The sequence below is a fragment of the Tiliqua scincoides genome, chromosome 9 (genome assembly GCF_035046505.1).
Source record: "Tiliqua scincoides isolate rTilSci1 chromosome 9, rTilSci1.hap2, whole genome shotgun sequence".
NCBI lineage: Eukaryota > Metazoa > Chordata > Lepidosauria > Squamata > Scincidae > Tiliqua > Tiliqua scincoides.
In genome coordinates this window covers 32,752,275-32,824,217 of record NC_089829.1, presented here as the reverse complement: position 1 = coordinate 32,824,217, position 71,943 = coordinate 32,752,275, and the positions used below count along the sequence as shown (strand labels likewise).

Below are 71,943 nucleotides of genomic sequence, written 5' to 3'. Positions count from 1 at the left end.
AACTTTCTAGAGTGTTGGAAGTGATACGATATAGACACACTGTTGCTCTTGTTGTGTGCAGACCTTCCTCTTGTCCCTCTGTCAAATCTGATTGAACAGGTTTTCAGATTTTGGAAATCTTAGAAAAGCCTGCTAACCTTGTTTATCAAAAAGAATAATAGGATGATTGTGCACATCTTGGACCAGCAAATTTCAGCCTTTTTTTTATCTCACAACACACTGCCAAGGCACTAAAATTTTCAAGGCACATCTTTGGATAATCAACAAAGCTCACCGTGCTGCTGGCAATGGGCTCACCTCCCCCAGTGGTTCTACTAATAAATGACCCTTCCTCAAACTCCTGCAGCACACCTGAGAATCATTCACAGCACACCAATGTGCCGCGGCACAGTGGTTGAAAATCACTGTTTTGGGCAATGATGCTTGTCTTGGACAACTAACAGCCCAATCCTAACCTGTCCTGGAGGTTGGCCTGTGCTGCATCCAAAGCAGGATTAGGCCGGGTTGCAGTCAAACTGCAAGGAGAATTAATTCCCCTTACCCCATTTTACATGCAGTTGCTCCTATGGGACTACTCAGATCTGCACCACCCTAAATAGTTGGCACAGATCCAAGCAGCCGGGTGTAAGGTTAGGCTGCCAGGGAGGGAGATTAAAATCCAGCCTAAGTGCTGGATCTTGGCCCCACCCCCCTCCCAGGCCCAGTTCTCCACCAGCCCATCCACCATTTGCCTTTCCCCCACCCCAGAATCTGCCCTCCCCTCACCTCCAGACCCTTGTACTGGCCTGACTAGATCAGTGTGAATTTACCCATCCATAAGTGCAGTGGGGCGGGATGCAGTGGGCTGTGCACATATGTGCGCCGGCCTCCTGACTCCCACGATGGTGCAAAAGCGCCTTATGGCACTTTTATGACACATCAAAGCTGGCGCAAAAAACAAGCGCCAACCCATGAGCACGTCTGGATTGCGCTCTAAGACACTGTTAAACAAAATATTGTGTATGTCCACCTTTAGGGTCAATTCACACATCTGGAAGTTCCTGTTTAATTAGGTACTTCCTGTTTCAGGAGCTGTCTTCCTCTCCTATGAGTGTCACCTGAAACGGACCTTCCAAGAGGCAATTCTCCAATCTTGTGCGCCTGCCACTCAATCCCATCTCCTGAATTTAAACAAAACACCCACCAGAAAGTATTCACAAATAAACCTTTTGGACTGCAAAAACACAAATGTGTTTTGCTTTGGAATTTATAAAGTATACTTCAGTGGCAAAAAATGCTTAGATTTACCACTGTCTGATAGGCGTTGAGGTTTCTTGAGAAGAACTAATTATTTTCTCACTTCTTTATCCTACAGTGCTTTCAGATAATGAATATTATTAAGAGAAAGCACAGATTCAAATTACTTATGCAGCAGCAGTGGTGTGCTCCAAATCTGAAATATGGAAAACAATACCGTTTACACTGAGAGTTCCTTATCATGTCTAGACTTTTCATTACACATCAAATCTTTTCACTACTATCAGAGATTGCTGTTCATTTGATCCATATTTCTGGGGTAGATATTCCACCCTTTTGCATGTTTAAGCCTCTAAAGAATTGAAGTAGGGAAAAGGCTAGAATGTAGATGTGATAATATAGTTTCCCAATTCGCTCCTCATACAAAAAGAATAAAACTACAATACCGTTGCAGGGTCAATCGTTGTCTTCTGGAGTAAGCTGATTGCTTAATAACACGCAATTCTTCTGGTAAGGTTTTTATACTCTCATTTGTGATAGAATCACCCACAATCTGCCTGTGTAATTAGTCTAGGTTCAGTTAGATTGCAGGTGCCCAGTCACAAGGGCAGAGACCTCACATGCTCCTCTAACATTTGCAGAGAAGAGAATTTCTCACTAGATGCTACAGTTCTCCCTGGGACATTTCTTTCAGTGTTTCCCAGATGTCTAATAACTGGAAGCCAGGGTTCCTTTCCCCCACCCCCAAAATTAATGATCATGTTTATTTTATTGATTATTTTTCTTACTTTTTTATTTCACCCTTTTTCCAAACAGCTCAGGGTGGTATACATGGTTCCGACCCTCCTTTTGTCCTCACAACAATCCTGTGAGGTAGGTGAGGCTGAAAGTGACTGACCCAGGGTCACCCAGGAAGCTTCATGGCTGAGTGAGGATTTGAACGTGGGTCTGAGTCTAACTCCCAAACCATTACACCATCCAGATGGATAGTACTTTTGTAATCCTACGTATTGACAGTGTACCTGTGACTGCACTGCTTTTCTCCAAAAGTTACAGTGGAGACCTTCAAAGCGATGGTAGATTGAACTTCTCCCAGAAAAGTGTTATAAAATCTTGGTGCTGCTGTTGATGACTTGCCTCAGGTAGCCCCCTCTGCTGCCACTCCTGTATTTCAAGCAGTGCAGGGACCCAGTATGGTTCTAACCTTTATACTCTCAAAGGAAATATTTGTGGTGCAAGAGAGGGAATGGTGAGATGACCAAAGGGCACCTACTTGGTGAAGCAGATGTCAAGATCAATCCTTGGCAACTCCAGGTAAGGCTGGAAAAGACCCTTGCAGAAAAGCCACTGAGCTAGCAGGAGCAATTGTCTGATTTAGCCTAAGGCAGTGTCCTATGTGCTTCTTTGTTGCAGCCAATTATAGGTGATTTGATCATGAGCCAATGGCAGCAAGTTCATATAGCTGGTCCTGGGTCAGAGGCTTTACCTCTGTACAGAATGGCAATTGATCAAAGTACTCCTGCTTCATCATCACTGATTAACAGGGTTTGTATCACGTTAGGGATACGAATCATGCCACTCCATTTTCACATGAAAAATGATTCAGCATAGGCACCTAATAGAAACTTTAAAAAAATAAAAAAGCAAACCTCAGTGAATTTTGGCTCCTGCTTTTGCTGACTCACTAAGGACCAAAGGGCACAGCCTGCTAACTTTGTAGCAAAAAACTCAGGAAAGCTGTTGTGTTCTTCTGGTTTCTTTGATTTCTTGGAATTAAGAGTTCCAAGATAAATAAAAGATAAAGGGATAAAGATAAAGAAAAGTGCAATTGTTGTGTGGGAGTTTGCTTGCTTGGGATTTGTTCTGTGGGTTTTCAACTTGAAAATGCAATCAGATGTTGAAAAGTTATTTACCTCATCCTACCTGTCTGTGTCAATCTCTTGTAGAAGTAGCCAGAATAAGTAAATTGCAGGTAACAAATTTATGCAGGGGATGGACAGAGTGGATAGAGAGATGCTCTTTACACTCTCACAAAACACCAGAACCAGGGGGCATCCACTAAAATTGAGTGTTGGGAGAGTTAGAACAGACAAAAGAAAATATTTCTTTACTCAGCGTGTGGTTGGTCTGTGGAACTCCTTGCCACAGGATGTGGTGATGACATCTGGCCTGGACGCCTTTAAAAGGGGATTGGACAAGTTTCTGGAGGAAAAATCCATTACGGTTTACAAGCCATGATGTGTATGTGCAACCTCCTGATTTTAGAAATGGGCTATGTCAGAATGCCAGGTGCAAGGGAGGGCACCAGGATGAGGTCTCTTGTTATCTGGTGTGCTCCCTGGGGCATTTGGTGGGCCGCTGTGAGATACAGGAAGCTGGACTAGATGGGCCTATGGCCTGATCCAGTGGGGCTGTTCTTATGTTCTTAACTAAAAACTTTCAGGGCCTTGATCACTATTCAGCACAGAGTGAGATGCCCTTGAGACTCTTTGATTTCTGTGGGATTTAAATGTAGTTACCTGCTGAATTGTGGCATTTGTTCATGATATATTTGTTCATGAAATATTTAGTTGGTGCCAACAAAAACTCAAGTAATTGTGTGTGCTATCCTGACATCTTGTGGCTGGAGAAGGCACAGCAATTGTGCAAACTGTTTTTAAAGACAGTTTACAGAGGTTCCCATTCAAAACAAACCTTTGCAGACTTTTCTCTTGCAGAATGCCCCCTCTTCCTCCTCCTCACAATGGCCTTTAAGAATCCGACAACTGTTCTGTGAAGAGGAGGAGGAAGAGGAGGAACGAAACAAGAAGAAATCAGTGAGGCAAAACAAACATACTTTTCTTTTTACCACTTTAATGATTTGCTTTTAAAAAAAATTGATTTTCCATAAGCCAATATGGGAGTGTTGTCAGCTGAAGAGCAGAGTAAGACTCCCCCAAACAAACAAAGAGATAACCCAATCTGCATGGATGATTTATCCCTGTCATGGAAGACAATGCATTTGCATGCATGGATTTGTCGATCTCTCTGTGTTCATATGCACTGAAGCAAATAAAAAACAAAGTGTTTCAGGGAAGCGTTTCCATTTTAATAACAGAAATGGCTCCACTTGCCATAATCCCAAAGCCTCAGTCAATTGCCCCTAAATCTAGACAGGAGCTCAGTCCCACATACAGTTTACCGTAATTCCTACTAAGTGTGGACAGATCACAAACTTAAGACATGGCTGTATGTGCTTTCCTTGGAATAAGTCCCACTGAACACAATGGGACTTACTTCTGAGTAAACATTGCCAGTATAGGCACTTATAGCCAGTGAACTAGTTCTCCTTCCATCACCTGATAACCACCTACCCAGCCGTATAAAATTACGCACAATGTGGAGAGATGAGGTTTTTATGCTTCTCTCACAAGACTAGAACCAGGGGTCAGCCAATGAAACACTGACGAGATTCAAAACTCACAAAGGGAGAGACTTCTCTACACAGTACCTAACCAGCCTGTGGAATTCATTGCCACTGGATGTGATGATGTCTTTAACAGGGGATTCGACAGGTTCATGAAGGACAGATCTGTCAATGGCTACTGGCCACAATGGGTATGCCCTACCTCAACAGCCAGAGAGTGTACCAGTTGCAGGATAGCAATGTTAGGAGAGGAATATGCCTTTGTCTCCCACTTGTGAGTTTCCCAGGGTCACTGCTGGTATGTGTAATCAGGGGAGGCAGAGCCTCACCAGACCCCCAGGGAGTTAAGCAGCACAGGTACATATGCAGGCACACACTACAATACAATACAAAGGGAAACAGCCAGCAGCTGATTCACTGCAATCATGGCTGGAAAAAAAAAATGAAAAAAGGCAAGGTGCCTTTGGGCCCAAGCCTATCCAACTTTCCAGCACCGGTGCAGCCGCAATGCAACCCCCAACAAACTTTCCCTTACCTTGAGGGGGCCCCTGTGACTGCCTCCCCACCACAGGATGCAGCGCACGGCCCATTGGCATGGCTGCACCGGTACTGGAAAATTGGATAGGACTGGGCCCTTTGTCAGCAATCACCGGGAAGGAAGCAAGTAGAGTTGCCTCCCATTGGTTAGGCTGGAATCCAATGGAAAAAAGGGCAGGGTGTTTCCATCAGCAGTCATTGGGGAGGCAGAAGAAAGAGTTGCCTCTGTTGTGGTCTAAGAAAGCATGAAAAAAGCAGAAGCCTGTGCAATGAGACTGGCTCTCTAGAGGGGCAGCTATCCAGTTGCCTCAGGGGATGTTGCTGAGCTCTCCCTATCTCTGAGTGGGGGAAGAAGGAGTGAGTTTTATTTTTTAATTTATTTCCAAAGTGAGGGAGGGAAGTGTGTTCAAAGAAGGTAAGATCCACTGAGACTGAGCATAAGGGGGGGGGGGACAGTATTCATGTGCCTGGACCTCATCACCCATCACTAGGCCACTATAGGGAACTAGATGGGCAATTGACCTGATCCAGCAGGGATCTTCTTACATTCTGACTGCAGATGTTTCTAAATGCATTCTGACTTGCAGGCAGGCTGTTTTATAAGAACACTACAACCAAACCCATTACAAGGCTAAACATCATATCAAGTATTTGTTGTTGTTGTTGCTGTTCTTACAAGTGACTCTTGCAATTGGAACAGAAAGTTTTATGGCCAGTTCACTAATGCACTTTGCTCTCGGAACCAGAGCTGGAAAGGTGACTGTAGATTAAGTAAATATACAATTCTTCCTTGACCTTGAGTAGGCCTATGTGACCCCCCCACCCACGCACGCACAGGGTGCAATATGTACCTTGTTGACATGGCTGCATCAGCATCCAGCGGTTGGAAGGATTGGCTGTATCTTGTAGAGGAGGAGAAAGTGATCAGGGCTCGGCTATGTAGTGACTAGTGCAGTGGTTCTCAAACTTTTAGCACCAAGACCCACTTTTTAGCATGAGAATCTGTCAGGGCCCACCAGACGTGATATCATGACCAGAAGTGACTTCATCAAGCAGGGTATTTTTCACAATCCTAGGCTGTAATCCTACCCATACTTACCCAGGAGTAAGTCCCATTGACTATAATTGTTAAAAGCATATAGATAGTAGCCTGTTCAAAGTACAGATTTGTAATATTTCCCGAAATGCAGTCACATACTATGGTAGCATCAAAATAAAATATTGAAATGAATGGGGGACCCACCTGAAATTGGCTCACGACCCACCTAGTGGGTCCTGACCCACAGTTTGAGAAACACCGGACTAGTGAGTGATGCTGAGGGGTGCAATTCTCCTTTCCATCCAACATGCCATTTGGAAGCCTGACTCCTCCTGGTTTCTAGCGCACTTTCCTTCAATGGATAAAAAATCATACCCCCTTCCTCCTTCCATATCCCCTTCCATACATTCCAGCCTGCCCTCTTAGGTCATCTGAGAGGGTTCTCCCTCCCACTTCCCCCCCCCCCCGTTAAGCTCAGTTGCAGTGGAGATATTTCAACGTGGTTTGTTTCATTGCATTCCTCATGAAATTACACATCAAATGACATATAACATGATGGTATTATTTGAACATACCAAGATTTAAAAAAATTTGGCTTGTAGTGGTGTCACCCTCCTGTGCGCATCACCCGCTGTGGCCCACACTCTCCTAGCAACACCACTGGTTCGGGGGCAAGCCTTCTGTGTAGGCTTGGAATTTTCTTCCTGGGGAATTATAAGTCTACTCCCTCCCTCATGGCTTTTCAGTGAGGGCTCAAAACATACCTGTTCATTTAGCATTTGTTTGCCAAGTAGATATTGGCCACCCGCACCTCTGAAATTCTACTGCGACTTGACTGTCTCTCTGGACTTATTTGTTCCCCTGATGGCTCAATGGTATATCTTAGGACTTACTATGTTCACCGTTTAATGTTAAAATTAATGTTTTTAATGCTTTGTTTGATGTTCCTTCTTCTTTACCTGTTGTGATACTTTGAACTTTATTATGTTGCCTTGGGCATTTGCTTCAAATGGGAAAGGTGTGATATACAGGTAGTGCCTTGTTATCCACTAAGAACATAAGAACATAAGAACAGCCCCACTGGATCAGGCCATAGGCCCATCTAGTCCTGCTTCTTGTATCTCACAGCGGACCACCAAATGCCCCAGGGAGCACACCAGATAACAAGAGACCTCATCCTGGTGCTCTCCCCTACATCTGGCATTTTGACTTAACCCATTCCTAAAATCAGGAGGTTGCGCATACACATCATGGCTTGTACCCCATAATGGATTTTTCCTCCAGAAACTCGTCCAATCCCCTTTTAAAGGCGTCTAGGCTAGACGCCAGCACCACATCCTGTGGCAAGGAGTTCCACAGACCGACCACGCGCTGAGTAAAGAAATATTTTCTTTTGTCTGTCCTAACCTGCCCAACACTCAATTTTAGTGGATGTCCCCTGGTTCTGGTATTATGTGAGAGTGTAAAGAGCATCTCCCTATCCACTCTGTCCATCCCCTGCATAATTTTGTATGTCTCAATCATGTCCCCCCTCAAGCGTCTCTTTTCTAGGCTGAAGAGGCCCAAATGCCGTAGCCTTTCCTCATAAGGAAGGTGCCCCAGCCCCGTAATCATCTTAGTCGCTCTCTTTTGCACCTTTTCCATTTCCACTATGTCTTTTTTGAGATGCGGTGACCAGAACTGGACACAATACTCCAGGTGTGGCCTTACCATCGATTTGTACAACGGCATTATAATACTAACCGTTTTGTTCTCAATACCCTTCCTAATGATCCCAAGCATAGAATTGGCCTTCTTCACTGCCACCGCACATTGGGTCGACACTTTCATCGACCTGTCCACCACCACCCCAAGATCTCTCTCCTGATCTGTCACAGACAGCTCAGAACCCATCAGCCTATATCTAAAGTTTTGATTTTTTGCCCCAATGTGCATGACTTTACACTTACTGACATTGAAGCGCATCTGCCATTTTGCTGCCCATTCTGCCAGTCTGGAGAGATCCTTCTGGAGCTCCTCACAATCACTTCTGGTCTTTACCACTCGGAAAAGTTTGGTGTCGTCTGCAAACTTAGCCACTTCACTGCTCAACCCTGTCTCCAGGTCATTTATGAAGAGGTTGAAAAGCACCGGTCCCAGGACAGATCCTTGGGGCACACCGCTTTTCACCTCTCTCCACTGTGAAAATTGCCCATTGACACCCACTCTCTGCTTCCTGGCCTCCAACCAGTTCTCAATCCACGAGAGGACCTGTCCTCTAATTCCCTGACTGTGGAGTTTTTTCAGTAGCCTTTGGTGAGGGACCGTGTCAAACGCCTTCTGAAAGTCCAGATATATAATGTCCATGGGTTCTCCCGCATCCACATGCCTGTTGACCTTTTCAAAGAATTCTATAAGGTTTGTGAGGCAAGACTTACCCTTACAGAAGCCATGCTGACTCTCCCTCAGCAAGGCCTGTTCGTCTATGTGTTTTGAGATCCTATCTTTGATGAGGCATTCCACCATCTTACCCGGTATGGATGTTAGGCTGACCGGCCTATAGTTTCCCGGGTCCCCCCTCTTTCCCTTTTTAAAAATAGGCGTGACATTTGCTATCCTCCAATCTTCTGGCACTGTGGCCGTTTTGAGGGACAAGTTGCATACCTTAGTCAAGAGATCTGCAACTTCATTCTTCAATTCCTTAATAACCCTTGGGTGTATGCCATCAGGGCCCGGTGACTTATTGATCTTTAATTTATCAATGAGGTCTGAAACATCTTCTCTTTTAACCTCTATCTGACTTAACTCCTCGGTTAGGAGGGGCCGTTCGGGCAGCGGTATCTGCCCGAGGTCTTCTGCCGTGAAGACAGATGCAAAGAACTCATTTAATTTCTCTGCCATCTCTAAGTCTCCTTTTATCTCCCCTTTCCTTCCCTCACCATCCAGAGGGCCAACCGCTTCTCTGGCGGGTTTCCTGCTTCTAACATATTTGAAGAAGCTTTTATTATTCCCCTTAATGTTGCTGGCCATGCGTTCCTCATAGTCTCGCTTGGCCTCCCCTATCACCTTCTTACATTTCTTTTGCCACAGTTTATGTTCCTTTTTATTCTCTTCATTAGGGCAAGACTTCCATTTACGGAAGGAAGCTTCCTTGCCCTTCACAGCCTCTCTAACTTGGCTGGTTAGCCATGCGGGCACTCTCCTGGATTTAGTGGAACCCTTCTTTCTTTGCGGTATACACCTCTGCTGGGCCTCTATTACTGTTGTTTTAAGCAGCCTCCGTGCACTCTGGAGAGACTGGACTCTTTTTACCCTCCCTTTCAACCTCCTTCTAACCAGCCTCCTCATTTGAGGGAAGTCCGCCCGTCAGAAGTCAAGGGTTTTTGTTAGATTTGGTATCTATTTGGTATCACTGATTTGGTATCCACTGATTTGACTCACCACCGATACTGGGGTCCACCTTTAAATGCCTTGTAACGTGGGGAAAAGCATCAGAATTCCATTTCCCACCTTTGTGATGTTAAATAATTACAATTTCATTCCATTAGATGCCGTTATCCACCCCATCTAGTGGCTGAGTGTGGCATAGCATCTATACCAGTGCTTTCCAAACTGTGGGTCGGGACTCACTAGGTGGGTCGTGAGCCAATTTCAGGTGGGTCCCCATTCATTTTGATATTTTATTTTTAATGTGTTAGACTTGCTGCTCCCATGGTATGTGACTGCCTTTGGGGAAATGTGACAGATCTGACCTTTGAACAGGCCAGCAGTGGAAAAAAGGGACAAACGCCCTAGGCGCGGAGCCTTACATGACTCTAGGACAGTGTGGAAAGCCTCCTGAGGCTCCTGACAAGGTTGGAAACTGTGCTCAGAACGCTTCCCTGGTGGTGCGAGTCTCCATCACAATCAAGGTAGGTGAGGGGTGGCTTTGTGCAGGGAAGGGTGCCATCGTGGACCCTAGCTCTGGGGCCCCATGGGGGCAGGTTCGCCACTGGAACAGTAATGCTTTTAATAATGACAGTCAATGGGGCTTACTCTTGGGTAAGTGTGGGTAGGACTGCAGCCTGGGATTGTTGAAAATGCCCCTGCTTGATGATGTCACTTCCGGCTGTGACATCACCTCCAGATGGGTGAACTAGGTTCACTGCATATTCCAGCATTGCTTTATGCAGATGATGCAGTGCTGGTTTCCTGTACACCTATTGGACTTAAGCGACTTTTAAATAGAACTTCTGACTTTCTGAAATGTAACAAACTCGAACTGAACTCTCAGAAAACCAAAGTTATGGTCTTTTCAAAATCATGGAGCCCAGGCACTTGGTCCATTAGAGGGGAGAAACTAGAACATGCCAAAAGCTTTAAATATCTCGGAATTCACTTCCACTACAATCTTTGCTGGGGTACTCATCAAAAATTGGCTACAAATGTAGCCCGTGTTACTTTGCAGAGCACCAATCAATTCTTTTTTAATCAGGGCAATCGTTATATACCAGCTGCTCTCAAGGTATTTAATGCCAAGGTATTGGCACAGCTCCTGAACGGGTGCCCTATCTGGATTAGCACTATAAATCACAACTTTGAGAGTATCCAAGCTAAATTTTTGAGGGCTATCTTGGGTTTATCTAAATCTTTACCATACTCTGCATTATGTTTGGAGACTGGACAGTCGCTCTTACTATCAAGAGCATGGCTTTTAACCATACGCTATTGGCTCCAGTTACATTATAATGTGAAACCGGGCGGTCTCCTATCCGAACAGTCTGAGACAAAGAGGCAAAGAAGGAAGGCCCATAGCCAGGGAGACAGACCAGGGACACACTACACTTGCTCCCAGTGTGGAAGGGATTGTCACTCTCGAATCAGCCTTTTCAGCCACACTAGACGCTGTGCCAGAACCACCATCCAGAGCGCGATACCATAGTCTTTTGAGACTGAAGGTTGCCAACAACAATCTGAGTCTGGTTCTTCTAAATGGTATAGCCAAATTAAATAGAAAATTGAATCAATTGGTTTTTCATTGGATTTTTTAAGTTTATATCCATTCCTTGGAGTTTATGAAAGGGTAAAGCAAAGAATGCTAGACATTGAGGCACAAAACCTCTTTGAACTTGCTTCTAGAATTTGCTCCCCTCTTAATTTCTCTATCCCGCTAAGTACGGGCAAATGGCTCCTTATCTGAGTATTTTGATCAACCCTTCTGAACGTCGTGCAATCTCCTTGGCAAGATTCAATGTGTTTCCATCCAAGGTCACAGAAGGCAGATATAGGCAAATACCATATAAAGAACGCCTCTGCCTTTGTAATTTGGGAAATATTGAATCAATCATACACTTTCTTTTTTATTGTCCTCGGCACACTGGATCCCGCCACACTTACATGACTCCACTTCTCGGCAAAATGAATGGTCTTTAGGATGAAACAAAACTGAAGCGTCTCCTAAATGACTGCTCACCCGATGTGCTAGAAGGAGTTTCTAAATTTTTACTTTTAGCGATTTCTAAGCCTTCTTAATGTAATCTGTCAAAAAAATTGATATTTTATGTTGAACTGTAAATGTACTATTAGTAATTTAGTAACTTAACTCAGTTTTTGATAAACGGGATTAGGACTGATTATGTTTGCTTTTATGGTTTCTTTATCTATGCCTAATAAAGGTTTATTCATTCATTCACTTTCAGATTAATGACATCACTTCCGGTGGGTCCCAACAGATTCTCATTGTAAAAAGTGGGTCCCGATGCTAAAAGTTTGACAACCGCTGGGTTCTACACCGACGCATTCTGGGGCGACCATGGAGGAGCAGGACACCTGGAGGTGGGTCTTTAAAGCCATTCCCACTGATTTGGCATCCATGGGTTTTTTTAGCCACTGGGGGTTCCAGTGGAATGGAGCTGGCTGAGCTTCTGCAAGGGCCCCAAAGGCTCGCACAGGAGACAAGAGCCCCAGCCTGCAACGCCTGCAGCTTCCTACAGGTGGTAGTGGAGAGAAGCCTTGCGCGCTCTGCTGGCTGGCTGGGATTGGTCCTTGCAGGCCTGCGTCACGGGGCCCCAAAAGCTCGCACAGGAGACTCGGCCTGCAGTGCTCGCAGCCTCCTGCAGGTGGCAGCGGAGAGACAACTTCGCGCGCTCTGCTGACTGGCTGGGATTGGCCCTTGGCGGCCTCTGTCGCGCGGCCCCAAAGGCTCGCACAGGAGCCCCGGCCTGTAACGCCCGCAGCCTCCTGCAGGTGGCCGCGGCGAGACAGCTTCGCGCGCTCGCCCGGCTGGCTGGGATTGGACCGTGCGGGCCGCCGTGACGCGGACTTTGCCCAGAGCTAGAGCGACCATGGCGGCGTCGTCCTCGTCGTCGGGCGGCAGCGCCATCCAGATCCCGAGCCGCCTGCCGCTGCTGCTGACGCCCGAGGCGGTGCTGCTGCCGGGCTCCACCATGCGCGCCAGCGTGGACTCGCCCGGGAACATGCAGCTGGTGCGGAGCCGCCTGCTGAAGGGCACGTCGCTCAAGAGCACCATCATCGGCGTCATCCCCGACACTCGCGACCCCGCCTGCGACCTCGACGCGCTGCCCCCGCTCCACAGGTGCGGCCCCGCCCCCGTCGCCATGGCCACGGCCCTTCCCACCCGTCGCCTAGGCAACGCCTTCCCTGCTGACGCTCCGTCGCCACGGCCACGCTCGCCCCCTCCGCTCGCCTGTCTGTTGTCATAGCAACCGCCCCGCTCCTCTCTGCCCCCGGCCCCTGCTTTTCCTCTGGTTGTCATAGGAACTGGTTGGCAGTGAGGTGCAGTGATCAGTGCTGGGCTCAGGCCACAGAGGCATCTCTCTCTTGCTGAACCCTGGGCTGGCCTTGCTCCTTGCCTGGCCTACCTTGCAAGGTGGTTGTGATGGTAATGAGGTGCAGTGGTCAGTGCTGGGCTTCACCACAGGGACATCCCTCTTTGCTCAACCCTGGGCTGGCCTTGCTCCCTGCCTGGCCTACCTTGCAAGGTTGTTGTGCTGGTAGTGGGGTGCAGTGGTCAGTGCTGGACGGAGACCTCAGAGACATCCATGTACAGGCATGGAGTTTTGCTGAACCCTGGGTTGGCCTTCCTCTCTGCCTGGCCCACCTTGCAAGGTTGTTGTGCTGGTAGTGGGGTGCAGTAGTCAGTGCTAGGCTAAGACCACAGAGACATGATATTTACTCCCTGTTCAGGCCATAGAGTTTTGCTGAACCTTGGGTTGGACTTCATCCCTGTCTGGCCTACCTTGCAAGGTTGTTGTGATAATAACTTGCGATGTCACCTTCAGCTCCTTGGAGGAAGGTTGGGACATGAATATAACTATGAATAGTAATAGTAGTGATGCATCATAATGATGACCTATGGTCCTATCAGTGGCGTCGCTAAGTTTGGCGTCACCCACTGCAGGAGACCAGCGTGCTACCCCATGATGGACCTCCTTCCATGCAGTAGGCTGGGCAGCGCCCCAGGTGGCGGGCATGGTGATGTAGCGTTGCCCCACCCCTGCTGGTTTGTTGGCTATAATACTTGATAGCGTAGAGATATTTCATCTTGGTTTGTTTCATTACTTTCTGCATGAAATGGCACATGGATTGATTTATAACATGATGGTATTATTCAAAAAGGGCCAAGATTTAAAAATTTTTGGTCAATAGTGTTGTTACACACACTCCCCCGTGAGTGTCACCTGGGTTAGTCCGCACCCCCCTAGCAATGCCACAGGGTCCTATGGCCTCCTCTTCCACCTGCTGTGGTATTTCTTTCCTTCTGTGTGGTGACATTCAACCTGCTGTTGTGGTAACTGCCCTTCCTCACACCATTGCACCACTCACCTTGGCTATCATTGAAGCTGCCTCTGTGCACCGTAGAACTAGCTCCTCTGTGTGCTTCGTACTATATGCTTATGGTCTTTATTTAAAATAAGCAGCTTAATCAAAGTAATAGGTAACCTCTTGTTTAAGGATATTCTTACTCATTTTTTTTAAAAAACCTTTTCACTTCCAGGTGGTAGTGCTGGAGGTGGTGTACACGATTAAAATGATGACACAATATGAAGTTACACCATAATAATTGAAACCCGCCTACAGAATAGCGAATGAGGCAACGGCTTTTTGTTTCGGAGCAATCAAAACAATGAATCTTGTCGTGTGTGGTGTTTTCCCTTATATGTTTGTTTAGCTTCTTTGGTTCTTGACCATAATCTTACCTAGAGTTGCCAGATCTGCCTGAAGCTGTTCCAGGAGATTTGTTTCTTCCAACAGAATGTAATGCTGGAAATTCCTAAAGTCCTGTTAAATTCTCCAGGGCTCCTTTCTGAAATCAGCACCCTGGACATCGGTGCTGATATCTGAAGACTCCAGGCTAGAAGGTGGACAACACTCACTTTATCAACATAGCCATACAAATATTTATCCCATTCCCATCAGCACAACCTGAGGGGAGGCTACAAAGGAATATTCGTCCAGTCCAAAATGAACTCTTCTTTTGGTGCCTTGGTAAATAATGTAAATCTCTTTCATTCTTGCAGAATTGGCACAGCAGCGCTGGCTGTGCAGGTGGTTGGCAGCAACTGGCCAAAGCCCCACTACACCTTGTTGATAACAGGCCTCTGCAGATTCCAGATTTTGCAGTTGGTGAAGGAGAAGCCCTATCCCATCGCCGATGTTGAGCAACTGGACAGACTAGAGCAATTTACCAACAAGTCTAAAGCTGAGGAAGAGCTAGGAGAGCTGTCAGAGCAGCTCTATAAATACGCAGTGCAGGTAAGGGAACTCCAAGGACGGGGTATGGATGTTGATGTGTCAGTTGGTTCTGGAGTGATGGGGAAGGGCCCATAGCTCACTGGTAGAGCAAATGATATGCAAGCTGATGGTCTTGGGTTCCATCCCTGTGCTCTTCAGGTAGAGCAGGGGAAGACCTCTCTTTGAGATACTGGAGAGCTGCTGCCAATTGCGGTAGATGATACTGAGTTAAATGGCCCAATGGTCTGACTTGGCGTAAGGCAACTTTATATGTATATGCCATTCCATTACCATGTTGCTGGAAGCCCTAAGGTGTAATATGATAAGCCTCTGTCTTTATTCAGTCCCCCCTCCTGTGAAGGTGTTAAATCTCATTTTAAGTTCTAATCGAGCTTTTTCCTCCAGTCCAATCACCCTTTGAAGCTTTTCTGTTTAGGACTGTCTTCCTGAGATCCGCTTAATGCGCGTGAGAGCACATCATAAAATGATTATGCATGAAAAGATTGGAAAATTCTGTACAGCTTGTATGCTGTGATGGTTCCTGTTCTTCATTTATGCATGAAGATTTAAAGGCTCTTCTCATTATTCTCTGTTGGGAATCCTCCAGGCATGCAAATGCAAGCCTACCTGACACATAGCAAGGGAGCCCATAACGCATGTTCTATTTTAGGATGCTGGTTTTTATCTGTCTGTTGAAGTAGCTCTGAGTTTTGCTACAAGCAACTGCTTGCCCCAAGAAAAAGATGTCTGTGTAGTGTAAAGAGAGGAAACTGAGGATAATTGCATCAGAAAGACAGTCAAAGTATAGAGTCCCCTCTAGCTCTCTAGTCAGCAGTGCTAACTGGCCTCCAGGAGTCTATTTTTTCTTACTTGTCATGGTAGGTTCCTGAAGGAGGTTTGTCCTACAGTCAAATGGTTCTGAAACAACTGCATTTTAGAAATGACTCGAAAGGATTTTGGGTGGAAATGACTTGAAAGGATTTTTTGCTATGTAATTGGATCAGTTTCTAGACCTAAATTCACCGCAGACAGAAAGTTGCCTGAGATCCACTGACAGATTTCTCGGTGATAGGCAAGTGTTCCCAGTAGTTTTAATATTCAGAAATAAAATAAATACCTCTGCCAAGGCTGGGCCTTATGCTAATTTCTTGTTCCTCAGCCTTCAAGTTCCTCACCTTTGAAACAATGTGTGCGTTTTGTTGCCTTCAACCAGGTTTCTGTGTCCAGCTCTGCTTGGCAGCTTGAGGGAGAGGTGATCAGAACCCAGTCATGTAGTACTTCTGATGTATATCTATACTTGTGGATGTGGATCATCCCAATGGATGGCTCCTGGGGTTCAGTAGGTTCCATCACCTGAGCCACTTGTTGCCATCTGGTTACTCCTCCCCACCCCTATTTTGCATCTACCTCTGTGTGGTGGACCTTAATATTCTGCTTGACAAAACACCAGGTAGATTCTACAAATGGCAAATAGATCCTACAAGTCTGAAGTCTTCCCTGGTCTAAATGATACAATAGTTACAACAATTATTTAAAATACTAACAGTAAAAATGAACTTAGTTTTTCTTTTTCCATTCTGAAGTTGGTTGAGATGCTGGATATGTCGGTTCCTGCTGTGGCTAAACTGAGACGCCTCTTAGACAATCTGCCGAGAGAAGCTTTACCAGATATATTAACTTCGATCATCCGCACCAGCAACCAGGAGAAGCTTCAGGTAGGGTGTGTTGCCTTCATTCAGACTGAGCAGAGAGAATAGCTTTTCGCACCCAGAACGGTGCTTTTCGGAACCCAGCTTTTCGCACGGGCACCCAGAAGCTTCTCAACATACCTGCGGGGATTGTTCAGCCTCCTGGAGGGTCCTAGAGGCTCACAGCCCCCTCCGCTAGCCTTCCCTCTGCAACTGTGAGCTCCATTCTGCAGCTGGAGCCCACTTTCAATTTTGGAAGCTCCAGGTTCCAGAGCTCTGACTGGAAGTGAGTTCCGACTGCAGATTGGAGCTCACTACTGTGGAAGGGAGGCTTGCGGAGGGAGCTGCGAGCCTCCAGGACCCTCCTGAAGGGTTCACAGTCCTCCCAGGTACATTAAAATGTTACTAGGTGTCCGTGGCATCGCAGTCAGTGTGGCGCCTTCAGGACACCCATTTCTAGGCCACTCCCCTTAAAAGTGACCCTTTTGCGTTTCAATGGTGGGCAGAACCCACCGGTTTGAGCACCACTGAACTAGAGTATGCAGCTTGGTGATAGAGCTATGGGGAAGGACCAGATCTCAGTGGTACAGACTGTGCCTATCAAGCAGAAGATTCCAGGTTCAATCGCCAGCATCTTCCCGTAAGGCGGGGAAAGATCCTGGAGACTGCAGCCAGTGAATGTTTGGCAGTCCTGAGTCAGATACAGGAAAGGTCTGACTCAGGTGAAACAGCTAACTTTGGGGGGGGGGGGGTATCTGATGAGTTAAAGCAGCTAACTTGGGGGGGTTGTATCTGCAGTTTCACTTATCGGCAGATGCGCCCCCCCCCCGTGTCCCACACACACCATTAGCTTGTTTAAAGTCTTTCCCCAGCCAAAAAGTCTTGCTAAAACCAGGTTGCTATAAGCATACAAGCTCACAGCAACCTTCTGGCTGCCTCGCGGCAGCCTGGACATTTGAAAAGAAAAAACAATAGAGATTAACCAGAAGCTGTTAACTTCTGCGGTGGGGGGCAGAAACCTATCATCTGCAGATATTAGGGCACATCTGTATGTTCTTCTTCATCCTGAAGGTCAGGCTATTGTAACTCATTTTCTCCTTGTTCACATTCTAAACTTTGCCATCTCTTCTGCACCCTCTATATTGAAACTGGTCTGACTTTATGCCCCAAAGTCATTTCTGCCCAACTCTGCATATATGCAACAAGTGTGTACACCTGTGGGCTGGGCAGAAATGGGTTAATCATGATGCTTTCACTTGCAAAGAGTCTCTAGGTCACAGATTCCAATGTTGTTCTCCATCCAAAGGAAGACAGACTGCCATGCCTTTTCAGATTTGAGTGAGGGGAGACATAGCTCAGTGGTTACCAGTTTGCGGAAAATTCCAGGTTTCATCCCTGACAATTCTTATAACTCGGCGATTTTCAAACTTTGTCAGCTCATGGTACACTGATAAGGCGCTAAAATTGTCAAGGCGCTTCATCAGTTCTTTTGCCCACTGACAAGTCGCGTTGTGCTGCTGGCAGGGGGCTCATAGCCCCCAATGGTCCTCCTAATAAATGACCTTCACCAAACTCCCATGGCATACCTATGGACCATCCACGGCACACCAGTGGTGTGGTTGAAACACAGTGCAGCACAGTGCAGCACACAGCACAGTGGTTGAAAATTGCAGTTATTACTCAACACAACCACAATACACAGGATAAATTAACATCTGGAGCTTATTACCTCCAGCAATGATCCTTGTCTAAATTATATCTGTGATTATTCATTGAGGACTGACATGCCAGTGAAGCTGCAGCTTTAAGTAATTTTCTTTCTATTATAGTAATCAGGGTCTTTGCTGTCTTTTCCCAGAAAACTTACGGTTTTCATTCTTTCAGATTTTAGATGCTATTGGCCTAGAGGAGCGGTTCAAGATGACCATCCCCTTGCTTGTCAGGCAGATTGAAGGTTTGAAGCTTCTCCAGAAAACCCGAAAACCCAAGCAAGATATTGATAAAAGGGTATAATGATTATTTACTAATCCAAGGCACCTTAGTTTTATATGAAAGTTCCCAGCCTGTAAATGTAAGGCTGCATTCCTATATGTGCTTACTTGATTGTAACACAGTGGAGCTTACTTCTGAGTAAACTACTTAGAATTATGCTGTACTTTACAAGATGAGCTTTTAAAATGTGCTTTTATGATTTAGCAGCAATGGAAGACTCAGTTTAAATTATGCTACCTGTATAATTAACAGTCCTATTTAAGCAAGGCAACTGTCTTCATCAAATGTTGACCAGTGCAGGCATCAGATGACGAGGATGAAATTACAGGTGGTTATAAAGAACAAAAGAACCTTAATATCTCTTTTGCGGGGGAGGGGAATTTAGCTTTTTATTATCGCTCTTAAAATTGTCTGTGTCACCTTTCCATGCAGTAGGCCTTCAAGGCAGCTAGCAAAACTGGCCTACAGTATAGAATGGCATAGAAAGCCAACGAAAAGCAATGTGATCCAAATCCCCAAGAACATAAAACACATAATATTTGTAAGCCGTACATAAACTTTTGTTTATGTTCAACCAGGAATAAAATTATGTTCATGAGAATTCATTCTGGCACCCAGTTGCTTGCAGTAATGGCAATGAAATCATGCATGGGAAGCTGTTTCTCTGTCTTTCAATGTGATAGGTTGTAGCTATACGTCCCATTCGAAGGCTTAATCACATACCAGGCACTGCAGAAGAGGAGGAGGAAGATGAAGACCATGATGATGTTTTCATACTTGATAAGAAAATTCGAACTTCCAATATGTCTGAGCAAGCTCTGAAAGTGTGTATGAAAGAAGTGAAGAGGTAAGTTTAGGTGACTTCTGAAATGGTGAACCTTTTTGAAGTTGTCTAAAAATATTAGAAAATTCTGAAATACAGAGCACCCTTTCTTGCATCTCAAGGAAATGAATCCTAAAGAAGCACTGTTGAAATCCATGAGACGAGTTAGTCAAGAGTGGAGGCGTTCTCCATGAGTGGAAGAACACCTTCCACTTGTACAAGGATCACTTCCATTCATGAAGAAAGCTTCCCACAACAGAGCATTGCTCTGCTGAAGTTTGGGACACCATCCTGTAACTTTTTTTGATGTCCTTTATATCAGCATGAAGCATTTAGTACTAATGATTGGCAAAAATGCTGTGCTGGGATTGGTACCTAGTAATCCAGTTAGCCTTTCTGGTTTATGGAAAGTGGCTGCACTTGTTATGTAAACATACTCAGTAGAATCAGAATAGAATCATACTCAATAGAATGTTCTTTTGAAGTCAGAAAGTGTTAATACTCTGTTTTCCTGGTGAATGTATTTAATCCTGGGAAAATGTCCTCTCTCAAGATTCTGGCAAGAGTTTCATTTAGTTGATCCAGTGTTTGACTTTTAGCAGTATGGTTTTAGTTACGTTAAATAGGGCTTCAGGATAGTCTCCCTTTCAGGGTATTGCCAGATCTTCACCTGCCTACTTTCACCATGGTTGTTTCAGGAAGTGACTTCACATTCCTCCATAAGGTCTGGAACTGTCACCCTACATAGTTGCGTCATTACAATGTCAGTGTCGTATTGCAAAGCTAGCACCTTATCCGGTGTTCCAGTTTTACATTGATTTTACTCCTTACTTCTGCACTGATGTATCTGAAGGTTTGAGATTGGATTTTTCATGATCAGTTTTACCTTTTTCTCTCAGGTTAAAGAAGATGCCACAATCAATGCCAGAATATGCCTTAACCCGAAATTATTTGGAATTGATGGTGGAACTGCCTTGGAACAAAAGTACAAAAGGTAAAGAGATCCATATGTGTTTTCCTGGGCTGATATCGTAAACCGTTCAAAAAACTAGGACAAGTCCTGCAGTTGAATGTTGATAACGTTACCAAGGTTATAAATGGTCCAAATCTGGATAAACCCATTTTTGGTGGGTCCTAATAAGGGCATCAAATAACCAGTACAAAATTGATGTTATGATTGAGGAATCCTGTTGGATTTCAAACATTTGCTGTGTGATGCCTTATTACTCTTTGACTGGCCCTAATCAAAGCATTACCTTAATTTGAACTGCGTTTTTTTTCCCCTAATGAACCAGTGTAGTGACCTATGGTTTCTTGAGGTATGTTCATGAAAAATTGAAAAATTGTTCATTTTTAGCTGCTTTTTTTGTTTTTGTTTTTTTAAATCATCGTCATCATCTTTTGGTCAACAGATCGCCTGGATATCCGTGCAGCCAGAATCCTTCTGGACAATGACCACTATGCTATGGAGAAGCTGAAGAAAAGGGTGTTGGAGTATTTGGCAGTCAGGCAACTTAAGAGCAACCTGAAAGGTCCCATCCTTTGCTTTGTGGGCCCTCCTGGAGTTGGAAAAACAAGCGTGGGAAGATCAGTGGCAAAGACTTTGGGCCGAGAGTTCCACCGGATTGCCTTGGGAGGAGTGTGTGACCAGTCTGACATCCGAGGACACAGGTACCTTCCTTTTTAATTTTGCCACTTATTCAGTGGGAACTTACAGGCTATAGAGGAGTGGTTCAGCTTTTAGTGTTTTTTTTTTTGCCAGTTTCTTTATCTTGATCTATTCATTGGCTTCCAAATGGATAAAGATATGCTGCAGATCATACTATGCAACTTAGGCCCAAATCCCAACAACTTTCCAGCACTGGCATAGTGGTGCCTATGGGACGTGTGCTGCATCCTGCAGTTGGGTGGCACTCACGAAAGCCTCCTCAAAGTAAGGGGCTGTTTGTTCCCTTACCTCGGAGCTACGTTGCTGTTATGTTGGTACTAGAAAGTGGGTTAGGATTGTTCCCTTATGCACTCTTCCCAACACGGACATCAAATCTGTCATTTTTTTCCCTGACACAAAGCAGTCCTAAAACCTTCATCAAATTGCCTTTATATATGCATGGGACAAGAAGAATTTTTACATCCTTTTCATTGCATGCACAAGAGGAATATAAATTCACAGATGGAAAATAAATCTTAAATATTTCAGGCCTTGGTGGGCATGTGTGTGTATAGACAGAGAAGAATGTAGAAACACAGTTGACATAGGCAGTATGCACAAACAGCATCTGTGTGTCATAATGATCACTGCGGTTATGTCTATTTTGGTATATTATATCCTACCATTTAGGGGAGATGGGTTTGTGGTTATGTGGAGCCTGTATTCAGGGGAGTCTATGAAATGCATTTGAATGAATTACTTAAATGATTAAAGTAGCCATTTTCAACCACTGAGCCATGGCACACTGGTGTACCGTGAGTGGTGCACAGGTGTTCCACAGGAATTTGGGGGAAGGTCATTTATTAATAGGGCCAATGGGAGATGTGAGCCCCCTTTGGCAGCATGATGTGCCTTGTCGATTGTCGAAAACCTGGTGGTGCGCCTTGACCATTTTAGTGCCTTGTCAATGTGCTGTGAGATGAAAAAGGTTGAAAATCACTGGATTAAAGCCTCATACGTTTGCATTCAGCTAAAGCAGCAGTCTCCAAACCACATTCTGCAGTCTGCTGAGGTTATCAGTCCAGGTGCAGTGAGGCCTTACCATTCTGCCCTTTAGCCACTATTTGTCATGCCCAGTCGTTGCAGAACCTCATGCCAGGGAGTCACTTCCCGCCAGGAAATTGGGGCACAGAGCCTTCTGGGATGACATGCAGCAAAACGGCTCCCCGGTGTGAGGCTCTGCGACATACGGGTGCAATGAACAGGAATGCCTTACCACTACTTGCCTGGATTGATAATCCTGACCTCCTGGTAAATGATTCAGGGTGCTTTGGGGCTGCAGAAAGGAAGCAGCTGTGGCAGTGACTCACCGCACTGGGGCAAACACAATCCTGATTTGCTGGCCCATTTATATACAATCAGGGCTGTGCTTTGTCAACCCTTCACTCTGGAAATCAGTTAGGGAGCTCAAAATTTGAAAAGAAGCTGGGCAAGGTTGCAATAGTTTTTAGTAGCAACAGCAATGGAATATTCCTTAGAATATCCAGGTACTAATCACTGGAAACATAGCAATATGGAATAGGAAAAACATCTTCCAAAGACTTGCTGCAGCAGATGTGAGGGCAGCAGGAAGAGGGTTTGAAAGAATGAGGCCAAAAAAGTTATGACATCTTCCATTCTGTCCTGTTTGTTTGGAATGGGGTACCAAATGGAAAGCAAAAAACTTTGTCAATCTTAATGTGCTGAAATTTATGTTTCTGAAAATGTGCTGGAAAACCATCAGTCAAAACATGTGCTTGCCATGGGGAAGGAGGCAGATTTCTGAATTCAATGTCAGTGGTTTCTTGGGAGAGGAAGTGTGTGTGTATGCACCAAGAAACAGCAAGCGTTTTGCCTTGCAGAGAAAGGAAGAGTGTTCATTATTTCACATGTGCCATTTTCAGAGCTGTACTGTACTAGCTCAAGAACATGTTGCGCTGTCTTAGTTGTGTGTTGCTTATTTTTCCTATGTGAACCATCTTCTGCTTTCTGTGCTGGAACTTAACCCCAGGAAATGTTCATTTGGTGTGCTTCTGGTCAATGCTGTTGGAACCCTTTTATGACTTTATTTAGCTACTGTGAGTGCATTAACACAGCGTGACCCAACAGTACAATCTTCTGTCAGCTCTTGTGCAGTGGGAATGGCAAACTCTTACCTCCAGTCCAACCTGGCTGTTTATACAACTTTCCTGTGTTCCCCTGCAGCAGATTCCTAGCTTGCAAGATATGGTAGTGGCCACGTGCCCTATCTCAGGGTGTTGGTCCGTGATTATTATGCATCCCTGTGTGCTGAAACCAGATATATTTTCATCACACAGCATAGGGACAAAGGAGGTAAACCTTGGTGAAACGTTTGTCAGCCTTTGCTGTTATTATAAAGCCTTTGAAAATGGCATGTTGCAATTCACATGGGAGCCACCAGAGGTTGTTGCAATCTTTTTTCCTGAAACATGTTAAAGAACTTTAAAGACAACGTGGTTTTTGAGAGGAAGTGGCTGTTTCAGCTTCAGTCAAATGCTACTTTCCAGGATCATTTTGTTAGTAACACTCTGGAAAATTGCTCCTACAGTATAGACCAGGGGTGTCAAACTCGTTTCATACAAAGGGCCGAATAGCATTCATGATGCCTGCTGAGGGCCGGAAGTGATGTCATTAGGCAGGAAGTGATGTCATTAAACAGGTTAAAATAACCATTAAAAAAATAAAATAAGCATTAAAAAAAACACTTTTGCTCACTTAAGAACTCATTAATTGCAAATAACAGCATTAAAAAATAAGCATTAAAAATAAGGACTTTTGCTCACTTAAGAACTCATTAGTTGCAAATAACAGAAGAGAAAATATGCAAATCTTGATCATATTTCAAGATATGGGAGAGCCCAATTTTCATGTGGGCTGCCCTTTCAGCAGTAACTCCTTAGCACTGCTCAGCAGCTGAGAGCCTGAATAAAAAGCTTCCGCGGGAGCTTCCACGGGCTGCATCCAGCCCCCGGGTCTTATGTTTGACACCCCTGGTATAGACTATCCCTTCATACGTTTAGGGGCTTTGCTGGGACCACACGCACACACAGGCCCCCTCATGTTGCACCAAAACCCACTTCTGAAAAACTTTTCAGTCTTTAGATGCTACATGTCAAACAATGGAATTCAGATGTTTGGGTTATGTGAACAACTGGTCTGGTGCTTCAGCCCTGCATGCACCCTCTCCCCTCTGCGTGTTCCTCTCCCCTCCTGTTTCTGGTTTCAAATAAACCATAGTTTGCCTTATTGGATTTTATGTTGACAGTAGTTTTAGGGGCAAATAGCAGCTTTCAGATGTGATAAAACCAGGTGAGAGGACAAGGTTAACTTCTCTGCAGTTTGTGATTCTAAACTGGATCAAAGTCTTCTTACAGCTTCATTTTGGGGGGGGGGGCTAAACATTGCTTAGGATTGGCTACTAACTCTTACAGTGCAGTTTGTGTAATGTGTAGCTTGGTCCTTGAACCCTTGAGATGAAAAAAAAACAAGTTGCAAATGACGTACTCTTATTTTCCCATCTGTTACGTTGCGCTAATGCAAATATAGTGATAATTAATTTCAGAGCTAGTGCAAGTATAGCAGATAAAATCTGTTTTCCTTTCTTTTAGCAAAGGCTCCAATTGTTGATCTTTTCTTAATAAATACAGTTTATATTTCACCAGTAACATTGCAGACTGTGCTCTGCATTCCATTATTGTCAGAAGTGGGTGGGCAGGTGCAAGAAGTGCCTTTTCTGTAGTGGTGCCTGGAATAGGATCTGCACTCCCAGGAGAAACATATCGTGTCCCGTCATTGCTTGATGTTTGACGTTTGGAAGACAGCTTTGCAGTACATGGAAGCTGATCTGCTTGTGCTGCTTTTTATGCTGCTGTTACTGTTTATGTATGTGTTTTAATAATTGGGGCTGGCATGCCCATGAGACTGCCTGCTACCCACCTCTGCCACTGCTCGATCCTACCTGGGTTATGAAAGTAAAATGAGGATGGAACAAAAGAGGAACTATGGAGAAGTGTTGGACTGGAGCAGCGGTTCCCAAACAGTGGGTCTGTAGCCCACCATAGGACCATGACCCAATTTTTAATGGTTGTGAAATTGACAGGTTAGGTTAGGCTATATGCAGCAAGGGTTAAACAACCTGCTACTTGGAGGGGGGAGCATTGCTGCCCAATCACCATTATAGCCACAGAGGCTTGAGTGGCTAGTAAAGTAAAACTTTTTTTTTAATAAGTTGGGTCCTGATGCTAAAAGATTTGGGAACCACTGAACTAGAGTCTTAGGGAAGCTGTAGTTCACCACTGTTTTCTCCTCCACTCTTCTGCTTTGTTCCTGTCTTCTGTTTTAAATCCAGAAATTAGAAGGCATGGTGTTGGAGTTGGTACAACTGGGTTTTTGTTTGCTTGTTTTGTGTGTGTGTGTGTGGGGGGGGGGGGGGTTGGCATTAGCCTGACAAGGTGTCATGCAAAGATAAGACAGTGGCATTTTGCATGTCACCTGAGATGTCAGGAGGTCTTGGGCCATCTCAGTAAATAATTTTATTTCAGTAGAGTGTCTTATTTGTTGACTCTGTTAGACACTTTGATTATTTTCTCTAGAAAAACAGGTCAAAAGTCTATTGGGATAGTTTAGTAGCAAGTGACCCCTGACTTGCATTTGCCTTTTTATATGTTGCCGCTTTCCTTTTTTCCCCGTGGGCCTGGTGTTTTGCTGTTTTGGAATAAGATCACTTGAATCTTACAGAGTTAGCAGTTTTGTATTCCTCCCCTGCATTAAAGAGGAAGTGTGCGCTCTGCAAGATAGCTTCCCCAAGGAAGTTTCTTGCAATGCTAGGCCACAGGCCAGTGTTCTGAGAGTGCAGCTCCATGTGACATTCAGCAAAAGGAAGCAGGGAAACACCCAGAACTTGCCATGTAAGAGAAGCTCACATGTTTCTAGCTAGAGAGCATGTGAGATCTGTCTCCCATTACCATCCACTATTGTTTTCCATTCCAGAAATGAAGTTGGCTTCATAATATACAAAACCCAGACTGACACTTTGCAGCTGTCCTTAGTTTGCACTGGGCAGCTTGTCCCTGTGTAAAAAAAAAATTGTCCCACCACCGCATCAGAGCCCAGAAGCATTTTGGAAAATAGAATAGGAGACAGATTCAGAGTTTCAGACTCGTTCTTGGTGTATATTTGTTTCTCCTTAAAAAGAAGTGGTCTAGGGTCAGATTCTTACTCTTTGGAGGAAAACCAATACATTCCCTTTATTTTATATAATTTTATTAAGTAGATATAAAATATGTAATGACTTCTATGCAAATAACAAGACTTCTTGTTGCATTGTCTCTACATTTTTGACACTTTCTGTTTTGGAGAGCAGAGTGAACACTAGATGGATGTGGTTTTTTTTAAATGAAATTTTCCTTCCACTGCACATTAAGAACAAGTCAGGTTTTCAGAAATTTTTATGATTGGTTTTTATGTCCACCTTGCTTCATGGAATTCAGGATACTTTGCCTGCTGTACTCCAATTTTATTATTATCCACAATGTTTATATACGGGTGTTTCAACATAAAAAGGTCCCAAAGCAATTTGTGTAGCAATATAAATGGTTCTCTACCTCCAAAGGACTTGCAGGGTGCAATCCTAACCAACTTTCCAGCACCGATGTAAGAGCAATGCAGCTCCAAGGTAAGGGAAAAAACATTCCCTTACTTTGAGGAGGCCTCCGTGACTGCCTCCCAACTGCAGGATGCATTGCATGCCCCACTGGCACAGCTATGCCGAAGCTGGAAAGTTGGTTAGGATTGCGCCCACAGTCTCAAAAGATGCAGATGAAATGCCAGCAAACAGCCTCTGGGAAAATAATGCTATTCTGGGATCAGGAGAGGCAGCACAAATAGAAAAGGGTTTTCGTCAAACCAGAAGGGCCTCTCGGAAGCCTCTTGGAGGCCACACATGACCTCCCTGCTCCTGAGAACATCTCCCAGGTCTGACCAGAAGGCACTTATGGTTGTGTCTGGGAGGTTTGGTGAGGCCCTCCAGATGTGGGTTGGACCTGCGGTAAGTCAAACCCGTGGATAAAGAGAGTCTACCAGTAATTGTTGCTGCATGTAGGACAAGCAACAGTCAAAAAATCTTTGTGATTTGCCGTTCCACCTGGTTAGAGTTTCTGTACAAACAGGGTTAAATGTTAGTCATTAGTCCTGCACAGTAAACTGCACAGTCCTGTTTCATGGGTGAAGTTGAGCCAGAATTTTCAAGGCCTCGTGCAGGTATGAAGGACTTTGCGAATAAGCAGCTGAAGCAACTTTTTTTCCACGGTATGAGAGCTTTTCAAGTTGGAACCAGTGAATAGAAGATTGTCTTTTAAAATCTGCTTCCTATTTATCCGTAGACTATGTTTAATTTAATGTTAATTACATCATTGTATGTTCCAATTTTCGTTTTAGAAAAAGCGAAGAAAGTAGACATCAGCATGGTATATTGAGCTGCAAGGTTATTGTGTTTCACTGAGTTTATGGAGCCTTATTGTACAACCTTTCTTCATATTGTCAGCAGGCAAATTGCATTTACTCATCACACTAACTGGGCGCCATATGCGTAAGCTCATCACAGTGACTCATGTTAAAGAGAGCACTTTAGATTGTGAGAGTATATTTCTGAGAACAGTATTGTAGGGAAAAGTTGGGCATTGGTCTAATTCATATGTGATTTGGTTGGTGCAAATGTATTCTCACTCCTTCTTTCCCCACCCCCCTCTTTTCACATGCACCAATTCCCTTTTCTGCTTAGTGAATCCAGTTCTGATTTGGTTAGTTTCTCTGATTCAGACATCACAGCAAACTATGGTTACTGCTAACCAGGAAGCAATTAAGTAAAGAGGGAAGGGGAAGTGGATGAACCTATAATATTCCCAACAACCAAACTGTGGTTGCCTGAACCAGGCTAATATGGTGTTTTAATGTACCAGACTTCATAATTGCAGCAAGCGTGTGGGGGGGGAGGGGGGTGCAAATAGAACTGATGTTATATTACTAGCTACCCAGTCTAAATCTGATCAGTATGGTTCACATCTAAAAGAGTTCCCTTTTATCTGCAAGCAGGGTTGTAAATGGTTTTTCTCTAAGCTGAGAAAGCTTCATGCAATTTATTTCTTACCATTGTATAATAAAGATAGCTATTTATTCTGGAGAAAGTAGAAATTTTAGAGTTTGGATACAGTCTGAGCAAATAGTATATTTTTCAGCTGGGAATTGTACCAACATAAAGATTCCAAGCAAAAGAGATTTTGGGCCTGTGAACAACAAAGCTTGTGCTGGGGCAGCGGGGGAGTCAATCCCCTTATCTTAATCTTGAAAACCATTTAAAAACTATGCAGTGGATCTGGAGCTAGAACCAGATCCCTGCTTTTTGACTTCCCTTCCCAGTTCATGGCCCTTCACGCATCTATTGGTTTCTACTTTCTTAGCAGCTTGGGGGGGGGGGGGTGATTTTTGGCAAGAGAATGGAGAGGGACAAAGAAGCTTGATCTCCTCCTCCCATGTGCTGCAATTCTGACCAGAATTGGTTCCTGCCATGGAAGCATTTATTGAAAAAAAAAAAAAATCAAGTAAGGAGCCTCTTAATAGCACAGTACACATGTAATTTGGTGCTAAGCTGCTAGCTGTGCTCCAAACCCCCCCCCCACAAAAGTTGATTCCTCAGACAGCTTCCCCCCTCCCCAGCATCTTTTTGTTAAGTCTTGGCAATGCTCTTGTTGCAGTCCTTCTGGTGGCTGTTCTCTTTGCTAGCATTACTTGGTGTGTTTCATTTCCCTGCCTACCACTTTTATAGTCACTTTCAGATCCTGCTTGCCAATGTGGCTCATCCGTCACTTGTCAATCTTTGTTTGTATTTCAGACTGTGGGAATCTCCCTCCTGCTTCTTCAGTTCTCTGTCTCTTCCAGCTCTGTCCTCCAACCACAGTCTGGATTTCCCTAGACTCTGAACTGATCCAGACTTCTTCTTTTTGAACTGGAGTACCCCAAGTTTTAATTGTGGCATGCACTTTAGGGGTGTGTGTGTGTGTGTGTCTTTTTCTTTCTCATCCTTGGAAGTTCACCTCTCCCATGAAACCTCTTCTCTGGCTGCTGTTGCTACTCATATTTGTACCATGCCCTTTCTTCACAAAATTCATAGACACATAGGAAATTGCCTTAATCCCAGTGGCATCACTAGGGTTTGTGCCACACGGTGCGGGAGATCAGTATGTCAACCCTATGACGAACCTCCTCCCATGCAGTGGGCAGGGCAATGCCCCAGGCGGTGGGCATGATGAAACACCTTCACCCCACCCCTGCTAGATTTTTGGCTGTAACTTGTTAGAATAGAGATATTTCAACACAGTTTATTGGGGGGGGGGGGAAATCAAGATTTTCACAATTTTGGCCAGTAATGGTGTCACCCCTCCCCCGTGTGCATCACCTGCTGTGGTTCGCACTCCCCTAGCAACGTCACTGCTTAATGAAACCCTTGATCCATCTAGCTTGGTCAGCACAGAGTGGCTTTCCAACATGAATCTTTCTCTGCCCTACCTGAGATACCAGGGATTGAATGTAGGATGCTCTGCATGAAAATCGTGTGCTCTAGAGTTATAGCTCTTTCCCCAAGCCCTTTCTATTGTACACAGAATACTCCCATTTGTTCTCAAGGGTAACCCTGTGAGGTAGGTTAGGCTTGACTGATGGTGGCCCACCTGAAGTCAGCCAATGGGGCTGGGAAAGACTTGAACTCGGTTCTCTCCTGCTTCTTGTACAACTCACCAACTGCTATTGTTGTTGGCAACCTTCAGTCTTGAAAGACTATGCTATCACGCTCTGAATGGTGGTTCTGGCACAGCGTCTAGTGTGGCTGAAAAGGCCGATTTGGGAGTGACAATCCCTTCCACACTGGGAGCAAGTGTAATGTGTCCCTGGTCTGTCTCCCTGGCTGTGGGCCTTCCTTCTTTGCCTCTTTGCCTCAGTCTGTTGGCAAAGTGTCTCTTCAAACTGGGAAAGGCCATGCTGCACAGCCTGTCTCCAAGCAGAACGCTCAGAGGCCAAGGTTTCCCATCTGTTGAGGTTCATTCCTAAGCCTTTCAGATCCCTCTTGCAGATATCCTTGTAGCGCAGCTGTGGTCCATCTGTAGGGTGCTTTCCCTGCACAAGTTCTCCATAGAGGAGATCCTTTGGGATCTGACCATCATCCATTCTCACGACATGACCAAGCCAATGCAGGTGTCTCTGTTTCAGCAGTGTATACACGCTGGGGATTCCAGCTTGTTCCAGGACTGTGTTGTTTGGAACTTTGTCCTGCCAGGTGATGCCGAGGATGCGTCAGAGGCAGTGCATGTGGACAGCTTCTCCTGTTGTGAGTGAAGAGTCCATGACTCACTGCAATACAGAAGTATACTCAGGACGCAAGCTCTGTAGACCTGGATCTTGGTATGCTCCATCAGCTTCTTGTTGGACCAGGCTCTCTTTGCGAGTCCGGAAGACATGGTAGCTGCTTTGTCGATGCGTCTGTTTAGTTCGGTATCAAGAGAAAGACTGTTGGAGATCATTGAGCCAAGGTACACAAAGTCATGGACAACCTCCAGTTTGTGCACAGAGATTGTAATGCAGGGAGGTGAATCCACATCCTGAACCATGACCTGTGTTTTTTCAGGCTGATTGTCAGTCCAAAGTCTTGGCAGACCTTGCTAAAACGATTCGTTAGCTGCTGGAGATCTTTGGCAGAGTGGGCAGTGACAGCTGCATCGTCGGCAAAGAGGACGTTATGCAGACATTTCAGCTGGACTTTGGACTTTACTCTCAGTCTGGAGAGGTTGAAGAGCTTTCCATCTGGTCTGGAGATAGATGCCTTCTGTTGCAGTTCCAAAGGCCTGCTTCAGCAGGACAGCGAAGAAAATCCCAAACAAGGTCGGCGTGAGAACACAGCCCTGCTTCACTCTGCTTCAGATGTCAAAGGGGTCTGATGTTGAACCATCAAAGACTACACCGCCCTTCATGTCCTCTTGGAAAGACCTGATGATTCTGAGGAGCCTGGGTGGACATCCGATCTTGGGGAGAATCTTGAAGAGGCCGTCCCTGCTGACCACTTTGAAAGCCTTCGTGAGATCTATGAAGGCTATAAAGAGTAGCTGTCATTGTTCTCTGCATTTCTCCTGCAGTTGTCTAAGGGAGAATACCATATCGGTGGTCGACCTGTTGGCTCGGAATCCACGCTGCGATTCTGGATAGACGCTCTCTTCAAGTACCTGGAGCCTCTTCAATGCAACTCAGGCAAACAGCTTTCCTACAACGCTAAGGAGAGAGATGCCGCGGTAGTTATTGCAGTCACCCCTGTCGCCTTTGTTCTTGTACAGCGTGACAATGTTTGCATCCCTCGTGTCCTGTGGTACTCCACCTTCTCTCCAGCAGAGGATTTCATGCAGCTCAGTGGCAATGATCTCTTTGCAGCACTTTAGGACTTCAGCAGGGATGCTGGCTTCCCCAGGTGCCTTGCCAGAGGCGAGGGAGTCCAGGACCACGTGAAGTTCTGCTAGGGTTGGTTCACTGTCAAGATCCTCCAACACAGGCAGGCACTCAATGTTGTTCAATGCTTCCTCGGTTACTGCGTTTTCTCAGGAATACAGCTCAGAGTAGTGCTGCACCCAGCGTTCCATCTGCTGCGCCCGGTCCTGGATGACCTTGCCTGTGGCAGACTTCAGAGGGGCAGTTTTTTTCTGTGTTGGACCTAGGGCCAGCTTGATACCGTCATACATCCCCAGGTCATCATAGAATTTGTCTTTAGCTTCTGCTGAAGATGACAGAGTCGGTGCATATGCACTGATGAGAGTGACAAGTCCTGCTGATGAGTGGAGCTGCAGGGACAAAATTCTTTCACTTCCTGCAGAAGGTGGGATGATGGATTTCAGCAGGGTATTTCTGACCACAAAGCCAACGCCATGTTCCCTGGTCTCGTTTGGTGGTTTTCCCTGCCAGAAAAATAAGAAATTTCTCTCCTTGACAGATCCTGAATCCGGCAGCCTCGTCTCTTGAAGGGCGACGATGTCCGTCTGCAGTTTGTTCAGCTCCATGTCGATGACAGCTGTTTTGCGGGCGTCGTCTATTTCTTGCAGGTCGTCAGAGAAGCCAGGTGTCATTGTCCTAACATTCCAGGTGCCCAGCTTTAGGGCAGGAGTTTTCTGTTTTCTGTTTCCTGTTACAGAGTTGTCGATCCGCTTGTTGGTTTTCACCCTAAACCCCACACACCCCGTAAGGTTAATGGACCGTGGCGAGGCAGCACCTTACTGGCTGGGGACTTTGCAGCTTAAGGCAGGCGGTAGCTGCCCAATGAGATGCAATGATCTCTCCCACCGTCGGAAGCAGCCCCTGGCGTCACACTCTACGCCAATCGAGCAAAGACTTATACCCGGTAAACTGCTGTTTCCCATGTTGTGCCGACACTGTATGGCGAAGTTGGAGTGTCCTGTCCAGTGCATGATGCCTGGGTAAAGTGGGTATGGAGGATAGACTGTTACCCATGCAGCAAATCCCCCCTCTCCACATCGCTGGAATGGTCCAATGGAAAGGCAGAAGCCAATACGGTTGGTTCCAGCAGCGTCGCAGGAGTTGCCAGAGTGTGACTGTGTTCAGCCGTGAACTGCCTCAGGGACTCCGGCTCCTGATTTTGCCTCGAGGTTGACTCCTGAAGCCTTTTCCTCAACTGGATGTAGCCACAAGGCAGTGGAGGTTTGAGGTCAGAGTTTCCTTCTCTTAGATGAGCTGCCTTCCCAGGCTGATGAGCCTCATCTACCCAGTTTCTCTGGATAATTTGTTTGCTTGCTTCCTATGATAGTCAAAATGATGAGGCAAGAAGGGGATGGGTGACACAGCATGAAAGGCAAAAACTCCTTGCTTCCTACTAAGGGCCTATATACCCAATACTCTTTCTTGTTCTTTTATTTAACTCTTCTTTTCACTGTTGTCTCCACTGTGGCCAAAATTTAATAAATAAATTTAGTTAAGCTGAGGCTTGGCCTTCTTGTTGAGGTCACCCCAAGTCCATCTGCAGCTTCTTCTGACCCCTCCCTTCAAAGGGAAATGCCTGGAATCTGGGCAGTGTCAACAGTTGTTGAGGATCAGAAGAGACTGCCCATAAACACCTATTTTTATGCCCAACATATTGCATCTTTTTGTATTGTAATTGTAAGCTGTTCTGAGAATTGCTCTTAACCAAAAAAAGAGGGAAATAAATAATGAGTAAATAGAAATTGCGAGGTTTCCCTATAAATTAATATGGAAGCAGTAGTTGGGAAAGAGTTGGGCCCCTGCTTCTGTGTTGATTGTGGAGAATCCTGGCCCTTTAAATGTGAATTTGTTGATGGAATGACTTTCAAGATGGTGAAATAATCACAAGTTATTTCTTAGTTGTTTTGTGACTGGAATGCTACAGTGCATTGCACATGGGACTGACTTTGAAGACTTCTTGGAAGTATCTGCTAGTACAAAATGCAGTTGAACATAATCTTGCCAGTTTTGAAATGGTTACATTTCTGGGTGCAGTTCAAAGTGATTGTCTGACATGTAAAAAACCAACAACAAATGTGGAACATGGCTACCTGAAGGGCAGTCCTCTTCCTGTGAGCTTTGTTCTTCATCAGAGGCTCTCTTTTGGGTTCACTTATCATCTGAGGCTATATGGTTGGTGACTACAGAGGGGGTACATGAGCTGTAGAATACCTTTCCCAGAGAAGCTTACCCAGTGCCAACATTTATGTTGCTTTGGAGTGCAGCACAGACTTTTGTTTATTGGTGTGGGTATTCCAACATGTCCTAGCTACTTCCAGTGTTTTCTTAAGACTGCTACATTTTAGTTCTTCAGCTGATGCATCTGAGATTTCTTTTGAAGAATACTGTTCTTAATACTGTTCTTTGTCAAGCCTCTGAGAGCCTTGACCCTGAAGACCGGCTTATAAAAAGTACTAAATAAATAAATTTGCATATACGCATATGATTGAAAGAGTAGTTTCATTTTCAAGTGCTTTCAAAAGCATATAGGATGGTGCCCCGTGAAGCTCCATGATTTTTTAGGCGATATGTAACTTTAAACTGGGATGGGGTTTTTTTTCCTGCTGGGGAGGGGATGTAATACCAGAAAGTGACCCTTAAGCACTTTGTCCCTGGATTTGAGTGCTTGCCTTTTAGCGTTGCCTGTTCCATATTCTCAGTCTCCTCGCTTGCTTCCCACAAGGCGCACTTATGTTGGAAGCATGCCCGGGCGCATCATCAATGGCCTGAAGACCGTCGGAGTTAACAATCCAGTGTTCCTGCTTGATGAGGTTGACAAACTTGGGAAGAGCCTGCAGGGAGACCCTGCCGCTGCGTTGCTCGAGGTAAGACATGACATGAGCTGCTGCTTTGTGGCGCATGTTTCCAAATAGACCATCTCAACCTGGGCTAAAGAAACTGGAACATCATATAGAACTTTAGGAGGTGCCATAAAATCGAATGAAAGGTTAGAGAACTGGTGCCAGTAGTGATTTTTGCCCGATTCATTAGTTTCCTCAATAATTGTGACTTTTAATCTCAGCTGGATCAGACTAATGGCCTGACCTAGCATCTGGTTTCTGGCAGTGACCAGTCATCTTCTTGCAGGGAATGCACAGGAAGGACTGGTCAACAAAACCTCGCTTTTATCCCCAGCATCACATATTCTTTAAATTACACAGGCCAACACACATTTTGCTACCTTAAAAGTTAGACATATTCCTGGGAATATTTGGGATGCTAATTCCAAAAATGGCATCGGTTTTGCCCCATCACATCTAGTTTTGGAGATATGGCATAGCCTCATTAGTGAATGGTTCAAGCAACTTCCTCCTGAGAAAGCCATGGCGTAGGCTTCTTCACGAAGAAGCTGCTTGAACCATTCACTAATGAGGCTATGTGTATCTCCAAAACTAGATGTGATGGGGCAAAACCGATGCCATTTTTCAGAATCAGCACCCCAATTCATATGGTTGGCAACTTTCAGTTTCGAAAGCTTATGGTATAAGCCTACAGCACCCAGTATTCCCAGGCGGTCTCCCATCCAAGTACTAACCAGGCCTGACCCTGCTTAGCTTCCGAAATCAGACAAGATTGGACATGTGCAGGGTAACAGTTGGTAAAATGCATATAAAAAACCACCATAAATTTTAGGGGAAAAAATCTTCTGACATTCAATTTCATAGGCCTGTGTTATTTAGTGATTATGGATTGTCATGCTTCTACACTGAAAACGGTATCAGTTGCTCCCTTGTCAGTGCCAAAAGGTTTGAAATGGGTTTTGGATCTCAAATTAAAGGAAATTCTGGTCAGTCTTAGTGATGTTGATGAATAATGAAGGCATAGAAGGGACTTGCTACAGGGCAGAGAGGGATTGTGGGGAAGGGAGCACATGTTCTTTAGGTTGATTCCCAATCCGTTAACCTGTGTTAACAGGGCAGCAGTCTGGCACCTGCCCCACCCTTTGAGGAATTGTGGGAAATAATTTTCTGCCATATAATCCATTTTCTGAACTTTTTTGTTGTAGCTGAAAACAAGCATATGAATAATAACAGATGGAGAGGAAAAACCAAGATGGAAAATTTGTCTAATATTTAGAAAAATACTCAGTCAAGATAATACTGAAGATGCTTTCAGGCATAGCTATTTTGGCTCAGAGACATGTTAAAATGGAAAAAAAACAAGGGAGAGGACTCTGGCAGCTGCTGGATCCTTAGTTTGATTACCAAGGAACTAGTTGACATTCTCATGGAAGGGCATTTTTTATTTATATCGGACATCAACAGGAAGGAAGGGAGGGTCACAAGAGTCTGGCTGCGCTGGTAGAATAGCCTGTACTTTGTCCTGGCAGCTGCTATACCGAGGAATTTGTCTTCATACAGTAACTTTTGTGGAATGAGGGCTTTTTGGTAGCAGTGTCCACTTGTGGAATTATCATTCTAAGGAAGTTCTCATAATGCCATCTTTGATGTCTTTTCAGTACCAGGCAAAGATCTTTGTTTTAAATTATTACTTCTGGTAATGTTAGTATTGAAGCTGGGGAGACAGGAGACAAAAGAAAATAAATACCTGAGTTACTATGCAGTTGGTGCACATATACTCAGTTGTAAGCCCTGTTGAGATTAATGAGGCAGTTCAATCTTGAGCTGCCAGGTTGCGCCGGAACTGCCGCAATGCCAAAATGGCTGCCGCAGCATTCTGTGCACAACAGGGCAGCCACCAGCAGCTCCTTGGGGGAAGGGAACTTTCATCCCCTTCTGCAAGGTAAGGCAAGCAGCCCCGCAATGGGGCTACTCAATTCTGCGGCAGCCCTTGGGCTGTTGCAGAATCAAGAGCCTCCGTGTTGGTCCAGCAGCCTCACACAGAGGCTCTGGATGCAGAGGAGCAGAGCTCCTCCAGTCCTGCCTCCCCCCATGTCCCACCTACCTCTCTGCCACCTGGCAGACCACACGACCACCACACTGGTGGAGCACCAGTGATCCACCGGCACTAGCAGCGCTGGCTGGCACTGAGCTAGCATCAGCGCTGGACTGGTGCTGAGGGCTGCAAATGTGCTTTACAGCACATTTACAACACTCACCGCTGGTGGAGCAAGCTCAGAATTGGGCTCCTACAGCCCAATCCTGTGCATGTCTACTCAGATTCAGTGGGGCTTACTCCCAGGAAAGTGTGGATAGGATTGAGCTGTTAGTTGAAAATAAATGTGATCAGATTGCAACTTGGAGCAGCAATTCTATACATGAGAATAAGATTCATTGAATTCATTGGAACTTATTTCTGGGTTGACACACGTTGGATTGCAGTTGTTTGTTTGTTTTTCCTTTTTATCTTTTGAGCTTCCTGGGGCATGAGGTAGATGAACCTGAGATGCTGAGCAGTTTTTAAAATTAGATCAGATTTGTTTTTATTTGCTTATACATTTGCTTATGGATTAAAAACAGATGAACAGATCCCCTTCCCCCACATGCAAATGTATCCTCTCATATGGCAGGGATACATCATGCATGTAGATTGTGCATCAGAGTTGTGAAAGGGGTTGCAAAAATAAAGTCATCAGAAGTTGGACAAATGGAAGGAGGTGCTGAAGATGCTTCTTGTCTGAGGCAGTGTTCAGTCTATGGCCACCTAACCAAAGACCAGCCCTGTCCAGGCAGGTTGAACATAGCCTAATTTATTTAAGTTTTGCTGAAACCTAAACTGAAAATCTGTTCAGTTTGGTTTTTTTTCCCCCCTGGAATATATCCCCCTGGGGATCATATTCTAGAGCTGAAGGAATATTTCCTATTCGAAGACCTTGGAAATGTCAGCCTTGCACAGAGTTGGTGCTTGCATTTGAAACTGCTACAGCAAAACCTGAAAGTGCTCAGGAAATTGTGTCACAAAGCTTAGGGTATGCTTGAAAGGGAACAAATATCTCTTGCTTCACTTACTTGGAAGGGAATGTCTGAGTTCCTCCTGTGCTAAATACGCGGATGGTTCAGCTAGTAGGACCGAAGTGCATTTGTCACTTGAGCAAAGTAGAACGTCTTCCTATTTCCAGTTACTGTTCGTCAACAAGGGAACATTTGTTCTATATTTAGATGACCCCTATTGAAGGTCGGAGTAGGCAGAAAAGGATCCAAGTGCTTCTCCATGGAAAGTGTTCACAGGCAGGGAACGCAAGCCAAGCGCAGGCAGGGCGCTAATTGTTTGCTGTGATTATTTTACATGTTATGAAACTTAAGTGCTAGGGGAGTTTTAAATACATCTGTGTTCCCTTTCACCCTCAGTATGTACATTCTTTCCTACTTCCATTTTGTTGTTTTTTTAAAAATTTAAATCTGTAAAGTGTATGTAGTAGTGTGATATAAGGAAGCAAACTCTGCTTGTACTCTCTCCATCCTAAGCAGGCAATTAGCCACTCACCTATGGTGGGTAAAGATGGCCTCCAGGTGAACAGATGGGAAAACTGGATGAGAATGTTTGTTTGATTTATTTTCCTCCTGACTGTTGATATGTCACAAATGACTTGCATTGATATGCCTTGGTAGTTGAACAAGTAAAAATATATATTTTGGGTCTATTAGGGCACAATCCTAACCCACTTTCCAGCACCAAGGTAAGGGCAATGCAGCTCTGAGGTAAGGGAACAGACATTCTCTCACCTTGAGGAGGCCTCCGTGTCTGCCACCCAACTGCAGGATGCAGCACATGCCCCAATGGCACAGCTATGTCAAAGCTGGAAAGTTGGTTAGGATTTGGGCCTAAGTCACATTATTTGATGACTGTATGCAGGTCTGGCCAAAGGGCTGTTTACACCTGAGGCATAGAAAATTAGCAATCCCTGTTGTTGCTGCTATCTCCTCCTTGTCCACCTAATCTTTGTTGAATTCAGGCATAACAGGAAGCAGTAGATAGCAAAAAAAAATGTAATTTTAGATCGTGTTTGTTGGCCCCAAACAAACTGCAGTTAGTGAGCAGGCTCAGGTTGAAGTTCAGGCATTACAACAAATAACAATTTTGTCTAACCGGATTGGTGGGTCAAGGATGTAGGTGACAGCCACTTGCCCAGTCATGACAGGCTGAGGAAGGGTAACCTTTAGCTTGGAAATAACTGTCCCCATTGTTGGCATCCTTCAGTCTCGGAAGACTATGGTGTCACACTCTGAATGGTGGTTCTGGAACAGAGTGTCCTCTCCAGTGTGCGAAGCCTGGGTAAAGTAGGTATGGAGGATAGGCTGTTACCCATGCAGCAAATCCCCCCTCTCCACGTCGCTGAAATGGTCCAATGGAAAGGCAGAGGCCAATACGGTTGGTTCCAGCGGCGTCGCAGAAGTTGCCAGAACGTGACTGTGTTCAGCCATGAACTGCCTCAGGGACTGCGGCTCCAGATTTTGCCTCGAGGTTGACTCCTGAAGCCTTTTCCATAACTGGATGTAGCCACAAGGCAGTGGAGGTTTGGGATCAGAGTTTTCCTTCTCTCAGATGAGCTGCCTTCCCAGGCTGACAAGTCCCATCTACCTGGTGGCTGTTTAGTCGCCTTTTACGACAAGTACAGCCAAACTGAGGGCCTGTTCTTATCCCCAGCCCCCAGGGGAATCTTGTCCCCATTGATGGTGCTGCATTTTAAATAATTCCTGAATTAGAAGGAAGGGAGACTGAGTAGCTCTGCAGTTGTCAAAAAAGACTAGGAGCTCCTTCTGTTTTGAGCGAGCAACCAAGAAAGGAGAAGCAGTACCAACAGATGTCTACTGAGCTGTCTGTTGCCTTCCTGGAACAGACAAGAGAACTTGGAAGCAATGAGCCTTCAATCCTACCTGTCGAAATACGAGTGCTTTCATAATTCATTTTTGCTCTGTCTCTCACAGTCACGTGCACACGCAGAATGCAAGGTGCAAGAATGTCTCTTTGTTATCTCAGGCAGCAGAAGTGCACCATTGCTTTTTCTGGGATTTCAAAATGGGTCAGCATTGGCGGAAAAAATCTCCGCTTAAGAGAAGCTTCAGAGCTATTTTAGATTCTCACGGGATTAAAGGTTCATCTCTCTCACTCTGTATGTGTTTTCTTTCATGTTTTATACTTACTAAAAATTCCCATCAATGAAAGCTAATTGAGATAGTGTTCTACTAGTGACAAATGCTTAAACTGTGTATGTATGTATAATTTTGATTAGCAGCACTTTTCTGGGCTATAAGTCAAACTGCTAAGCAAAAGGGATGTATTCATGCCATAATGGGAAAGATAAATTATCTTGACAGCAGCATGCCATGCTTAGGCACCGCGGAGGTCCCATAGTGTGTTACGTGAGATCTTTTCACGTCAAAGTAGCATTGATAATTTATCGTGCAGGCAGAAAGAGCTGTAGGATAATTCGAGGGAGGGAGGTGGAAGAAAGGTGCTGGTGTTGGAGGCAGATGCGGATGACAGCACTGCCCCATTTCTCCAAAGCAATGCTATATAGCTGGAGTGAAGATGACTAAGGAGAGGGAATCGCTTTGCATTTAGATAACTAGGAGGTTTGCATAAAGGGAATTTCAACTGGGTTAAGTTGGGGCCTCCAACTCGCATTAGATGTTGAAGAACTACTTTGATCTACTAAAGATAACTCCCCAATTAATTTGGTAGCAGGTTTTAAAATTAATATATATTAAAATGCAGGTTGTGCATACATACACAGACATATACTTATTAGATGATTTTAATAAGTCTTTCAAAAAAACCCTACTTTTTGTGTTTTTAGACAATGCTTGCTAAGTTCCAGACACACATCGTCTTAGAAGAGGCATTCCCTTCCGCATGTGAGAGACGTAGGAATGCCTCTTCCAAAATGGAACTGGCCATCTGCAAGCGGTTGCTTTTTCTTAACTCAATTTGTTTAGCTAACTCCTCCTTGCATAGTCCAGTTTTCAAGGTGGTGGTGTGTTTGAGTGGAAGGTAATTCGAATCTCCTAGAACTGAAGCAGGTGCTATGCTGGAAAGGTACTTGGGAGTATTCAGATGAATCTGAATCATGGGGAAACCTGGGGAAAAACCCCCTCCCAACATGCACTTGTGCATGTACAACTCTTGGAGAAAAAAGCAGGACAACTCCCATTGCCTTTCTATGTTTTGTTCAGTGTACACTGCTGAGGGAAGTGCGTGTGGCTCTGTTTATCTTTCCCTGTGTTGAATGTACATGGGTGTTGGGGCCTCTAAGTGGGGCATCCAAGGGGCTTTTCTGCATTGCATTTAGAAGGTTAGAATTTACTTAAGTGTGCTGTCATCTCTGCTGACTTTGTAAAATTAGAATATGGAAGTATGTATCTAAGTGAATCAGGTTTGCGTAGTAGGCAACTTGACTTGCTGTTAGTCTGGATAATCATTTGAAAGAAGGCTGACCAGGCTATCTGAATCTTATGGTCCAATGTGTGTCACAACATGTCCACACTTGCAGCCCTGCAACTCAGAAGTGAGCGAGTTGTCACTTTGGACCAGCGGAGGGCTCACAGCTTCAAACATGCTGGGACGCCTCTTTAATAGAGCCACACCCATTAATTAAATATAATTTTTTCTCATGACATTAATTACAAGGTTTTCTTTTCTTCACATAGCATGCTCATTTTAAACGCCAGCCCTGAACATTCAAGTCGAAACTTCTGTTCGAGTTTAAGCAAACAGTGCAGGCTCTTTAGAAACCTGTCCTTTTTAAATTAAAAACAAACAAATCATTATGATCATGAGTACTTTTGAAGATGACTGCACAACATACCCCAAGACATCAGACGTAAAGTCAGTTTGTTTACTTCGTTCGACAGGCTCTTCTGCCGTACAAGTTGGCTTTTGCCTCCTCTTTTAGGGATGCTTCTGGCATCAGCTCAAGGGAACACAAGGAAAAGCTTTGTGATAATTGGAAAGCGCATTTGCAGCCTCTCAGAATGGGAGGGAGGGCATTCATTGAATGTTTTGATTTCAGGTTTCCTGTTTTTCATTTGTTGTTGTTTTTGCATTTCCTCCTGACACATCTTCCAGTGTCTCACAGGTAGACTGGGAACATGTTTAGGTCGCCCCCATTCTCATGCTGTGTCGCAAGCCTTCCCCCTCCCCTGTTGCAGATCATTGAACCCTCTCTTGCAGCCTGCTGAACACTGTGTTCATTTACTCTGCAATAGTCTGTCCTCTGCTGATTTGATATCCAGAACAGCATGAGGTTCTTCCTTCCTACTATATTTTAATAGTACATATGACATTACCTTTTATGGAGTCAACCACCATTGACGGTGATGGCCAACAGCTTGAATGACTGTAAAGGGGGAATTGGTAGAGGTGTTCTTAAATATTCTTTTTCATTTTTTCCCCCCAAGGAGGGAAAGTGCAGGAAGCACTGTTACATTTTTATTCCAAGCACACATTTATAATAAATTATAATTATGAATTATAATTGCTTTAAAATTGTCCTGGTTAGGTGGTATAGTGTCAGCAGATGCAGCCACAGTCATTACCTATGCAGATTTGAGGGTGTTTTGTTTTGACAAAAATGAAAAGTGCAGAAAGTGGTGTTATGTGTTTATTTGTTATCACCCAAAAAAATCACACCTCTGGGAATTGGAGAAATTTGTGGAGGGCAGTACTATCAATGGCTACTAGTCAAAGTGGCTGTGCGCTGCCTTCCAGGTTCAGTGGCAGTATTGCTTCTGAATGCAGTTGTAAGGGAGCTGCGGTGGCAGAGAAATCTGCCTTTCTCTCCTGCTTGTGGGTTTCCCAAAGGCAACTGGTGGGCTATCATGGGATACAGAATGCTGAATGAGATGGACCTTTGGTCTGATGCTGTCATTCCCAAAGCCAAGCATCATTTGTTGGTCCATCTAGTGCAGGGTTCAGTGGCAGCAGCTCTCCAAGATGGTGATCTTTTCCAGCCCTAGGGGAAGATGCTGGGGGTTGAATCTGAGGCCTTTCACCCACAAAACATGTGCTTTGGCACTGAGATATGTCCCCAGAGGAGGAAAACATTATTGTGTTCAAAATGGTACTTCCTCAGCTGCAGTGCACAAAATGGGAAGTTAGGCGCGGCAAAGATTCCCATGCATTCATTAACCTATCTGTGTTCTTAGAGAAACAATGACACCATCCGCACACTGGGAGATTCAATTTCTAGAGACCCCGGAGAAGGAGCTGAAACCTGAAGAATGGTAGCACTAGCTACTCATAGTGTTAAAACTATAGCAGGACTATCCCCAAAAAGAGAGATTGTGATGTGTCAGGAACAGGGATTAGGAAAGCAGACCACATATCTGGCAATTTGAAGAGAAACAAAAAACCTGAGAAAGTAATCTACTCATTATCAACAAGGTGTCATACATCCCAGACGACACTTTCGACTGCTAGTGAGGATGAATGATTCATTTTGCAAGCAGTGCTGCTCGTAGCGTGTCTATCAGCTCTGAGAAGTGTCTGGCATTGAAACGGGAAAGGTTTGCGCCATCCACTGCCTAATAGTCCAACGCCTGCAAGTACTTCTCCAGTTCACCACTTGAAACAACTGGTGTGTTGAGGCACTGGCGTGCATTCACTTTGAAGTGCCCCAGGAATTGGTGTGGCGTGTCCATTTTTCATTTAGCCTTAATTAACATTCCATTACAGCAGCAATTTTGCTCGGTAGCTGTTTGACAGGGAAGTGAGCACCGGGCAGGTGCTTGGTCTGTGAAAGTTTTTGGATCAGTGGCACTTGCTCATCTAGTAATGGATGGTCAATTACGCTGCTGTTTCCTTCTTGGTAGCTTCAGCAGAGATACCCTCCAGCAGCCACTCAACAGATAAGAGCTAGCATTTGAACTGCATATCTCCTCACTACTTGTAGCCAACACAGGGCCCAATCCTATCCAACTTTCCAGCACCGGTGTAGCCACAATGCAGCCCAGAGGTAAGGGAACAAACGTTCCCTTACCTTGAGGAGGCCTCTGTGACTGCCTCCCCACCAAAGGATGCAGCTCACATTCCACTGACACCACTGCACCGGCCCTGGAAAATTGGATAGGATTGGGCCCACAGTTGGTTGCGTATGGCTCTAATGTTTTTCTCATCCTCAGTTTTTGCATACACCTGTTTAAAGTTCCATTATCATAAAAATAGGTTGTAGTATGATTTTTGCTTATCCCTTACTCCACCCCACTTCTGTTGACCTCGGTTACAAATTGAAGGGTGAGGCATACTCCATATATGGAACCCCACCAGTCACAAATGCAATACAAGTTTACCTCTGTCTTTTCATGAGTTCCCCTCTTGTCCCTAGCTGTAGGATATCATAAAGTCATTTGTAGAATAATAATATTAGAACTGAAGATGAAGAACATTTCACACTTAGCTTATGAAGCATGGTGCCTAAGAGTCTAAGCTGTCAACCAAGATGGCTGTAGTGTAAATGTGAAACGTCGGTCTCCCTTGAACTCACTAGGGCTGCAGTTTCTTGAGATTAATCCCCATTGACCCCAGTCAGTGAATTGTACTGAATGTGGTTTCAGGCAAGCTGCTCTCAGTGAGCCTCAGTCTTCTCCATTTGCAATACGGGGATAATACTTGCTGGGTTGTTTAAGGATTCCATCAAGTTATTATAGTGGGCTCTCCTTATTCACGGGCTCAGCATCCCTGGATTTGAATACCCATGGATGCTAAGCACATGGTTGGAGGAACTCAGAAGACCCTTCTGGAAGTGGCTTCTGGTCAGACCAGAAGTGCCTTCCATTCTCATCCAGGAGGCTTCTGCCAAGGCTGGGATGCCAGTGGCATTTTTCCTGCCAGAGACCAGCTCCTATTTGCCGCCCCCTTGACCCAGAAGTAATTGTGGTGACATCACTGTTACCGCAATTACTTGCGGCCCACCTCCTCCTTTCCCCCTTTAAAGAAAGGGGAGGAGAAGGGGGTGGCCCTCGGATTGACATGGAACCACACCAACCTCACCAAGGGCCCACTGTGTATGTAAAGTGCCTTGAGCACTCCTGCAGCCACTGTCGGCCTGGTTCCTAACTGCAGCAAAAACAGGTGGTGAGGGGGGAGCGAGTTGTGGTGCCACCCCCCAGCCTGGTGCCTGGGGCATTTGCTCCCATTGCCCTCCCATAGGTATGTCACTGGGATGCCACACATGACCTTCAGAGGGCCCTCAGGTAATTGTGGTGCCACAGCCCCCCCCCCATTTCATTATCTGTTGAATTCTGTATCTGTGGGGGGTCCTGGAACGGATCCCTTGTGGATGCCAAGGGCCCACTGTGTATGTAAAGTGCCTTGAACACTCAAAGTGCAGTACAAATGTTAAGGATTAGTACTGTTAATGTCCCACATGTTTCACATGTGTGGTGGATGTGGTAAATCTTTAAGCATTCTATAAGGGCTGAGAAATCTAGAAGTAGTTGCTAGACGCCATAGATGATCAGTTGAGTGTCAATCTGAAATAAGCAGCTGTTATGTGGTTGTACTCTTTGGAGTGTCTGCAGAATTGTGGGCCATAGCTCAGTGGCAGAATGCACGTTTCGCATGCATCAGGTTCAGTCTCTGGCATCTCCGGGTAGGGCTGGAAAGACAGACCCTTGTTTGAAAAACCTAGACAGCTGCTACCAGGCAGTATTGATAATAATGAGCTAAATGTATTGAGAACCTGACTTGGTATAAGACAGAAAAACCTTGACCCAGTCTTGTTGTGCATCATGCAGTCCAGGTCCAGTTGGGGTGAGAGTGTGTGGCATTCACAAGTGATGTAGTATGGGGAGGAGGGAGGCAGACCAGCTTGGAATACTTTCCTTATAATTCCATCCCAAGCTTCCTCTTCGCCTTTCTCTGTATGTTTATTTCAAAAATTCTTTTGATTCTTAACCATGACTTCCTTGATTCATTATTTCCTCCTTGCTACCATTAAATGGTGGTAAATGCAGTGGTAGGATTTATTTCTTTTAAATTAATCATTCTAATTAAATGAAGTGGTTAGATTTATTTCTTTTAAAACAAAGGTGCACTTATAGCTCCTGTATCATGCAAGGGGAAAAATCCAGCTCTGATTTTTTTCTTTTGCTTTGGGATATAATTTGAAATGTAATGTTTCTGGTAGTGTGGTTGTGTGGGTCGCAGTGCTATGTAGAATAGATGCAAGGCTGCTTTCCCATGAGAGGAAAAATAGTGGCCTTGCGAGGTTAAAAGAAAATATATCTTTTGTTTTCTCCAGAGCTTCCTTCTCTCAATGCAATCGTTGCCTCTGGGCAGAATCTGCAAGAACTTTCCAAAGATGGCTAAATGTTTATATAACCACCTTTGAAAAGGCAGGAAAGAGTTGGTGCAGTTCAGAAATGCACATTAATGTGCACAGCGCAGCCTGTTGTAAAACGTTTAAAGGAGCGCTTTTTGCATCCATAATAGCCCCTTCTGGAATAACGAACTGAAGTGTGGTTTGTCAACTAGTGTCCTGTTTGTGCCTACAGCGAGGAACAAGGGTCATGTTCTGTTTGTTTTTCTGATATTGTGCTGTGTGTTTTGAAAGCTAGTACACTATGTGTACTTCTGATCTCCCTGTCTCAGAAAAGATACTTCAGACTGGAAAAGGTGCAGAAGAGGGCAGCTAAAACGATCAGGGAGCAGGAGCCCCTTCCTTATGAGAAAAGGCTACAGTGTTTGGATTTTCATTTAGAACAGTCTCAACCAGTGGTACGCATACCACTAGTGATACACTGGGTGGTGTTGGATGATACGCATAGCACACACCGCTTGGCAGAGAGATTGCAATGGAAGCTTCCAATGGCAATAGGAAGCTAGAACTGGTAGGCAGAGCTCTAGCGCATGGTTTTTGAGTGCAGGAAAAAGCTCTCCCATCCACCCTGAGCCTCTTGGAAGCTCCCATCGCAGTCTCCAAACTCAGAAGTAACTGGCAACGATATCATTGCCGGTTACTTCCGGTGGTACCTCCAAGGACAGAGCAACGGCAAGTGGTAGGTACATCAGGCGAGCAGCACCGAGAAATGCTGGTTTAGAAAGAAAAGCAGCAGTCTTTCTGTATCCACTTTCCAGAAATTTTCTTTGATTACTGGTGGTCAGGTCAGGTGCCTTCCCCCTTTTGAACTCTAGAATGCACTAGGAAACAGCCACACATAATGTTGGAGAGCCGTTTCCTAGCATGTTCTGGAGAGGAAAAAATGGTGGCCATCAAGAACTGGCCACTAAGAACACTATTGGCACTTGAAGCACTGCTGACTGCTGCCCACAGAGGTAAAGTTTTTAAAGAATGAAAAAGCCTCATTGCTGCCACTCACCTGTCAGGTCATGAAAGATGACCAGTTAGTCAAGGCTGGGCGAAGTGCGAACACAATAGAGCAGTGGTTCCCAAACTCCTTAGCATTGGTGCTCAACTAAAAAAAAGTTTCACTTTACCAGCCGCTCAAGCCTCTGGCTGCAATGGTGATTGGACAATGGTAATTGAGTGCTCTCTCCAAGTAGTAGGTTGTTTAACCCTTGATGCACATAGCCTAATCTGCCCTGTCAGTTTCACAAACCACCAAAAATTGGGTTGACCCACTGGTGGGCCTTGGACCCACAGTTTGAGAACCACTGAAGAAACCTCTATTGAATAGAGACTTTTAAAGGGTGCATGGTGTGGGGGGAAAAGTGGCTTTAGATAGAAGTTTTTTCTTGCTCATGGATGATGCTAAAACTTGGCATCATTATGCGAGATTGAATGGTGGTTCAAACCAGGCAAAAAACAGCACTCTGTCCACACAGCTAGCTGATGGAACTGATAGTTTATGAAATTCATTATTCCAAGATGTGGTGGCGATGACTGTGTGCCTTGGATGGTGTTGAAAAGGGGATTAGATAGATTCATGGGGGGGGGGGTTTGCATGCGAGTCATAAAGACTGCAGAATCTCCATGCTCACTAGCTAGACAAGCTAGTGCTGGACTGAATGAGTTTTTGCTCTGAGCCAGCCAGGCTCTTCCTGTGATGTTGTTAAACAGAACCTTCTGAAGAAAATTGGAAAACAGCTTTGCCACCCCTCCTCACTGCATCCTCCGTGAAAGAAGAGTGGCTGGAGAAGGAGCGTTCCATTCTGTCAAGTCCCCAGCAGGACTCAGCCTCTCCCCCCCCCCCGCCCCATTGCATGTTGTCGTTGTTCAGTCTTGATTTAATGACATGGCTGGATGAAAAGCCAGAATCTAGTATGACTTTTCAGGTTTATTTCAAAGTGTCTGCATATGTCAGGTTTTGGCTTTTGTTTTCTGAGTAACTAAGTTGAAGCATCTGTGCGGCAACATTGATGGCTCCAGCAGCTCCACTCTTTTCCAGCAGGTGTTTTTCCTTGCTGTACAAGATGCAAAGAAACTTCTCTCCTTTTCCAGTTTGCTTAAGTCTGCAAAAGCTGAAAAGTAGGTTTTTAAGACTGTTGGCGCAATCCCATTTGGGGCTAGTGCAAGCCGTCACAAACATGCCATAAAACACATTTGCAGTTACTTTAGGAGCGCTGGAGGGAAGGTCTGTGATGCCCTGCCAGCTTTGAATCTGGACCCACAGCTGCCAATGCTAGTAAGTAGAGCTCCAAGAGGCACAGGGGAAGGGCAGAACAGTGGGTGGATCAGGCCCAGAAGGGGGCAGAGTTGGCAAAGGAGACCTCTGCCATATCCTAATCTCTTCCCTGGGCCTGGAAGCCCAACATGGAGCTTCTCTGACTTGCATCAGCAGTTTTGTTGGTGCAGATACAAGTAGCCCCATTGATCAGGCTGAAGCTTCACATGGGGTAAGGGAAGAAATATTCCCTTACCTCAAGGAGACCTCCAATCTGCTCAATTCCAGCTCTGAATATGGTGTGGGCTGTGCAGCCCTGCTGCACCAGTGCTGGATAGGATTGGGCTGTGTTTTATATTTTGCAACCCTTTCGGTGAAACCCTCTTCTAAACAGAAGGCCATTTCTGCATTAATGTCATTTTTAAATAACGTAACTGTGCTCTCTTCACTGCAGCTAAACTCACATTTTACAAGAGAAGTTAAATTTGTTAGATCAAATCCTCTCTCTCTTCTGCATCTTTCAGGTCTTGGATCCTGAGCAAAACCATAGCTTTACGGATCATTACTTAAATGTTGCTTTTGACTTGTCTCAAGTCCTTTTCATTGCCACAGCCAACACTACTGCTACCATCCCACCAGCTTTGTTGGACCGAATGGAGATAATTCAGGTTCCAGGTAATGTGGGTTCTAGAGGTAGCCTATTTCTGCATGCCAGATGCAAGGGAATGGCAATAGGACGTAGGTATTTTGTCGCCTTGAGTGTTCCCAGAGGAATCCGATAGACCAGGGGTGTCCAAAGTTTTTGGCAGGAGGGCCACATCCTCTGACACTATGTTGGGGGCCGGGGGAAAAAAGAATTAATTTACATTTAAAATTTGAATAAATTTACATATGTTTACATAAGTGAATATATTAAAGATGAACTTATATGAATGAATGAAGGTCTTGCAATAGCTCAAGGCCTATAAAAGGCCTTGCACAAAGCAAGGCTGGTCTTTTCTTTGCTGCCGCTACTGCAACACAGACGTGAAAAAGCAAGCAGTGGAGGAAGCCCTCATCCCACAGCTCACGCGAGAGGTCAAACAGTCGCCCTCACTCTGAGAGCAGTTGCGTTGGGCCAGTGCGGGCTCCAACAAATCTCTGGAGGGCAGAGGCTCATTGGAGACTGGGGGTTCCCTGAGGGCCGCAAGTGGCCCCAGGGCCAGGATTTGGGCACCCCTGTGATAGACCACTGTGAGATACAGGACACTGGACTAGATGGGCTCCTGTGTTCTTAAAGGCTTCTGTGTTACATTTGTTACCACTGCCTGCCACACTAAGGCTATAGTCCTATCCACACTAACCTGGGAATAAGCCCCATTGACTATAGTGAGACTTACTTCTGAGTAGACATGCATAGGATTCACCTCTAATCCCCCTAATTAGGGAGAGGTTAGGTTCTGGAGGTCCGTTTGTAACTTGTAACCAACATAGGTCGGAACAGCTGATTCATGCCACCTGAAGCACCAGCAAAGGATGTACAAGAGTGCCGACACAGCCACCCATAACTCAGACATCTGTAACTCAGGGAGCATGTGTGGACAAGGCAACTGCAGAATCTTGTTCCGTCTCTCTCTTTGAATTAAGGCTGAAGATTCTCCCTTTGTATTTATAAAAATGTGTGTGTGGCTTTCCTATTGTTAAATGGTTTTCCGTGCAGTGAAGCTGAAGCAACAGGAATTATCCTCCCAACATGTGTTGGTCAGATGAAGAAAGCTACAGGACAACCAAAAGCCTGATTTAAAAGGAACGTCTTGTAGCTGTTCCAAGACTAAAGCTAGCAAGCACCGCCCTTACCTCTAGTCAGTGGAAAGAGGTTCAGAGCACTACTATGGGTGCCTTATTTGAGTTGTCACTGTTTGTATCTGTGTTAGAGATGGCCCAGTCAGTATCTCCAAACAGGCTTTTGTGCGGAGAGACAGTCCTTTAATAAGCTAAAGTTTTGGAATGGAACTTGAGAGTTTTGCACCTCTCAAGGCCGTGTCCTATTTTGAAGGATACACACAAGAAGAGAAGATAGAAATTGCACATCGGCACTTGATTCCAAAGCAACTGGAGCAGCACGGATTGACTCCGCAGCAGATTCAGATCCCACAAGAAGCAACCTTGGCAATCATCACACGGTAAGTGTGGCTTGTGTTGACTTTTGTGTTGTTATCCAAAAGACTGGTAATTTTAAAATTCTCAGTATTTTACTACGTTGATTGGAACAATCCAAAGGGAGAGTTTTTAAGGGGAATGATGACTGCTGGAAGACAAGAAAGAACCAAAGACATTGTGTAGTCCCTGGCTCTTTGCAAGAGCAAGGTTCAGCATCCTGATAGTGCAATCCTTTGTATGTTTGCTCAGAAGTGACTCTCCTTGTATTCAGTTGCTCCTGGGTTTCCTGCATAGTATTTCAGCCTAAATATTTCAGCAGTTTCAAAAGTAATGAAACATAAGTTTCTAGTCTAGAAATTAACACCCAAGGTCTGGGGAGTGCAATTGACATTTTCCATTGCTGTCCCTTTCCCTCCTAGTACACATGGCATGACTGTGTGGGAGGGAAAAAAAAGAGATTCCAGAGAAATGGAGCAAAACTGTCTCCGTTCTTCCTTCTGATGTCAGGTGAAAAGAGAGACGGAACAAGGATTTGTAGCCATAAAGCCGAAACAACACATTTAGGGCTGATATTGACCTTTTAAGGCCCTTCATGGTTTGGGTCCAGCCTATTTGAGGGACCACCTTCTCTCATACATTCCAGTCTGCTCTCTTAGGTCATCTGAGTGGGCTTTCCTTCAAGTGCCACCTCACTCCCAAGTTAGAGGGATGGTAGTGTAGGGTTGAGCCTTCTCTGAAGTGGCAGTACAATTATGGAATTCCCTTCCGGGGGAATTAAGAACTACTCCCTCCCTCGTGGCTTTTCGGCAAGGGCTCAAAACATACTGTTTTGTTTGGCGTTTGGTTGATGGGTGTATGTTCACCCTTTGCAATAGAGTTGTGGCTTGACTGCTTCCCTGGATTAATTTGCCCCCCCCCCCCCACGGCTTAATGATGCGTACTGGGTTTTTGTTAACATTGTACATTCTATCACGAAGCTTTGTAAGCTGCCTTGTCCATTTGCTTCAGCATGGGAAAGGCGGGATATACATTTTTCAAATAAATACATGTAAGTCTTGGGAGTTTTATTCCCCAATTCCAAGAAGCTTCTTTTGTTGTAAGAATATGTCAAATGACTTAAAGTCAGAGAACGTTTTGCCCGTTTGGGGTTCCTTTTGGGCACCCCTTCTATGCTGACACAATCAACCAATCTTCCTTTCCTGGATAGATTCTGTAATATCGAATGCTGCTTCATTACATCCATGGATACCATTTTTGCATGTTAAAATAATTTACAGAAATCCAGTAGCCAAAATTTTTTTAAAAAAATTGTGTTGTGTTAATGTGCCAGTTGGCAAGTCTAGGGTTGCCAATTGATGCTTACAAGATCCACATAAAAAAATGGCAACATTGGCTTCTTCTGTGTGCTAGATACACCCGAGAGGCAGGCGTTCGCTCTTTGGACCGCAAATTTGGAGCTATTTGCCGAGCAGTTGCCGTGAAAGTGGCAGAAGGCCAACACAAGGAGGCAAAGCCAGATCGCTCTGAAGGAACAGAAGGAGAAGGTTTGTGTGCCTTTTATGTCCTTCTGCTGATATCTAACCAGTGCCAGCTCCCCAACTTGCCCAGGAAGGGAGGAGGGACCTTTGCTGTACTCCTTTTTTTAGATTTGCATATGTTTCGTCTTTCACTGAAATAAATAAGCAGAGTTTGGTGTCTGGCACATCCCTAATGAATTGAATTATCTGTGCCTCATCCTTTCGAAAAAGGAGAATCTTAAGCCATTTCTGCCCAATGTTGCATGTACTCAGTACCAAATGTGTACCCCTGTGGACCCGCCAAAAATGGGTTAACTAAGTTTGTTGTTGAAGATGAGGTGAGAACTAATAATGCAGTCTGCATGATGGCCCAAGGAGTCTAAATGTGTAACAAAATGAGGCAGTAGGACCTTGAGGTGGTAGAGTGGACTGTAGCGGGAACAGTTGCAGGAGAGCTCTTCTTCCTTGCTTATGGGCTTCTCCGGGGACACTATGGAGAACAAGATGTTTGACTAGATGGGCTCTTTGGAGTGATCCAGCAGCACTTTCCTTGTGTTTTTTTGATGGCCATAGTCTGGAACTCAGATCTCATGGTTGACTAAGGTACACCAATATAAAATATATAAATATATAAATATATATATATATATATATATATATATATATATATATATATATATATATATATATATATAAATATAATATTTATAGAATATAAAATATTGTTTCCAGATTTTATGGAATATGGGAGAAGCAAAGCCTCTGAACTTTTACCTCATTTCCAGGTCTTTAAGGGAAAAAAATGCCTTTCAGTTTATAATTGACAGCAGAGTTGTTGATATAGTAATTACGAGCTATGGGCCGCACGCCAGCCTCTTTTCAGAGTGGAGAACTGTGAGGCACAGATTTCTGCACAAACCTTTAAATTTTTTTTTTTTGTCCCCAGGGTAGCCCTGAGTTTACTTTTTTCATGCAGTTTAAAAATTCTTTAGAAATGCATTTGCATTTATCCAAAGCAAATGAAGCTGTCCGAGACTGCCACAGATCATTGATCCATCCAGCTTGATCTGTGCTGGCTAATGCTGGCTGTCCAAAGTTTCAGAGAGTGGTCTTTCCCAGCTCTACCTGACGATGCCAGGGATTGATCCTGGGACCTTCTGCATGCAAAACATGAGCTCAGCTACTCAACTATGGCCTCATTCTCTGTGGGACTTCAAACACATATAGATGTATATTTATACAGTTGTATAGTACCTGTGTTACTGCATGTTGCAAATGAATTCAGCTGCTGACACCCTGCCTGTGTCACAATGCACTTTCTTTCCAAAAAGAGTACACTGGAGGACCCAAATATATATGTGAATGTCTTTTTTGAGGCAGGTGATAGTGAAATTTAGGAGTAAGCTTAGGCTGAAACTTACAGGCTCCTTCCTAGGTCAAGATCAGGAAGAAACAGCAACAGAATGGACTTCAAATTCTCAAAGCAGGTGATAGGGCTGTCTTTGGTGCCCTTTGGGGACAAAGGCAGAATACAAATCATATACAGGTCCAGCCTTGTTATACATGGATTTTTTATACACGGATTTGACAACTTGTAAGTGCATTCCAAAGCTAAATTAATGTTACCTCTTCCTCAGTGCTCAAGGTAGACAAAACAGTAAATATCTGTATAGCTCTGTTTGAAGCCCTTTCTGTTGTAAAACACTTGCCACAGTGAAACACAATATATTGTACCAGGCTATTGCTAGAGATGCGAAGACCTTTATTTTATTTCTTACGTTCTTACTCAATACGAATGGCCACTGCAAATGAGAAGGAATGTGCTGATCCCTGGAGAAGGGGAAAAATGCACCCCTTTAAAATCACAGTTTAAAAAACTGCTTTTTATTGTTGCAGAGAGACAGTTATACAAGTGATTACAGGTATAACCTAAGTATTCACAGATTTTTTTTATTTCAAAGCTGATGAGAAGGGCCCTTTAAATTAAAGGAAAACAGTCGTTTAATAATACCAGAGAGGGCAACTGACTGACAAACCATCAATCATTCTCTCTGCAGGCTTCACTCCTCCTTTCCCCCTGAGCACCTGAAAGAAGGCTAAATGGCAGCAATTATCACCTTCTCCATTCTTTCCCCCTTGCTGGTGCTCCTGGTGAAGGGAAGGATTGCTGCCTCCTAGTGAAGCCTAAGCACCTGGAGACAGACTGATTGACTCTGTGTGCATTTCAAAGGTCAGCAAGGCTGTTTTTAAATCATCAGAACAAAGAGACTTTGTTTTTTAAATTGATTTGCTATAGTGCGTTTTTTGCCATCCATGTGAGTTCTTGGAACAGAACCCTCACAAATAATGAGACTCAATCTGTAAGTAAGTAAATAATTAATAAATAGATTTAAGGTTGTAACACTAGACTAACATCAGTTGGAACCAAATTGCCTTTATTTTACGCCTCATTTCCATTATCTGGTAGTAAAAGAACATCCACATATTACCCATGAGCTGCCTTGAGCTTCCCTCCTGGACATAGGAAACAGCAGGATTATGTACATTTAAAGTGCAACAGAATAAATCAGAGTTGCCTTTTTAGAACTGATTTTAAAATATTTTTAATTGCTTGATTCAATCAATTAAAGGTTGCAGTCCTAGTTAAAGGGGGAGAACAGTGCAGATACTTAAAAACAGAGCCATTTCTCTGTGTAGCTCTCAGAATCAATTTATTTAACAGCCACCTAGTCCCAATGACTAGATAAAGGGTAAGATTTCTGTTTTCTAAGGTTATTAGCAGAACAGTTTTAAAAGCTTTCCCCTTCACATGATAACAGTTACTTGTTTACTATTAAACGCAGCACAAAAGGGAAGCCCGACTTCAGCATTCCAGAGAATCTGGCAAACACGTTATTTACAGGGTTTAAAATTAGAGCTGGAAGTTGCTGCCAGCTAGGAAACTAATGGCAGAGCTGACTGCTTCCAAATGGTCTAAAACTCCAGTTGCTTTTTTTGCTGTTTGGAGGGAGCCCAGAAGCACTGAGCTGTGAACAGTTGCTTTTGTGTGGCCTAACTGGCAGCCAGCAAAACAGTACACAATAAAGAGGAAGTCTGACAAATGGGGAGGTGCTTGCTGTTCAGCCTGCAGCAGCTTCTGAACAAGGCTGTTGCAGTCCAAAAAAGCACAGGGGTTTTGTTTAATAAGAATAAGATGGACGGAGGACAAGTGGGAATGTAGAGGCTGCAGTTGTCCAGCATCACAGTAGATTGAGTTGTCTATACAGCCTGCATGGCTTTTGATGCACCTGGCCAAATGCAGCCCGTGTTGTGACTTGTCAGGCACTTGGCAACTTCTTGGTTTCTTCAGTCTTTGGAGGGTAGGTAGTAAAATTGGGTTTCTCAGGCACTTGGCTGGTGGGTAGCATACAGCTTGGACACGCCTCATCAATTGCATCTGTAGAATGGATTCTCCATCATCCTTGCATTGAATCTCCCCTGTGTATCCATGCTGAAAGAGAATGTGGGGTTTCTCAGATGGTGCTTGCTCTTGTCTTTGGCCCAAGTCAAGTGGTTAAGAGGGAGAAGGGAGAGACTTAAAGAATGGATAAATGAGAACTGGGGTAGCACAGTGGTTAAGAGTTTGAGGCTGCAATCCAATATGCCATTTCCTGCAAGTAAGCTCCCTGAACACAGTGGGACTTATTTGTGAGCAGACACACAGTAAAGTGCGCTGTAGCCATTAACTGAAAGTCCCCAGTTCAGATGTTGCCATGATCTTGCTTGTTGGCCTTTGACAAGCCGCTTGCTCTTAGCCTCACCTCCCCAGCTACAATACAGAGGTAATATCTACTTACCTGTATAGGGGTTTTTTTTTTGGTAAGGTTTACAACCAAATATTACATGTGCAGCACTTGAATCCTTGAAAGCATTACATACAAACATGAAGTAGCAGCATTATTTTTTAAGTTGTGTTAGGCAGAACCCTGAGCTTTTATCCCGAAGTATAAGGGATTAAACTCCTTGTGGGATCACAGCATCCCCAATTCTTCATGAATTGCATTGGTTTCCAGTTCTGTGTCCTGACTCAATTCAAGGTGCTTGCTATAAAGCCCTAAATGTTTTAGAACCAGGATATTTTAAGGATTGCCTCTTTCTCTGGGCACCTTTCCATCCACTTCCTTATTCACTCCTGTAGGTTTTCTATGTTCAAAGTGCTTCAGAAGCATTTATTCCAAAAGGGCAGGTGGAGTAAAATGGGCTCTAAATGAAAAAGAGTCCTGAAAAGGCCAAATCAGTACTGAGTAGTTTTTCTCTGAGATATCCTGTTTGCATTATGCAACATTGTCTCATTCTACAGAGATTCAGAATTTGGGGAGGGGGGAGAAAAACGGTCCCTGAATTTTGTGCCTAACCCCAAAATTTCTGAACTCCCTCCCATTTTCATCTCTTGTGAATGGGGCAGTGAAATGGATGGCTGGGGAGCCATTTCAAGACAGGGTTGGGGTGAAAATTAAAGCATCCTTTCCTCTTCAAGAGTCTTAGAATCCTGAAAGTTGAACTTCTTACTTAAGTGTTACTTATAGTCAAAGAATGTCAGCATCAGACAACTGTTTTGCAGGCAGAGGGTTTTTGTAGGCTCTTGTGAGCCTGTGTGTTTCTCAAAGGAATGCAAATCCAATCATTTGGTGCTTCAGATTCAGCCCTGTGGTCTATCTGTAAATATAATGAGCTAAGACAACCTATTATTTGAAACCGGATGGTGATGGTAGCTATAATTACACAACCTGGTATACTTCGTTTCAAATTCAATGATAACATCAGACTGGGGAGGTGGAGGGGGCGATCAGAGTAGAATTAATTTTTTCAGGAAAAGAACATCGTTACAGTGATGTTTGTCATCATAACGGGTTCTGCAACAGGCCTTGCTAATTGGGCTATCAGAGTATAAAGCAAACTTGTTTTCTTAATAGGGCAGATGGCCTTAGCGTATGCAGAAGGGATTCATTGACAAGTCTCCAGCATTTCCCACTGCTATCTTCAGAGGTTTAGCTGCTTGGAATAGAATTGGACTTTCATTGCCGCTAGAATGTATGCAGTTTCCCACACTGCAGTAATTTCTGGTTAAAGTATTCCACCAAAATACTAGAGGGCATTCCTAAGGACTTGTTTGTGTGTTAATGAGGGGGTGGAGTAAGGCAGACTCTAGCCTTTGTTCTTTACTAGGAGCTGCAAAGTGTCTGTCAACTGGAGCCAGATGCAAAATAGGGACTTGGGGTGGTGGTGGAATGAATTACCTGCTGCACCCCAAGGACCCTGCATGACTAAAACTGGACATACGCATTATTACAGATCAGGGTTCTTACCACAAATCTCCAAAGCAGGCCAGTACAATTGTAGAAAGACCTGCTCAAAAGACAGTTAATGTTCATGTATTATAGGAGAGGAACACTGAAGTTGAGAGATCAGTACAGGGCCACTTATGGTAGTTTTTTTTCCCCCAAACTGTAATTTAATTTGTTGCTGCTAAACCTTTGGGGAATTGGAAACTTTTGCCGATCTACTGTAAATAAGCTAAAGATCTGCCAGTATTTACTGTGATCAGTGGCGTCACTAGGATTCATGTCACCCGGTGTGGGAGGTCTGTGTGTCACCCCATGCAGTGGGCGGGGCAACACCCCAGGTGGTGGGCGTGGTGATGTACCATCGCCCCACCCCCACTGGTTTTTTGGCAGTACCTTTTGATAGAACACAGATATTTCAGTGTGGTTTGTTTCATTGCATTCTGCATGAAATTACGCATTGATTGATACATAACATGATGTTATTATTCCTCCAAACTCTGATTTTAGTGATTTTGAAAACTTGTGGTCTCTCTCTCTCTCTCTCTCTCTCTCTCTCTCTCTCTCTCTCTCACACACACACACACACACACACACACACACACACACACACACACACACACACACACACACACCCCTGTGTCCACTTACTAACAACTTATTGCAGCAGTTCTCATACTTTTAGCACTGGGACCCACATTTAGAATGATAGTCTGTCCAGGACCCATTGGAAGTGATGTCATGGCCAGAAGTGACATCATCAAGCAAATTAAAATAAATAATTATAAATCGTTAAATTAAAAAAGAAAGAAATAATTAAATAAGGGGGAGCCAGCCCTGTTCCACCAAGTGAGTTTTCTCTGTAGTCTGCCTGCATTAACAACATCTCCTAAAGAATCACTGAGATCTTCAGCCCTCCCCAATGCCCAGTTTAAAGTCCTTCGATTTCAAGCACATCAATACAAAGATGTGCTTACTCCTGGCTTACTCCCAGGAAAGTGGGGATAGGAGTCCAGTCTCAGAGCCCAATTCTATGCATGTCTACTCAGAAGTAAGTTCCATTAGAATCAGTTGGGCTTACTCCCAGGAAAGTGTGGGTAGGATTGGGCTGTGAGGGAAACTGCAAAATAGAAAACATTCCCCTTACCAGTTCAAGCCTCTTTGTTAGTCCTTTCTAGTGGGGGGGGCTGCCTTCTGGGGCTTTTGTTGCGCTCGTCCCATCGGATCGGGACCATTCTGGTGTCCTCACATTCCCCTTTGCCTGGCCTGACCACCAACCAAGGCAAGTCTGCCTACTCATGAGTAATCGCGACCATGAGGCTTCTTCGCTTCCCATAGGGCTCCATATACTCGCAGCTGGGGGGGAGGGACCTCCTCCTCAGGTGTTTTTTTGGGGCTGCATTCATTAGATCAGGACCATTCTGATGTCCTTGGAGTCCTCTCAGCCTGCCCTTTCCCACAGACTAAGGCAAGTGCACCTACTCGCGAGTAAACACAGCCATGTGGTTTCGCTTGCTTTCCATAGGGCTGAATAGGGACCTCCTTCTCGGGTGTTTTTTTGGGGCTGTATTCATTGGATCAGGACCATTCTGGGGTTGTTGGATTCCTCTCAACCTGCCCTTTCCAATGCACTAAAGCATGTTCGCCTACTCACGAGTAAATGCGCGATACGGCTCACTTTCACTTTCCATAGGGCTCCATGCATTTTTTCCTTCTAGTTTTTTGGCCGTAACTTTTGAATGAAAGGCGCTATCTCAAAATGGATTTTTGTGTTGTGTTCCACTGGTCATTCCAAATCCAACGGTGTATGACACGACATGGTAGCTCCTAATGGCGTGATTTTATCGCATCCTCCCCCCAGGGCGTTGCCCAGTGCGGCCCACACACACCCACACCCCCCTAGCAACGCCACTGACTGTGATTCTGTGCCACTTTTCTGCCAAGGCATTCAAGGCAGTTTACAAGTTAACAATATTAAGTCAGCACCAGAAAGTTACAAATTATAGAATAGTTTGTGGATGGCCTCTTTTTATGAATGATCCACAACTTCAATCTCTTCTGTCTTCTCAAGACATACCAATCATATGTAGCCAATCTATGCTATGACTGTTCCCATCTTGGATGTCTTAGGTTCTGTACTCCCCATGCCCTTCAGATGGCCCAGATAAAAATAGGCATGTGACCTGCTTCTCCATTCTCGGCCTTAAATGACTACCGATGTGATCGTTCATTCTGTTGCTCTGTTGAACAGCTAAGCAGTTGGGGAACTGCATGCTTAGCACATACTTGGGAATTGCCAGTGTACGATATTGACATGTCATTGTCTGGCAGAATGTGCGTATATCGGGAACTGTTACCAATTTTAGGAGAACCACTTCATGTGAACATATTGCTGCATGGAAATTCTACCACATTCCAGGCAAATCCTATCCAATTTTCCAGTCCCGGTGCAGCTGTGCAATGGGGCATGCCCTGCATCTGTGGTGGGGAGGCAGTCATAGAGGCCTCCTCAAGATATGGGAACGTTTGTTTCCGTACCTTGGGGCTGCACTGCAACTGCACTGGTGCTGGAAAGTTGAATAGGACTGCACCCTCAGGGGATTGATCCTGCTAAGTATCATAGCAGGTGGGGTCACCCAATCGCCAATATTTACACTGATAGTATCTCAGCCAGTGCCACTCAGTGGCCTTTTTGGCCCATCCCGACCCTTTGTGCCAGTCAAATAACTGAGCTGATTGCAGGCCGAGGCTTCTTGACCCCACTAAATCTATACGTGGTATGTTGCTGTGTAGATTCTCACTGTAGGAGTTACCACTGGAGTTTTTCTTGTGTTTGGATCTAAAGTGACCTTTTTCTTATCTTAGAGTGCAAAGATCATATTGCAGAAGATGCAAAACCAGATTCCATCAGTGACACAGCCGACCTGGCTCTGCCACCTGAAATGCCGATTTTAATTGACTTTCATGCCTTGAAAGATATCCTTGGACCACCAATGTATGAATTGGAGGTAAGTATAGTTTTTTCCCCCCTCCTTCATTGTTTTTGCACCAGTTTGCAAGACTTTCAGTTCTTAGAACTATTCCCTTATGTGCCAGTCTTGTTGGTCTTCATGGGTGGTCTTAGTACAAGGGTGGTTTTGTTATTCGTTTTTTTCTGGGTGTTGGTAGGTGGTGTAGTTCCTGTACCTTAGGATGCATTGTGGACCACTAGTCGTCATGAGCTGAGGTCCACTTCAAATCCCAACCTGCAATGTAGGATTCACCTTGAAGAGCACATTGGCAAAAGGTTGGAGCCCACAGAAAAACCTAGTTTAAGGTATATGGTTGTTCTATATGTTTAGAAGTCTCCTGTCATCACATAGCCCATGCATACTAGAAACCAAGCTTTGTCGTCCTCCTTTTTCCTCTCTGGTGATGGCCAACCCACATGTGTTACTATTTTCTCATTCTTCTTTCCCTCCAAGACAATTGTGTGGAAAGGAGGGACAGAGTGCATCCAACTTTGAATAGGAAAGGGAGAGAAAGAAGAAGTGGGGACAAGGAAAAGCTGAGCAGGAAGAGTGCTGCAGGAGGGGAGAGCAAGTGAGTGGGTCAGCCACAGCCTCCAGTCAGATTTAAATCATCTAGGACAGGAATTCCCAAATTACGGATTGTGACCCACTGGTAGGTCATGAGCCCACGCAAGGTGGGTTGGGGTTTGGTTCCATCTAACCTTATCCCTAAACGGCTCCAAATAGGAGCCATTCTGGAAGCTGAGCAATTTACCAGAAGCCTCCAGAAAGCTACTCTGGGCTGCAGAGTGGCTCGCAGAAGCCTCCAGAAGCCACTTCTGGTTTGCTTCCGAAAACCAGAAGTGGCTTCTAAGGACTTCTGCGGGCCGTTCTGAGGCCCCTGGAGGCCCAGCAGAGTGCATCTGCAACCCAGCACAACCCTTGGGTTTCCTTCAGCACTACTGGGAGTGCCATGACCTACTGCAGAGGACAAGACGGGTTGTGCGCTGAAAAGTTTGGGAACTACTGTTCTAGGGCCCCTGGCCTCGCTACTGTTCAAACTGTGGAGGCTGAACCTCAAAATAAAATAATGGCAACAGCATTAGTGTAGCCCACCTGAGGTTGGGTCACAACTTGTCTATTACAGACCTCTACTGTAGTCTATGGACTCTTTGAGAGGTTCCTGACCGCATCCTGCCTGAATCCAAAAACACAGCTCCTCTACCCACACCAAAGACAAAGGTGTATGGACGTATCTTTTACTATAATTGGTGGACTTACTGCTACTAATTACTCATACAACACCACACATTTTTCAACAGTTAGTTATTGCTGCGGCCAGATCTTGATCAAGCCTAGTGATAAGTTCATCAGAGAGTATTTGTAACCATTTCCAGGTGGATACAGTCTGAATGTAGCCAAAGATCAAGATTCCTGGGTATCAGTTGCAACTAAGAGTGGAGTGCTTGAAACTCATTTCTTGTTTCTGAGCTGTCACTCCACTTCTCTCTGCAGTGAAGAGCTTAGCTTCCATCTCGGTGAAAAACATTCCAGACTGGTTCCATTTGTTTTTCTTTCCTGCAGTGGGCCTCTCTTTCCTCTTTCTCCCCAGCTCTGAGAGCTTCACCTCTGACCTTCATGCTGCCATCAATAACGAGTGGAAATCAAGACCTTGCAAAGGCAGTTCTCATGTCAGGGCTCAACTTGAAGAGGCTGGCAGAGAGAAATTGAAAATAGCTAAAGTAATTGGATTGATTTGCCTTCTGGAAAAGGAGGACTTTGCAGCTGAATCACTATTTAAAATCAATTAGGCCTGCATAATCTTATATTGCAAGAGTGCTTTGTGAAGAATGAATTTGCATCGGCCTTTCCAATGGAACCATAAACTTTAGAATCCAAGACTCATATTTAGGCCACCTTTGTGGTGACACACTCTAAACTGAAACATGGCATTTTCTTAGCCATAGAATCCTGACAGTAGTCTGAGCATTTTTCTTTGGCACACAGGAAGAGGCTTTCTGGATTTGGTCCAAAGTCCAGATCCTGCTTCTCACCAGGGCCAACCAATAGCCACTTTTTTTCTTTGCTGTTTGAATTTTTTGTCCCCCCTCACCCATCTTTGCTGACTTTTCTCAGAATAAGAGTTTGCAAACCCACCCCTTTTTCAGAATGCTGTGTCAACAGTGTGTTAACAGAGGACTGGTATAGGAAATGTCCGTGGTGTTGCATAAAAAGAACATACTATGTGTGATCTTTCAGTTAAAAGGAAAAGTAACATTTCACTTTAAGCACCTTTAGTTTTATCTTCAAAGGCAGGCTCTGAAAATGATCTCCTTGTGTCCACTAATAAACTTAGCTGAAGTCATTTTTCAGATTTATGATCCTAGTCCACTTGGGGAACATGTTTCCAGCAGCTTTCCCTGAATGTCTACAAACTGGGGCTTATGTGGGTGTAACATAGGCAATTTCTACATGCATATTAGTCCCCTTGTATACCACCTCTGTTGGCTACCTGTTTGTTTCAGGTCTTGATTCAAGATGTCAGTACTAACTTTTAAAGTTCCTAATGGCTCAGGTCAGGGGACTTAAGAACTACCTTCTCCCATATGAACCTATCTGACTGTTAAGATCATTCAAAGGCCCGTATTTGTGACCCATTGTTATCAGAGGTTCACCAAGAGAGACCGAACCGTCTCCAAGGTGGTGCCTTAATCATGGAAGGCCTTCTCTAGGGAAATCCACCACACTCCTCAGGCTGGGATTAATGACACCTATAAATGGGACAAAGAGGTATCTTTCAAAGCATTGTCCCCTTATATTTAGCAGGGAGAGAGCAACTGTCCTTCTTTGCCCTGGCATGGCATGTTTTCCAGTGGCTATTGTTGGTGCCTCTTCTGCATCTTTTTTTTTTATTATTGTGAGCCCATCGGGAACACAGAAAAACCATTTATTGGTTTATTTTGCTTTTGTGGAAAAGCGGTACCTAAATATTCTTGTTAATAAATCTGGGTTCTGGATCTAAAGAGGGTGAAGAGTGCTGGGCAGTATTCCCTCTAAGGGTTCTGCACTGCTGCACAGACCACTTTGGTGTTTCTGGGCACATGGCAATGATACACACCATTACCAGACTTCTAGGAATGCCTGCATAGGGCTGGGCTCCGTTTTGAGCAGTGTAGCTTAAAGGGAACAATGCTGCTGGGTGAAACAGCTCGCAATGATTAGCAGATAAAGGTTGTCACTGATTTTCTTTATTGCCTGTTCTTGACAACTGACAGCATGTTTTTAGCAAATCTTTGTTTAGTTACAAATATTCGGAATCGGTTTGTCACATGCATTTGCCATGAGATTCCTGATAGGCCTCAGATTATGAATTAGGTCATAGTTTCCAATTTGCTGGGTTTGTATGTTTGTCCGCCTCACCTTTCCATTCAAACGGATGCTCAGGGCGACTTAACAGTGTAGAAAACCAATCCGTCTTATCTTGTCCTCTTATATCCACCACATGATAGGCGTATTGTATATTCATCTAAAATATGTTGAGATTTAAGGAGCCCAGGAGTGTCAACTGGGAAATATCCTTTTTCTGTAACTGTTTTTCCAGTGCTTTCTTTTAGAGAGAAATTAAATATGGGGGCATTTGGATGAGGTATTGAGATCATATTGCTTAGACCAGAGGTTCCCAAACTGGGGCATCATGACACCCCAGCCAGGGAAGCTCTGCAGCTGCCCTCTTAAGGGATGGGGCAACAACTGCAGCAAGGCCATTTGGACAATAGTACTGCTGCTGGGGATGGAAGGGGTTTTTCCAACTTACCTGGGAGTCATTATGGCTCTCCAGAGGCTCTGGGAAGCCTGCGACCCATCTGCAACCCTCCCAGCAGCTTCAAGGTGCTGTTCACATTGTGAAACCAGAAGTAGCCCTCCCCTTTTTAACAGCACTTTGAGCTGCTGGGAGGGCTGCAAAGGGGGTCACAGGTTCCCCAGGCACTATGGAGAGCCATAGTGACCCCTAGGTAAGTTTTTTAAAAAAAAAACCTTTCCTACTTGGCAGCAGCATGATTGTGGCAATCGCATTGCTGCCCCCCCCCCCGCAAAGACTTACAGGGTTCCCGAAGTCTGAGTAGGATTTTGTGAACCACTGTTATAGACCCAGAAATGTCTCTCCTGGCCCTTTGGTTTTCAAAATATACACATTTTGGCCTTTCTGTTGTATGGAAATTAGGAGGAAAACCATTCTTGGGTTTTTAGAGGCACTAGTTCAAGCTACTGATGATGTATGGGAGCATTATTGTATGTTGAGACAATGCCATGGGTACACTGTTGCCATTTTCTACAGAACTCTTGTTGTGTTTATTTTATTTCAGGTGTCTGAGCGACTGAATCAACCAGGCGTGGCAATTGGCTTGGCTTGGACTCCCTTAGGTGGGGAGATCATGTTTGTAGAAGCCAGTCGCATGGACGGGGAAGGTCAGCTCACTCTGACTGGACAGCTGGGCGATGTTATGAAGGAGTCGGCACATCTTGCAATCAGCTGGCTGCGCAGCAATGCAAAAAAATACCAGCTGACAAATGGTATGTGGACGTACAAGAGTCAAGAGTGCTGGTGTGATTGGGTTTTGAGCATCTCTGGTTCCTGCTGCCTGCCGGGGACTGCAGCAATGGGGGCTGCTCAGCATTTGGAACCATAGAACTTTATGGGTGGGCTGCATTTGTCATGTGCACCACCAGATCTTCAGATCTGCTCTCTATCCGAACAACCTTAACACATTCAACATGCAGTCTTTCTGTTGCATGCTGTCACTAAAGACTACCTGGAAACAGAAGAGATAATCCAAGGCACAGGAAAAGCCAACAAATGCTGCTCTTGCCTGAAAGACAGTTTATTTTAATATTTAGATATTTAAAAAATATATTCTCTGATAACTTAGGGCCCAGTCCTATCCAACTTTCCAGCCCCAGTGCAGCCCCAAGGCAAGAGAACAAATGTTCCCTTACCTTGTGGAGGCCTCCATAACTACCCTCCCACCACAAGATGCAGCAAATACCCCATTGGCACAGCTACACCAGCGCTGGAAAGCTGGATAGGATTTGGCTCTTACAAGCCTTAGTTGTAGCTTATAACACAAATACAACTACTCAACTCACCAGTCAATGGCTATAGCACATACTTTGAGGTAGAAATGCTTTTTAGCCTGTTTTGGATGGGCTATTAATCTTTTAAGATTGCTAGGAACTGATCTGGCAGCTCACATTCTTACTGTGCTGTCCGGTTGTGTATGTTGGGTGATATGCTGTTGTAACTGTGGTCCTTTGTATTTGGAGTTGAAAAGACAGATTAGCACATTTCCAACCAGTGCAGAAACAGGAACAAGACAGCCTGCTGAAAATATCGTGTTTAAGAAACCTTAAAATCTATACAGATCATCAGCTTGACAGGACCACCCTGGGGTGAATGTTCAGCAATCAGGCTCATTAAGGCTGCAGTCATATGTGTGCCTACCTGGGAGAAAGTTCCATTGAACTCAATAGGATTGACAACTGGTTAGACACACATAGGCTTGCTCTGTAAGTGCAAGTGATGCTAGGCATGTTTTTTTTTTCCCTTTTAACATGTGCTTTTCTAAAAAAAAACAAAAAAACAAGCCCTCCCTGCCTCAACCCCTCATGTACAATATGGGAATCACAGACCTAAATGTATCTAACAGCTGTACACATTGCAATAATCTTTATAACAGCCTAATCCTAGGCATATCTACTCAAAAGTAAGTTTCATTGAACTCAGTGGGCCTTGCTTCCAGGAAAAATGTGTAGGACAGTACATAAAGCAATTTGAAAATTCAAAAAGCACTGCTGTTTTCCACATTTATATACTCCAATTCCTCCAAGGACCCCAGAGCACTGTACATAGCTCCTCCTTTGCCTGTTAAATTTACAACAGGTTGGTTAGGCCGAGTGTGTGATTGTTCCAAGTTCACCTGGTACGTTTCATAGCTGAGCAGTGATTTGAACCTGGGTCTCTCTCTCTAGACCTGGCACAACCCTATATACCCCTATATTAGTGCTTGGAGGTATTGTGACTGTGACATATTTTGTGAATTGGCAGATAATGAATTGACTAAACTTGTAAAAAATGTTCTTATGCAGAAAACCAGTTGTTGTGAAGGAGGAAATGTGTTTAGATAGCCAGCACCATTAGAAGAGGCATTCTCTCTAATTCTCATATGCAGAAAGCATCTTCCAGAATGGCACTTGCAATCTGGATTTTCTGATAAGTACTACTGATAAAATGAATGTCACACACTAATGAATTTCATCAGTGAAGCAGGAGGCAGTGTTTTTTAGTCCATCAAACTGTAATCCATGAGTTGACTTAAACTGCAGTCCAACTTCTCTTAGTGCTGTAAGACTGTTAAGGTCCTCATTAAACTAATTCATCTGGGAAAGTCTTTATAAGGTGCAGTATAGTGGTATGTGATGCAGGTGTTCTCATCCCTCTTGTTTTAGCACAAATCTGTTTTTGAATTCTTTGCTGACAAATGAAACAAGAGTTAGGAATTCCAAGTCCTCCAGTGATATGGTGTATGGTGTGTTTTTATTCTTCTTTAAAACAACAACAACAAAGGCCAGAAGCACCACAGGTTTGAATTCTCCACTCTGAAACCCCTTTTTCTTTCTTTAAGCTTCTGGAAGTTTTGATCTCCTTGACAACACAGACATCCATCTGCACTTCCCAGCTGGAGCTGTCACAAAAGATGGACCATCTGCTGGAGTTACCATAGTAACGTGCCTTGCCTCACTTTTCAGTGGGCGGCTTGTGCGTTCAGATGTAGCCATGACTGGCGAAATTACGCTAAGAGGCCTTGTTCTGCCAGTAAGTATTGTTTGCAGAGAATGATATTGTTGAGCCTTCTTTCTTTCTTCCTCCCACTGCCCGCCTTTAAAATCAGCATCAGTTCCATCTTATTCTAAGCCACACATCCAGACTTGTTACATGTAATTCCTTAGGCAGCCTTCTGTAGTCTTCCACAATAACAGAGTCTTGCGAAACAGATCTGGGGCATGTATGTGTGTGTTAAAACCAAAACCCTGCTTTGCATTAACAGGGTAGTCATTTGGCACTGAGTGACATCTCGACGAAAGCAGATAACAGTAATTTCTCGCTTTGGCAGGGTTAATAGTGTCACATGCTACCTAATTTGAAACTCTAGCACTGTCATTACTTGTATTCCCACTTTAATAGCCCTCTGAGATTAACCCATTTTTACTTTCTTCTCCTTTCCACCTTGATGACAATATGTGATATTTCAGCTTTTGAAGCATTGCTGTCAAAACTGGAAAAGTGTTAATTATAAACATCTAAGCTTCCTTCTTTGACTATTTTCTCTCATTCCACAATACAAATGTATTTTCTTAAAGCCTGGTTTGAGGAAGAGGGTGTCATAGTTCTCCAAGTGATAAAGCATAGTGTATAGGAGGGGTGGCCACATGCATCTCAAGTAACTGTTGGCTGAGGTCCTTTTTTTAAATATTGTGATCCAAAGCTGAATAAGATATTTTCAAGCTTTATTTACCTGGTATAAATTGAGTCCATGCACTTAAGTGTTCATGGTGTGTAAATATATTTAAGAATTTAAATGCTTCTTAAATATTATAGCTCTCAAACATCTGAAATTTATTGTATGTGGCTCTTTAAGTTTGGCTACCCCGGTGTATGGAATGAGGCTTAACTGTACAGGGGGAATACAGGTATGTCTGTATGAGCTGCATCTAGCCAGCCAGAAACTTGTGAGAAACACATGCTTGGTAACAGACAATTGCCTTCCCCTTCCATATTGTTGCACATCATGTTTTGTGCCCTATACAGCACACCCTGATCCTTGGGCTTGCACAATTTGTGACCTGCCAAGCCTCTTGTGCTCCCTGCGGCTTTTGCAGTTCAAAACAAGGCAAGGTAGGCAGCGTTTGGCTTGGCCGGTCACAAGTTATACACATATTGGTCTTTTAGCAGCTTAAATTGATTGCTTGCAGTTTCTCTCAACCCAAGACCACTGCATCTCACCAGAACTGCTTTATAGTCTTGAAAGGGCACATCCAAGCCAGCTGTAACTGCAGCGTGCTAACTCAAAAGAAGTTACTTTAAGTTCTCTGGTTGGCTGTTCATAACAAGGAGTGGCGGGCATTATTTTGCTTCTTTACTAGTGTGTCTTTCTAATACAAAATGGATAGCACAAAACAAATGAAGCAATAGTTGTGGCTCATCTGTGTTGCTGGATCCAGAAAACATGAAGAAAGTGCTGCCTACAGAGGAATCTGAAGCTATTTCAACACTCAGACCACTATATATGGTAGGGCTGTTAACCAAAAAAGGTGATTCTTTCTTCAGCCAGCAAGTATGTTTTGATTTGCAGTGCTGTCTGGAATGTGGATAGTGTGGGGTGACATCAGCAATGACATGGCATGTTGTGTGACCCATTGCGGGGGCTGCAAAGAGTAACATTTTCACTGGAGCAGGATCTGGCTAATCTCAAGGCAAGATGTGAAGATGTCCTCTGACAAGTTTCAGCCCTTACTCAGTCAGCTGAAACTGGGCTAGTTGTTGGGGGGGGGGGGGAATCAAGGGGAGAGTTTTTCTGGACTTGGCAAGTCCTGAAAATACAGGACTTGCATGAGAACTGAAACTGGTTGCAGTATTTTCTTCTCATAGATTGATATACCCTGCCCCAAATTCTGTGTACTCACCCCATCCTGTGTAGGTCAGGATTCATGCTAGTTAAAGTTTCCAGATCAGGACCTGAAGGTATCCGATACAGCAACAATACAGAAAGTAAGCAAGTCTGGATGGGAGACTGTCAGGGAAGCTCATTTTCATTAGCATCATGATGCAAGGGAGGGCACCAGAATGAGGTCTCTTGTTATCTGGTGTGCTCCTTGGGGCATTTGGTGGGCAGCTGTGAGATACAGGAAGTTGGACTAGATGGGCCTATGGCCTGATCCAGTGGGGCTGTTCTTATGTTCTTATCATAGAAGTAAGGCAGAATCTAAAAGCAGCAACTAAAAAAAGACACACTCAGATTGTATGTTTTGTGCCTCCCATCAAATGCATGTGGGTAACCCATTATAAGATCATCATATTTAATTTTACAGTATAAATTTTTCAATAGCCAAGGCAGTCACATTGGAGTTTCCTAATAAGGAATGAAATGACATAACTGTGTAGAGCAGGAGATAATCAGGGGTAGGACACTACAGGAAAGTGCAATGATTAGTGTGTTGAACAGATGAAAGGCCTGGGTTCAAATCTCTGCTCAGCCATAAAAGCTGGGAAAGTAATTTTTAGCATAACCTACCTCATACCCCTGTTGCGATGATACAAGGGTGGAAGATCCCTATGTGCCTCGTGGAGTTTCCTGGAGGGAAGAGGGAATTAAAATATAGTAGATAAAAATACTGGTTATGGAGTTCAGCTTTAGGATCCAGCTCTAAAGATTGTGGGTCATGCTGTTTTGCCTCCCCACCCTCACTGTACCAATAGATTTGAAGATTTTGCCCTCCCTCTAGACCACATAATCTAGGAACTTGCTAAAATAACTGACTTTTAGGTCAAGGAACCCATACTTATTTACTAGCATTTATGTTGCTAGTATAAAACCGCTTTGTAAACTTTGGTTGAAAGGCTTTATATACTGTAAATACTTGTAGCAAAAAAATTCTTTGCCACCTTGAGTGTTTATTCAGAGGGAAAGGTGGGATATAAATCACTTATATAAAATAATAAAGAAATGAAAAGTTTGATGAAAGTCCCAAGTTTGGTGTTTATAGCTGACATGCCCTTTACATACCAGCACATCTTCCACTCAAGAACAGCACAGACAAGTTCCTCATCAACTACATGCATGCTAGTTATTTTTGCACCTGTACCATACTGGTACCTAAAAGAGAATGCTGCTTGGTGACTGGATAGCCTGGTTCAGTTGGAATCGGGTTCCTGATGCTTTACTGTACCTTACTTCCTTAGTCAACAACAAACATTACAAAGGAAGGCTAGGAAAACAATGAAGAGCTGTAACAACTGAATGTCATAACGTGCTCAGCTGAAAGCTGAAAAATCTTTCATTTTGTGTATTTAACAGGTGGGAGGAATTAAGGACAAAGTCCTAGCAGCACACAGAGCGGGCCTGAAGAGAATTATCATTCCTCAAAGAAATGAAAAAGACCTTGAGGAGATTGCAGCTAATGTACGGCAGGATCTGAACTTTGTCATGACAAGCTGCCTGGATGAAGTTCTTAATGCAGCTTTTGATGGGGGATTTTCTGCAAAGACCAGACTTGATCACTTTGATAGTAAACTCTAAGCAGATTGATGGGGCTTGCTCAAAAAACAAAATATGAAGCTGGATGTTCCTCTGGAGGTGATAGAATGATAGCATAAAAAGGGTAGTAGTGGAACACTGATTAGTAGCCATCTGATTTTCATCAGAAAGAGGCTTATTTTTTACCGGGACCATTGAATACCAGCTGACCATTCTGATTACCTTTATGGTTATTTAATTGAGGGCAGTCCACAGTGATAGTATTGAAGTCTAAGCTCTTAATGATCATTATTCCTCTGTGCTTACTCTTTGACTTTAGAAGATTCACATGAACCTTCATGAGGACTCTGCCTGTGAAATTAATACTGATTCTTCCCCCCCAAAATGCCTGCTGGAAAGGATTGAAATTATCTGTCTGCTTTTCAGAGCTGTAATTAAATTGTTATTCACGCTAAGCTTTAGCATAGTTCATTTTTTAACCCCTAAATAATTTGTGCAGATGGATTTACAGTAGTGTTGATCCTGCAAATAGTTAATGTGGGGACTATCTTGTTCTTTTTCTCCCTCCTCAAGAACACACCACTAATTTACAAAGTTGGGTCATAGACTTATATCTATACAACTGCAACTGTTATCTGAGAACATCAGATTACATCAAAGTGCATGATTTCACTTTGGCCACTAGAGAGACCACTATCACATATGCAGAATCTTAAAAGAGCTGGTTTACCCAGTGAAAAATACAACTTCCTCTAATTATTTTGTGCAGTTACTATATTGGTCTCCTTACTCGGCTAGACGTTTAACCACTTTAATTTCTAAATTAAATGTTGCAATCTGCTTAAGATGATGCAGCAGCAATTTAGAAGGTGGTCTGGGCAATTTGTTATAAGAGTTTGGTGTTCAGATCTGAAATTTAACAGACAAAACAAGGAACTGATGGCACATAGAAGGCAAGTTTCCTCTAAGTGTGGGTGGAAGTTTTATCAAATAACACTGGCAAAATGCATTAGTTTCACTGAGGGAACTAAGCAAAAGTAGAGGGAGGTCATGAATGTAATAAAAAAAGGAAAGAACATTCTCTATGAACAGCTTCCAGTAAGTCAAGATGCCAGCTGGCTTACAGAGGCATGTCTGAACACAGACTTGTTAGCAAAGAACCAGCTGCTCAGCATATATGTGAGTGACACATACAGAAGCAAATGAAACCTCCTATAGAACTACACCAGTTTGATCCTGTGGTATTTTTAGAACAAACACATTCATTTCCACAAGAGATGCCATATTTGCCAGTTACAATGCAAGTCTTTAAATATCATTCATCTTCGTAAAGACTACTCAAAATGACACTAACCGATCACTGAACATCCCACATAATACTTGCACTCAGCCTACTGTGGTCAGATTCCCATGCTTCAGGCATTGATGCCTGCTGCCTAGTAAGGCACTGCTGCCTTCTTCCATGCAATGAAGGCTGCACGTGGGAACTGGAACAGCAGCCCTCA

At 44.3% G+C, this 71,943-nt stretch overlaps 1 protein-coding gene across 1 annotated transcript; it reads left to right on the top strand.

The window, feature by feature from the left end:
* Positions 1 to 12,487: 12,487 nt before the first annotated feature.
* LONP2 (lon peptidase 2, peroxisomal) lies at positions 12,488 to 70,893 on the top strand. Its single transcript, XM_066637134.1, has 15 exons — positions 12,488 to 12,771; positions 14,717 to 14,951; positions 16,514 to 16,645; positions 18,503 to 18,625; positions 19,294 to 19,457; positions 20,333 to 20,427; positions 20,846 to 21,104; positions 34,382 to 34,523; positions 48,686 to 48,836; positions 50,197 to 50,323; positions 51,711 to 51,844; positions 60,004 to 60,146; positions 64,493 to 64,700; positions 66,809 to 66,999; positions 70,259 to 70,893. Exons 1-15 carry the CDS (start codon positions 12,521 to 12,523, stop codon positions 70,478 to 70,480), a joined length of 2,577 nt encoding a protein of 858 aa, XP_066493231.1. The 5' UTR covers positions 12,488 to 12,520; the 3' UTR covers positions 70,481 to 70,893.
* The last annotated feature ends 1,050 nt before the right edge of the window (positions 70,894 to 71,943 follow it).

Coding starts and splice junctions, on each gene's coding strand:
- LONP2 (XM_066637134.1), top strand. CDS start 12,521: ATGGCGGCGTCGTCCTCGTCGTCGGGCGGCAGCGCCATCCAGATCCCG. Junction 50,324..51,710: donor ACCTTGGCAATCATCACACG/GTAAGTGTGGCT, acceptor TCTGTGTGCTAG/ATACACCCGAGAGGCAGGCG. Junction 67,000..70,258: donor TAAGAGGCCTTGTTCTGCCA/GTAAGTATTGTT, acceptor TGTATTTAACAG/GTGGGAGGAATTAAGGACAA.